At 45.2% G+C, this 71,277-nt stretch overlaps 2 protein-coding genes across 4 annotated transcripts; one reads left to right on the top strand and one right to left on the bottom strand.

Annotated features, from left to right (window-relative positions):
- Positions 1-43,514: 43,514 nt before the first annotated feature.
- PICK1 (protein interacting with PRKCA 1) lies at positions 43,515-55,590 on the top strand. 3 transcript variants are annotated; one of them, XM_028746853.2, is made up of 13 exons: positions 43,515-43,620; positions 44,581-44,674; positions 45,222-45,333; positions 46,200-46,328; positions 46,443-46,509; positions 46,721-46,810; positions 47,659-47,712; positions 48,428-48,490; positions 49,290-49,423; positions 50,271-50,363; positions 51,825-51,875; positions 52,342-52,486; positions 53,829-55,590. In XM_028746853.2, the coding sequence occupies exons 2-13, from the start codon at positions 44,634-44,636 to the stop codon at positions 54,080-54,082; spliced, it is 1,233 nt and encodes a 410-aa protein (XP_028602686.1). In that variant the 5' UTR covers positions 43,515-43,620; positions 44,581-44,633; the 3' UTR covers positions 54,083-55,590. The 3 variants fall into 3 exon arrangements, with proteins under 3 accessions (XP_028602686.1, XP_028602685.1, XP_028602684.1); XM_028746852.2 differs by having other exon boundaries at positions 43,523-43,685; positions 44,585-44,674; XM_028746851.2 differs by having other exon boundaries at positions 43,524-43,685.
- Positions 55,591-60,370: 4,780 nt separating this feature from the next.
- On the bottom strand, positions 60,371-68,303 carry SLC16A8 (solute carrier family 16 member 8). The gene is made up of 4 exons (XM_077934972.1): positions 68,034-68,303; positions 65,779-65,922; positions 64,176-65,045; positions 60,371-62,601 (listed from the first exon to the last, which is right to left on the bottom strand). The coding sequence occupies exons 1-4, from the start codon at positions 68,260-68,262 to the stop codon at positions 62,216-62,218; spliced, it is 1,629 nt and encodes a 542-aa protein (XP_077791098.1). The 5' UTR covers positions 68,263-68,303; the 3' UTR covers positions 60,371-62,215.
- Positions 68,304-71,277: the final 2,974 nt, after the last annotated feature.

Here is a 71,277-nt window from a genome sequence, read left to right as displayed (position 1 = left end):
TACTTGTGTTTTTCTGTGGGTGTACACACATGTAAGTACAGTGGTACCTCAGGTTAAGTACTTAATTCGTTCCAGAAGTCCGTTCTTAACCTGAATCTGTTCTTAACCTGAAGACCACTTTAGCTAATGGGGCCTCCTGCTACTGCCGCGTTGCCGGAGCACGATTTCTGTTCTCATCCTGAAGCAAAGTTCTTAACCCGAGGTACTATTTCTGGGTTAGCAGAGTCTGTAACCTGAAGCGTATGTAACCTGAGGTACCACTGTATGCAGAACCACTGTCCAGCATCACATGCAGTCCTTGGGACCCCAAAGGTTTGCCCACCCCTGGTTTAGTAAAATGGGGTTAGCTTGTTAAGCATTAATGTAATAAAAGGGTGGGGGCAGGCAGAGCTGTAGCTAGGTGATCTTGTGCCCCTGGCAGAACTGTCCAGGTTGTGCCCCCTAGCCACAAAAAACAGGGTTCCTGCATATCATATAATGACCCTCTATTTAAAACCTTTTCTTATGAGGCAATAATGAATATTTTTATTTATAGACAGATTTATGGATGTATTTTTAAGCTGATTTTGAGGGGAGACCCCGCCTGCACCCCTTGCGGGGGCCTTCTTCACCACCCCCTAGCTACGGCTCTGGGGGCAGGATCCTGTCAGAACCTTGGTTCCGAGCATATTTTTCTGTCAAGAAGTGTGGTTCTCTTGGAGGAGGATTGAGTAGAGTCTATAGGGCAAAGTAACTTCCCTGCTTTTGTCTCTCTGGGTTTCTGGAGTGTCCCAGGAAGTCAGGGGAAGGGTTAAGTCAGGAACTTTTCAGTCTGCTGCTTTGGTCCTTGTAATTCCTCCCAGGGAATAAGAATGGGAGAACAAGGAGCTCTTTCTGTTTTCGAGAATTAATAGCAAAGAGTCATCTGGGGTGTCATTCAAGCCGTGATCGGCTCCCAGAGGAATGTGTGTGTGTGTGTGTGTGTGTGTGTGTGTGTGTAAGTGTGCACATGTGAGAGAGCACAGGCCTAAGGCTGAGATGCCAAAGCAAGGGCAGACACAGTTCTGTTGGTAACCAGAGGTATAAACGGGCATCCAGTTTCTCCTTGTGACTCCTCAAACTCCAACAGCCCTTACTCAGAGCCATTTTAATCAGTCTGTTCTGCCACAAAATTAAGGGTGACCAAATCTCTCCACTTTGGTTTCTTTCAATTTCTCATTTTTCCAGCCTTCAGTTCTCCATGTATCTACACAATAAGATTAAAAAAAAAACTTTTAAAAAACTTCTCTTGAAAAACCACCAGCATTTTAATGCATTTTCCTCCCAATATGCAGATTTTTGTATGCACATTTGCCTAATGCACACATATTTGCAAAGTAACTTCCCCTAATATAATGCATTTTTCACTAATATAGTGGTACCTCTGGTTACGTACTTAATTCGTTCCGGAGGTCTGTTCTTAACCTGAAACTGTTCTTAACCTGAAGCACCACTTTAGCTAATGGGGCCTCCCGCTTCTGCCACGTGATTTCTATTCTCATCCTGAAGCAAAGTTCTTAACCCAAGGTACTATTCCTGGGTTAGAGGAGTCTGTAACCTGAAGCGTATGTAACCTGAAGCATATGTAATCTAAGGTGCCACTGTATATGTGTTTTAATCCATAGTTTCCCCTAATATATACATTTTTGTACACATTACTTGGCTGGAGAACTGCATCGTAAAATTCATATAACTGTGAATCTCAGAGAATGGCTGTTTATCCACTTGAATATATATTTTCCTGAAAGTGCAAATTAGGTAGGTTTGCCTTTAAATGCAAGGTTAATCAAATTTATGCCCCCTCCATTCCTATGCATAACAGGCAGCTGCTCTTTCCTTACCTGCGGCTGTGGCTTCTGCTTTTCCATATCCCAACAAGGCTGTTTAGGTACCTCAGTTCTATCTGCTCTATGATATGTACCTTTATCCTCTTGGGTTGGGGTATTTTTAGGTTTTGTTGTTGTTGTTTTTGTTTTTGCTGGGTTGGGGGTTATTGCTGTTATGGATTTATTTTTTTTTTTGTATATTTGTAGATCTTATTATGACTCAATGTGAAAATTGTCAATTTTGTTATATACTTTTTGATGTTTGTTGTTTATGACTACTTTGGTGATACAGTGGACCCTCTGGATACGAACCTAATTCATTCTGGGGGTCCGTACATACCCCGAAAAGTCTGCAGCATGAATTGCCGCTTCTGCGCATGTGTGCTGCATGATAGAGCGCTTCTGCGCATGCGCGCACAGCAAAACCCTGAAGTATACACTTCTTTTCCCCCCCCAATAATTTTTATTAAGTTTCCATTTGCCAAATTAAACATATCATACCAATTAGTCCAAATTATATCAATACACATCATAAAGTCCAAATGTTTTCCAAATCAATTTTTTTTTGTGGGGGGGGGGGGTACCCATGCTCCTCGATTGTCAGGAATCCAAAGATCCAAATTCGTGCTGCTTTCCTCACTGCAATGATGTTTCCAGTCCCATCTTCTCATATTTGTCATTTATTCATTTTCCTTTTCTGTCACCTCCGAGATTTCTCCACAAGTGGATTGAAAGGAACAGTCTTATTTGAAGTATACACTTCTTGGTTTGCCGCATTCACAACCCAAAAGTTATGTTACCCGAAGGTAACGTAACCCAAGGGTCCACTGTATTTGTAATTATGTAATTTTTCATGTTGTAAGCTGCCTTGAGCATGGTTTTAAAGCATGGAATGGTGGCATACAAATCAATATGTATGTATGCAATGCTATTATTCTAGAAAAAGAGGTGCTAGATCTCACCATGAACACCTCCCTTGTTCTTTTAGAATGGCTATGGCGCCCACCTGAGAGGTGCTGGAACTGAGTTTCTTTGAGTTCCCCCTGATAAAAAAAAGCCCTTCATGTATGTTTGACCCACAAGGAATGAAGGCTCTCAGTGGAGCTGATGCATCTATGGCAGAAGGTCTACACCTACCTTCCTCAACTTGGTACCCTCCAAATGTTGGCTTACAACTCTTACTGTCCCTGATGACTGGGCATGCTGGCTGGAGCTGACAGGAGTTGGAGGCCAACAACATCTGAAAGAATACGCCTGTGTGGGTTGTCTGCATGGGCTGAAACCTTCCCTTGTAATAAGGATGAAAGGCAGAATTCCCATTCCTGACTACAGGGTCATTAACAGCATCACGCAACCCATGGATTATCTCTGGTATCAATAGAGTATGCCTATGAATGCTAGTTGCTGGAAGATCATTGGCGGAAGACAGCTATTGCACTCATATCCTGACCGTGGGCTTCCCATAGGCCATAGCTGGCCACTGTGGAAAACAAGATGTTGGAGTAGACAGATCCTTGGTCTGATCTAGCAGGGTTCTTTGAATGTGCTTATGCCATGTTCCCGAATGACTCGACTTCCAGAAGGTTTGGACCATCATCTCTGGCCACTGACCATTCTGGCTGTGGCTAAAATGTTGAAAACATCTGGAAGGCATGAGGTTGGGGAAGGATGATTTGATGGATGATTATTTCCATCAAGTATTACTTATGATCTTCCCACGGCATTCAAGTTGGATGCTGTTGGCTATCCAGCACGGCTTGTGATTGGGCCACAGAATGGTCTCATCCAGCCCTGGTAATTCAATATCAGGGAAAAATATGTGTCGGGGGGAAATAGGACTGGACTGCTGCCTTCATCGTGGATCCCCCAGCTGTTAGTCACATGAATGCTGGAAAATGTTAATCTATAATGGATTATTTAGGCCAGTGGTCCATTAGTCAAAGTGCAGGAAAAAACCTGCTCTGCCCAATATCTAGATCTGCAATTACAGTGGTGCCCCACAAGACGAACGCCTCGCAAGACGGAAAACCCGCTAGACGAAAGGGTTTTCCGTTTTGGAGGCGCTTCGCAAAACGAATTTCCCTATGGGCTTCCTTCGCAAGACGAAAGCCCATAGGGAAATCTCCGGGACAGCGGGGAAGCGCAGCGCGTCTTCCCCACTGTCCTCGGACCTCCTCCGAAGGCTGGCGGCGGGGCGGAGAGACCTCCTCCCGCCGCCAGCCTTCGTTTCTCCGCTATCCCGGACGGCTTTTGAAGGCAGGCGGGGGGGAGCAAAGACTTTTGCCCCCCGCCGGCCTTCAGAAGAGGTCCAGGACCTCTTCTGAAGGCCGGCGGGGGGCAAAAGTCTTTGCTCCCCCCTGCCTGCCTTCCCGGGGGCTTTTAAATCGCCCCGGGACAGCGGAGAAGTCTCCGCTGTCCCGGGTTTTTTTAAAATGCTGGGGGTGGGAAGAAAAGCCCTTGTCCCCCTCCCCCAGCCTTCAGAAGAGGTCGGGGGACAGACCGGGTCTGAAGTCGGTCCCCGGACCTGGTCTGAAGTCGGTTTCCATAGGAACGCATTGATTGATTTTCAATGCATTCCTATGGGAAACCGTGCTTCGCAAGACGAAAAACTCGCAAGAAGAAAAAACTTGCGGAACGAATTAATTTCGTCTTGCGAGGCACCACTGTAATTCGTTCCGCAGGTCCGTTCTTAACCTGAAACTGTTCTTAACCTGAAGCACCACTTTAGCTAATGGGGCCTCCCGCCGCCGTGTGATTTCTGTTCTCATCCAGAAGCAAAGTTCTTAACCCAAGGTACTATTTCTGGGTTAGCGGAGTCTGTAACCTGAAGCGTCTGTAACCTGAAGCATATGTAACCCGAGGTACCACTGTACTCTTAAAAAATGCATCTGAAAGGTTTTCTGGGGGAAATTTGATTGTTGGATGGCATAGCTTCATTTCTATGGTTTCTCCTTTGTGTCTCTCTCCCACCGCCCCCGGCCCATGAACAACACCAGCCTATCCAGAATTTCAAAGGATTGTATGTACTTGTCAGTCAGTGAAATCTATCACAGATGGCATAAAGTCAGTCAATACAGGTAAGCAGGCTACTGAGTTCTAATATTACATACAAATTCAGGAGAGCTAGCAACGTGTTAACCTTCACAAGATCCTAAAAATATTTTCTTGGAAGCAAGTCTAGTTTCAGATGTGCTTAGGACTAGTGGAAAAATAAGTAGTGTGCCTATGAAAGATAGATAAATTTAGAAGTTATGCTTTTTGGTCCTGCAAATTACATTTTGAGACTATTATATTTCTAAGAAGTAGATTTAGCAAGTTGCAACATCGTGCTTTTGTCATAATCACCCTCCATCTTAACAATGAATTCCAATGAATATCCAAAATGTAACAAGGGAAATGGTTATCTAATTTGCTTATATGTTGTTTTATGGACACGGCAATGATTCCTAAACTTTAATGAACATGATTCACCAACAGAATTTTGCAAGCATTTGTGAAGTACTCATTGGTTCCAAATTCTGAATGACTGAAAGTGGTTGTCCTTGCAGACTGATACGTTTGCAATTTTGCCTTTCTCTTACTTTCAACAGCCATCAATAAGGCATTTATTGGCTTGTGTGTTTCTTCAAACCCAGTAATTTACTTAAAGCAATTGGATATCTCAAAGCAGTATAAGCTCAATCCATTTTCTCATAAACACACCCAGTCTTACTACCCATAGATTTGTTTCATATTGTAAGGTGAATATAGAGAGTGGAGTGGCCGTTGATAATTTGTATGTGCTGATACTTGTAAATGTTTGCAAATTTATAATTGTTAGGCATTGAGGATACGCTATAAATGCACCCATGAATGAATGACTGGAATCCAGGTGATCTTAACTAGCCAACACATTTTAAGCATATTTTAAGATTCTTGTGGTGCCATTTTTAAGTAGGCTCTGTTAACACCTTATTTATACTTTTAAAAATTATTATTACCTTTACTTCTACTGAATAACTAGCAGTAGTCTGGTATCAAATGAGTCAAGTCAACTGACCAGTATGTTGACCTTTTGACCTGTTTTATCATCTCTTTGCTTTTGTTTCCTCCCCTTTCATCTGCAATGTCCATTTGTTCTCACTTCTTAATGTACTCTCTTTGGGGCAGAGACAGTTGCTTTGTTCTGTGTTTGCTATTAATCTGCTTCCTCTTCAACATCACTGGAATCGAGTAAAATGAGCCATCATTTGGTATCAACCATCAATGGGAGCACAACGATGGAAGAATGCCTACAGTTTAATCCCTGTGCTCCTCTTCCTCAAAGGAAAGACTGTATATACAAACCCATCACCCTACAAATAAGGGCCCATTGTAGAGGAAGGGTTAATAAATGATGTAAAGAAGAGACCATTTAAGACATGGCAAACCTTGACCTTTCATAAATCATACTGGCTCGGTTGCGAGTGTGTGGGGGCTATACGCAGCTGCGCGCGACATTGACATTGTTCCCACCATCTCTAAGTGCAACAAATCCCTCTATTGTCTTCCCAGTTTATCTGGTTCCTCTTGTTTATTAGCAGAGGTTGTTTGGCACTGGTTCCAGCCCTGGGCGGGTGGAAAGAGTGCTGGCACGCACCAAAGAGGGAGGGGGGAGGGGGGATGAGAAGGCTGTATCAATGGCGTTATTGTCCCACCATTTTTGCTTCTGCTGTAATGATATGTTTGAAAAAAGGGGATTAAAGAGAGAGAGGGAGCGAGGGAGAGAAATCTGTGCAAAGGACTTGGTAAGAATTGTTGTCTGGGCCTCAAGCGGATGCTGCTGCAGCTGGGAGGATGGCCCAGGACAGAGGCGCGACGGGGCTGCAGTGCCCCTTTATTCTCTTCCTTTGGATTCTGATCTGTCGCTCTAGTGATAAGCACTGGAATCCACAGGTGCCCATGCATTTGTTTTTGTATGCGGAGGTTGTCCCCCAATTTCACCTCCATCTTCCAGAAGCTGCTGTGATATCATGGCGATTTCAAGAAGATTATTATATTAGCATGGTGGTTTCAAAGACATGACTACCATTACCATAAGCAATATTGACCACCCTAGGGATTTGGTTGTTAACTGCTACAAAAACTGACACACTACAGTGGTACCTCGGGTTAAGTACTTAAGTCGTTCCGGAAGTCCGTTCTTAACCTGAAACTGTTCTTAACCTGAAGCACCACTTTAGCTAATGGAGCCTCCAGCTGCCACCGGAGCACGATTTCTGTTCTCATCCTGAAGCAAAGTTCTTAACCCGAGGTACTATTTCTGGGTTAGCGGAGTCTGTAACCTGAAGCGTATGTAACCTGAAGCGTATGTAACCCGAGGTACCACTGCATTGTCTATACAGACCCCACTTTGCTTTATCTTGATTGAATGGGCCTGTTCCTATGTTTGTGCAAGGCTGCACAATCCTCACACGGGGACCTTAACCACCCCAAGTTTCCCGTGGGAAGGTATTCATCTGCAGGTGTCTCTCTATGAAAACAACTACCAACACAAACATTTTAACATGTCAGAGAGAGGGAATTCCAGATCAAACCTTCTTTCTGATGTGACATATCACTGATGCAGAGGTTATATTTGAACATGGCAGTTTCAAACTTGAGGTGCTACAGGCCCCTTCCAATAGACTACGTATATAGAAGATGCATATGGGAATAAGCTCTTAGCTTTCTTCTGGCAAAAGAAAGTTTAGGCTGCAGTGCACTGATTGCGTTCACGTTGTGTCCCCCATGGTTCTTTCCCTAGTAGTGTCTTTCTAGCTCATTGTGTTTCCCCAGTCCTATTTCCCAAGCATTGTGTTGGATTGACTCTATACTGGAACAGTAAGTGAAGAATGGAAGATGGACAAAATAAAGGCCTCAGTTCCAGTAGAGAACAAGAAGAACCCAGGAGGTTGCTCTTTTTTAAAAGAGTTGTTGTTGTCATTTAGTAGTGTCCGACTCTTTGTGACCCCATGGACCAGAGCACACCAGGCACCCCTGTCCTCCACCGCCTCCCGCTGCTTGGTCAAACTCATGCAGGTAGCCTTGAGAACACCGTCCAACCATCTCGTCCTCTGCCGTCCCCTTCTCTTTGTACCCTCCATCTTTCCCAATATCAGGGTCTTTTCCAGGGAGTCTTCTCTTCTCATGAGGTGGCCAAAGTATTGGAGCCTCAGCTTCAGGATCTGTCCTTCCAGTGAGCACTCAGGGCTGATTTCCTTCAGAATGGATAGGTTTGTTCTTCTTGCAGTCCATGGGACTCTCAAGAGTCTCCTCCAGCATCATAATTCAAAAGCATCAATTCTTCGGCGATCATCCTTCTTTATGGTCCAGCTCTCACTTCCATACATCACAACTGGGAAAACCATAGCTTTAACTATACAGACCTTTGTTGACAAGGTGATGTCTCTGCTTTTTAAGATGCTGTCTAGGTTTGTCATTGCTTTTCTCCCAAGAAGCAGGCGTCTTTTAATTTTGTGACTGCTGTCACCATCTGCAGTGATCATGGAGCCCAAGAAAGAAAGAGAGAGAATGGTAAAATTATTGTTTTTGTGGTAACTGTACTGATGATATTTGACATGGCAGCGGCAGCAATAGCGCACATTATCTGAACCATGTTGTCTGTTTTTCTTTATATGGATGGAGACCAGGATTCTTAAAGAAATATGGGCCCCAAAGGAAACATGAATTAATACACATACTTCTGAAACCACAGAGTAATTGACTTGTGAGCCCCACTGAAAATATTCTGGCTCTTGTGACAATGCCCCACTTTCCCTGCCCTTGCAGAAGCCCTGAGTGGGGCACTGGCTGAGGCTTCTGTTTTACTGCCAATTTGCTCATCATCAGCTTGGCTCCAGCAGGGAGGTCAGAAAGTGATCAGGAGGCACTGGAAACTTCGTGTCTTTCCGCTGCTTTCAGAATCAGACCCCATGGAATCGCTCCACCAGCAACAACCCTCCCACCAATCACATGCACATACATTTCAAGGAACCTTTAAAAGAGTTCAAGCCTATTAAAGTTTTGCATGTTTTCAATTGGATCTATCTTGAAGATTGCAAATGGAGAGATAATTGCCTGTCCGAGAGTCTGAAGAAAGAAAATAGTTTTTTTTCAGATTAAATGAAAGCAATTTGAAAGAGGGACGGCTGCGCATGATCTGTAGTCTTATCCCACTTTTACCTCTAATAAATAGTCATGCAGGTTTCTGTACAGTTTCAAGAGGCTAGAAAACATGTTTCACTCAGGTAAGATCCTCCCTCTATTGTGTGGGCAGGTAATCCCTCCCCTACCTGGCCTCCTTGGCAACGCTTCCCCCAGGTGGGATTGGGCAACTCACTGAGGTAGGCGGAGACCTCCAGGTATCCCACCTGAGGGAAGGCAAAGCCAAGCCTATGCTGTTGGAGCCGCTCCAGATCTAGGGGCTGCACGCGTCCACGCAAATGGCGCCCCCCGTTTTAAGCGGGGAGCGGTCATTGGTGTGAAGAAGAGGCATCTATGTCAAGCCATTGTTGACGATCTTAAAAACTGTGTTATTGTCTTCACCAGCCATAAAGGTAAAGGTAAAGGTACCCCTGTCCGTACTGGCCAGTCGTGACAGACTCTAGGGTTGTGCGCCCATCTCACTCAAGAGGACGGGGGCCAGCGCTGTCCGGAGACACTTCCGGGTCACGTGGCCAGCATGACATCGCTGCTCTGGCGAGCCAGAGCCGCACACGGAAACACTGTTTACCTTCCCGCTAGTAAGCGATCCCTATTTATCTACTTGCACCCGGGGGTGCTTTCGAACTGCTAGGTTGGCGGGCGCTGGGACCGAGCAACGGGAGCGCACCCCACCGCGGGGATTCGAACCGCCGACCTTTCGATCTGCAAGCCCTAGGCGCTGAGGCTTTTACCCACAGCGCCACCCGCGTCACCAGCCATACAGGGTTATAAATTGGAGTTCCTCAAAAAACAGAGTTAATGGAGACCAATGGACACTCTGTGTTGCAAGCAGTCAATAATGAAATTAGAATACAGATCCTTTGTTTGGATGAAGAGGCAACCCCTCTGTTGCAAAGGAGGAAGAACACATCTCCATATGGATATATGTATAACAGAGAGACTGAACAAATGCGACAACAGTTAAAACCTTTGAATATGTTTGTGTGTTTAGGCCTCAATCAAGGGCTGTTCATGAAAGAAAATATTATTCTGTTTCTTCAGTGAGTTGAAGGTGGTTTGAAATTCATTAGCTATTTTGTGTACAAAAGCTGTGCTGAATATCCACTCACTCCATCATTTCTACAGGGCATCACCAAAATTGAAATTTTCATTATCTTTTGGGGTGGCCACAAAATTTTGAAGACCTTTTGCAGTGACTGCGTATCTTATCTTAACTGAAAATAAAATATGGGATGTCAATGGCTTTTGACTTTCTTTATTTCCCTCCTTTTCATTTTTAACTCGAAAAAGGCTGAACTTTCCCTTCCTTAACAGTGTGTCCCATGGGAATGACAACACCACATAAGATAGCACCATCTTTTCCCATTGGCAAAATTGACCTGATACATTTTGCTGCCTGAGGCGAAGGGCAAGAAGGTGCCTCCCTCCCATTGTACTTAGAGAAATTGGGCTGGCAGTTGAATCTTACTTCAACACTGGGGATGGAACAGAGTCCTCCACACCACCTGTGGGCAGCAGATGATCTTAGGGAGCATAAGATAAAAACAGCCCTGTTGGATCATGCCAGTGGCCCATCTAATACCAGCATCCTGTTCTCACAGTGGCCTACCAAGAAAAGCCTCCAAGCAGGAACTGAGGGAAACAGCATCCTCTCCTCCTGCAGTTTCCAGGAACTAGTATTCAGAAGCATATTGCCTCCCAGCAGTGGAGGTAGAACACAGTCATTGTAGCTAGCGGCAATTTATCCTCCATGAATTTGCCTGACCCTTTGTTAAAGCTGCTCAAGCTGGTGCCCATTGCAGGCTCCCGTGGCAGCAAATTCCATAATTTAACTGTGTGCTACATGAAGAAATATTTTCTTTTGTCTGTCCTGAGTCTTAAGGACTTAAGACAAGCCTGCTGGGTCAAGCCAATGACCCATCTAGTACGCTCATCGTCTTCTCACAGTGGCCAACCAGATGCATGTGGGAAACTCTCAAACAGGAAATGAGCACAACAGCACTCCGCCCACCTCTGTGATTTCCAGCAACTGCTTTTGTAGTGTATGCAGCATGACCATGACCTCTCTTAGGTACAAGCCTGGGCAGTGTGTATGGAGGTCCTGGGCTGCCCAGATGACAAGACCCCCCCTCTCAGCCTCACTGATGTGGTCCAAAGAAAAGCAAAACAATACATTTGGCACCAGTTGGGCTGCAGGAGTTGCCAGGAGGAGGTGTACAAGTCGCCATCCAACTGTCTTAGGGAAAATTGCAATGCATGAATCTGTCAGTTTTAATTTCTTTTCTTTCAATCTAAAGTATTTTGTTTTTTGTTTCTTTCCCATCAGGAGTTCAGTTTACCTCATTTCTGCTTCAGCTTTTGATTATTATTATTTTAATAAAAGAATAAGTCTGCATGAAAATTTGCAACCTTTTCCAAACACATTTCTTTAATGTTAGACATTTTTGAAATGGTTTTGCCTAATATACATTTTTTTGCAAGCAATTTCCTCAAATATAATGCACCGGTGTGGTGTAGTGGTTAAGAGCGGTAGTCTCGTAATCTGGGGAACCGGGTTCGCGTCTCCGCTCCTCCACATGCAGCTGCTGGGTGACCTTGGGCTAGTCACGCTTCTCTGAAGTCTCTCAGCCCCACTCACCTCACAGAGTGTTTGTTATGGGGGAGGAAGGGAAAGAAGAATGTTAGCTGCTTTGAGACTCCTTAGGGTAGTGATAAAGCGGGATATCGAATCCAAATTCTTCTTCTTCTTCTTCTTCTTTATTTTTGTATGCTGTTTTCATTAATAAATACTGTGTGTGTGTGCGCGCGTGCGTGCATGCGCACGTGCGCGCGTGCGCGATTGTGTGTGTGCATTTGGGGACATTTGGAGAACTGCATCACAACATTCAGAGAAGGGCAAATTGTAAAGGATGGCAGCATTTTGGTTTGTGCATTGGTTCAGGATGTGCGAATTAGGTAAGTTTGCATTAAAACTTAGGTAAGTTTGCAAACTGAATACATTTCTCCCCCATCCCTACCAGGGCTCCTTTGAGAGGAAGGGAAAGAAATGTAGTAACATATATAAATAAGTAAAAGCAAGATTCTGCAATGTATTCCCACCACCTTGCAGAAGTACTCCTGGTCAGGATTACAGCCAGCCAGCCAGCCAGCCATGCCCTGCTCAAGCAAGCCATTCCATTCCATTCCATTTTGTACCCCACATACCCCTACGCACACTTTCCTTTACTTGCTGACATTCAGTAGTCTATAGCTACTGCTGGTTCAGTCCTCATTGGGCTGTTTTTGAGGTCTGAAGAGGCAGGGATTAAGATTTGTATGTGTGTGCGCTGCCTTCCACCAACCTTGAAAGTCCTTATTTTTCAGTGGTCCTGTTTTGCCTCAGTATTTGTCAGCACTCACCACCTTAATTCACTATTAGGGGAAGTGATGCAGTCGCATCCAGATATTTAACAATAGACCTGAAATAGGAATGACCCATGAAGATCTTTACTGCACATGAGTGTATTGTGCTCATTGGGAAAGCAACCCCAACATCTCCATAAAGGGCAAAAAATGGACAGTGTTTTACCATGGATAGGCAGTGTGACCAGGTGTCCTCCTTGACAAAGGGTGGCCCTCCATCTGAAGGGCTGTCAGAAGCTAGACCTCAATTTTGAGGTATTCTCTGAAGGGCTGCCCAGTCCAAGTCTTCATTTAAGTTTTTTTAAAAAACAAACAAACTCTGAAGACGGGAGAGCAGGGGTGCTGAAATTGCCCACCAGCAATTAGCAACTGGACAACTGGACTGTGGACTGAGGAGGCACATAAATCAGTGGGGCACAGTCTTACCTGTGGTGGTAAATTGTACTGTATCCCTATTTAAATTATAGTAAAAAAAATAAATAAATTGTCCAGTAGCACCTTATCGACCAACTAAGTTTGTTCTGGTATAAGCTTTTGTGTGCATGCACACAAAAGCTTATACCAGAGCAAACTTAGTTGGTCAATAAGGTGCTACTGGACAATTATTATTATTATTATTATTATTATTATTATTATTATTATTATTATTATTATTATTACTGCGTCAGACCAACACAGCTACCTACCAGAATCTAAATTATAGTAATTGGTTCTAAATCTCCCTCTCTGTGTTATGGAGATCTTTGCCCTCATATTACCCATTTTATGGCACATTACCCCACCCCTCCCATTTATAAGTGGCCACCCAAGGGACATGCACCCTAGGGATGAGACCCTGGCAAATAGAGACTGCTGGAGTGTTAGCTGCTGCTAATAGTCTGGGTTTGTGAGGAACCTTTTTGTAACATGCTGTACAGGGAGATCATGCAGACTGATCCCCACAGGGATAATGACAGAAGTCAAAGGAAGGCTAGGGAACAGTGCAGACTCTCCATGCCCTGCCCTGTGACCTCTAGAAGTCCTGCACAGCCTCAACAGGCTTGGAGCTTTCATCAGAAGGCAAAGGCCAGCTCCAAGTTCCTGTGGACTTACAAGCGGGAGACTGGCTTTGTGTCTAGCACAAATGCATTTATTGGGTTGGCTCCAGACTGTGTCATGCTCAAAGCAGAGAGTTTGTCACATTGATTCCATGGACGACCAAGTCTGGAGCCACCCAGTGCAAGCAATAGCATACAACTACAAGATGTGGGTGGCGCTGTGGTCTAAACCACAGAGCCTAGGGCTTGCTGATCAGAAGGTTGGCAGATCGAATCCCCGCAATGGGGTGAGCTCCTGTTGTTCAGTCCCTTCTCCTGCCAACCTAGCAGTTCACAAGCATGTCAAAGTCAAGCAGATAAATAGGTACCACTCCAGCGGGAAGGTAAACGGTGTTTCCCTGTGCTGCTCTGGTTCACCAGAAGCGGCTTAGTCATGCTGTCTGCAGACAAACGCCAGGTCCCTTGGCCAGTAAAGCGAGATGAGCGCAACCCCAGAGTCGTCCACAACTGGATCTTAACAGTCAGGGGTCCCTTTACCTTTTTACAATACAATAAAAGGTGACCAAGAAATAAATTAAATATAATTTAGATCTAAATATAAAACTATAAGAGGCTGTGGAAATAAAAAGGCCTTCAACTTACCACCTGGGGGAAAGCATTCCATAGCTGGGATGCCAATGTGCAAATGTACTATATTTTGAATCTTTCTTTCTTTCTTACATTTATATCCAGCCGTTCCTCCAAATGGAGTCCAGAGTGCCAAACAAGAAGAGATAATGAAAACATCTTTAAAAGGTCGGCTTAGGTGCCCGCAATGCTTTTTCCAGATCAAAGTACAGTGGTACCTCGGGTTACAGACACTTCAGGTTACATACGCTTCAGGTTACACACTCCGCTAACCCAGAAATAGTGTTTCAAGTTAATAACTTTGCTTCAGGATAAGTACAGAAATTGGGCTCCGGCGGTGCGGCAGCAGCAGGAGGCCCCATTAGCTAAAGTGGTGCTTCAGGTTAAGAACAGTTTCAGGTTAAGAACAGGCCTCCAGAATGAGTTAAGTTCTTAACCCGAGGTACCACTGTAGACAATATGGAACTAGATAGACCAACGGTCTGACTTAGCACAAGGCAGCGCCCCACGTTCCTACCTTCCTGTTCAGAATACACAGCGAGTTAATGCTCCATTTTGTTTGTCCCTGCCTCTACCTAGTGATTTAAAACCTCAACATCTAGAATCTCACTGAGCAATGTGCTGTTTTTGAATTGACACACAAAATGTCTCCATCTTCCACAGAAGCTGCCTTCTATCCTCCCTCCTCGCCCACCAAGCAAAGTCTCTCCCTTCCACCTCGCTGCCACCCCCCAATCACCAAACCAATCTCTCTCTCTCTCTCTCTCTCTCTCTCTCTCTCTCTCTCTCTCTCTCTAACTTCCTTGCAGCTGCAGAGCTGGCTAGACAATCGGGTGTTTTAGAGAAATACATTTTTGGGCTAATTTGCCATGCATAAGTGTTTCTCCTACCCTTTAAAGGAAGGGAACAAAGAGCGTATTCTCCCAGCACTCTGCCTGTTGTGAGGCGGCCCTGCAGCTGTACAGAGCTGTGCTACCCTCCGCTCTCCTGCTCCATTCTCTGCTAGCTTTGTAAAGAGATGGGCCTCTGCTTTTACCAGCGCCACGAAAAGACCATGCCGTCTCCAACCCCCTCCAATGTGCTTATTCTTCTTTGGGGAGGCAGATGGAGCAGGTGGGAAGGCCGAGATGCTGCTGCAGCAACATCACCCTACCTATAGCGCCTTTGTTTGTTTGCTTTTGAGGAAAGCTCCTTATTTTAAGAGACAGCTGTTATTCAAGGGATATCTCTCACTTGGTACGTTATGTCGCATTTCCAACACCAAATTAAAAAATAGGTCAGATGCAAATGGAATCAGGCGAAAGAAGCGGTCCTATGCAGGGAATGAAATTTAGACGATGTATCAATACGCTCTTTCAGTGGTTAAACCAGGGTTGGGGGACTTTTTTTCTTCAGACCAAGGGATGCATTCCACCATGAGAAACATTCCAGGAGCCATTTTCCAGTGGGATCAAAGGGCAAAGTGAGCAACTGATTCTAGCCATGCAGAGGTCAGAGGTATCTACATACAGTACCCACAAATCACCAACAAGCATTATAATGGTCCAAGGACACATCCCAGCCAGGTAAGAACATGGAGCTGGGCCAATTATTTAAATAGCAGCTGTGGGGGTGGAGCAATCCCCCCTATTTACCTTTCCCCCCATACTGAAGTCATGGCAATAATCTTCCCCCAAAGCTGATATACATGTCGTAAGGAAAGTTGATGTTGACACCAAGGGCAACTTGAGGCGCGACGATCAGAAAAAGAATCCATGAACTCTGAGAAGATTGGGTGAAGAGATTTCCTACAGGACAAAATCCAGAAGTATCACTCTACCAAAACTCTGTGGGTGGGGAGAGAACCAGGAGTTTCCTTGGCCACCAGCCATACAGCTTAAGATGATTGCTCTACCCTTCCCAGACTCAACTCCTGAGCTCTCTAGTTCCCTGCTCCAACGAAGCCAATACCTGCGGAATCAAGCAGTGACTTTCTAAGAACCAGCAGATTTCTCACAGGGGGTAGAAGTAGAATCCCTGGTGTGCCTGCAACTTAGTTAAGTTTTTAGTTGACATAAAGCAGTGATGGCCCTCCAGCTGTTTTGGGACTACAACTCCCATCACCCCTTGCTAACAGGACCATTGGTCAGGGATGATGGGAATTGTAATCCCAAAACAGCGGGAGGGCCAAGTTTGGCCATCACTGACCTAAAGCGTCACTGAAGCAGCATCTTAAATTCGTGGATTTGTGGACCTGCCTGACTCAGCCATGCATGGAGCTCTCCGGGGTTCTGTTTTCTTGCTGAAACTTTTGTGTCACCTTCCAAATAATCTTCACAGATTCTGCCTGGAACAGGAGACTAATGCTGAGCCAATGCTGCTTGGTGAAAAGCCGGGCTTTCTGTTGTAATCAGGCAAAGGGCTGTTTCACATATGCAAAGCTGGGTTTGCCCTAACTTTACACTTAACACAAACAAAGCGGAACACTCTCAACCATTGCCAGTCAGTTTCCTGGCACACATAACTGTAGCCACATGTTCCATTTTTAGGTATGTGCTTAAAATATTTTACACGCTTGCCTTAAAAATGTAATGCATGAAGCCGCCCTAAGGAGGATAGTGAATACTTACGGTATTGTGTAGTAGGAAAAGGATTCACAACCCTGGAATTTGCTGGGATATGATTGGCTCCCAGCTGAAAATAGCAACCATTTGGAAGAACCTAGTTGGTTCTTCAGGAAAGGCTGACAGGTCTGCTGAGATTAAATATCAGCTGGTAATTGGGGGGCGGGTGTCAGAAAGAGAGTGGTGGGCTATCACAGAATTTTTGAGTAACAAATGAAGAAAGTGAAAATTCCATTTTAAAACAAAAAACAAAAATTCCATTATCACCATTCAAACTCTGAAGGCAAGACCCATATGGGTAACATGGATTTCTCACCTCACCATTTGGAATTTGTGTGTTTTAGATTTGTTGGCATCTCTTAGTTGTTCCAAAATATGTAATGTCACAAGCTTTTAACTCTCAGTACAGATAACATGACAGTCTACCCATCAAATACTCTGGGAATTAAATATCACATGCTATCATCATATAATACCAATACATAATGCCATTTCATTTCCATTATGAAATTTCAAAATACCAGCGGCTGAATATCAAATACTGAAATCTCATATTGGATGTCAAATACAGGTATTAAATATTTGGTAAGATGCCCCAGAAAATAAAAAAGGTATTTGGCATCAATGACACAAAAGCAATTCTGAAGAGAATTTAGACAGCAAATTTCAGCTGAAAACAATGTACCGCGAAGAAGCTTTGGAATTAATGCCACTGCATTAGTTGGACATTCCAGAACATTCCAACTGTGTGGTATAAGATGGCATAAGACTCAAAGCCTTGTGGGCCTTCTAATTCTATACAAAATAGATACCATATATAGATGGATTTCCTTTGCAGAAAAATAGTTATGCATACCTATTCTTCATTTCCACTAAAGGTCGCTTGCAGATGATCCATTTGTTGAGCATTCATCCGGATTTGTTTAGACAAAGTTTGCAGAGAGGCTAGATGATGTTGTATTGTACATTCATTCTTATTATTTTTTTCTGCAGGGAAATTAGATGGCATTGGGCCTCCTCAGATGTCCTTCTTTATTGTGCGTTAGTGATCATTAGCGGTCATGGTGGTGTTTTGGGGTGGTCATGCTGCTTCATTTCCAATCAGTGAGTGTCCCTTAACTCCCTAATGAAATCACATAGCTTTTATACCACAAGTGTCCCCTTTTTATGTTTGTCATGCTTCTGTTGCATGATATAGCACAAGAGTGCCACTCCAAATAGTAGTAAGGGAGTAACACAGAGGGAAGCATCACAGGGCAACTGATAAAACTGAGTGACGTGTGGACAGTCCAGTATAAATGAATGCACTATTATTGTATCAATGGCATGCTGTAGAATATGCTCACACAAAACACCAGTCTGGGGGAGCCTGTTTTGCCAAACAATTGTTCTCCCACTCTTTCCATAATACTAGAACCCCCCCAATTCTAGTATTATGAAAGGGGGGAAGACAACGTTTTCTGTATCCACTTCCTCCATGCCCTGTATAATTTTATCCACTTCTGCCATATCACCATTTACTTGCCTCTTTCCCGATCTAAAAAGCCCCAAATGCTGTAATATTTCCACATAGGATAGTTTCTCCAGCCACATAGGGATGTGATTGCATCTGAATCTAGGGCAATATCGACAAGCATCTAGCGGGGAGGTATATTTTTGGGCACTGTTCTACAGGCATCTCCCTAACATATGCTTGTCTTGACTTGTGCGCAACTGCATATACGTACAGTAGAAGCAAGGAAATAATTAAATAAACCGATTTAAACTGCAAAAAGGTGCAAAAGGGACCTGAAAAGAGCAAGAAACTGCAAAAATGGCACAAAAAGAACGGGAAAATGGACAGCAATTCCAGGGGACTTTACAACTTCAGTCCCATGAGCATTTGCACCAACCTTTGAGGCCTGTGGAGAATTGGAATTTGAGAAAGTAGGTTTGGAGGGGGCGATTGTGGTGGAGTTTGGCAGATTTTTGTGGATTTTTCAAGGGTTTCCAGAGGTTTAGAGGGTGTTTACAGGCTTTTCAGATGGTGTTCCCCACTATACGTGATTTCATGTATACATGCGGTACCCGCAAACATAAGCGGGGAGACACCAGAACTCTATACTGAAGAATTGAGTACAATGAAGAGTTTGGGGTTTCACTGTGAATCTTTTAATGACAGCTAAATGCTCATCATATTAATGGCTCAGCATTTCAGGCATTAGTAGAAGAACTGGGTTTCAGCAACCTTCCAGTTCTTGCTTATGCTAATGAAATTGCCTTGCACCGAGTCAGAGAATGGGGCCAGTGACCTCAACATTGTTCCCACTGACTGACTGCTGCTCCTCTGGGGCTTTCCTCAGCCCTGCCTGAAGAACCTGAGGCCTTCTGCTTGCAATGGACACACCCTACCACTACTGAGAACCAGACCTTCCACTACAGGTGAAATCCCATGAGCTCAAGGATAAAGAAGTCAAAATGGCACGGTGATTTGCATGACGCCCTGGAAGTTTTCTGGTGCAACACCCTCTCTCCCTGGTCCCAGACTCTTGAACTAGATCTGCAGGAGCAGAGATTGCCAATGTTTGTGGTTATAGGAACGGGGGTGGGGGAGGAGATCAAGAGGGTGGCTGTTATGGGGGGGGGAGGGGTGTCTATGGATTCGTGCTTCCACATGATTTCCTCAGTTGTTTTCAAAGTGCTGCTGAAGCACCCCCACCCCCATGTGATCCCTCATTTACGAAAGCAAAGGCGTAATCAGTGCGCAGCCAGCGTTTGTTTATCATCCCACCCAACCCACATCTACCCCCAGCCCCCACCCTGCGTACATCCATCGGCATTCTTAATATAAAAGGCACTGGAGACTTGGAGACAGCTGACCCTGGAATGTCACGTGGCTCCTTGAGGGGAATCTCTTTTTCTGGTCACTCCCTGCCTCTGTGCTCCTTTAGGGCTGTTAGGCATTGAGGATACTTCCAGGCAGAGCATTGCTCCGCTTCAAATGCTGCCCCACCCCACAGGACACCCGCAAAGATCAGTGGGGAGACCATTGCAATTGATTCTGTGAAATCCCTTTGGATTACAAGGCTTTCCTCGCAAGGAAAATGCGGACAAGCCTGAAATTAGCAAGGAGGCCTTGTTGGGTACAAGATTTGTGGGGTGCTAGGTCTGAATAGGGACGCGGGTGGCACTGTGGTCTAAACCACAGAGCCTAGGGCTTGCCAAATGGAAGGTCAGCAGTTCGAATCCCTGCGATGGGGTGAGCTCCCATTGCTCGGTCCCTGCTCCTGCCGACCTAGCAGTTTGAAAGCACATCAAAGTGCAAGTAGATCAATAGGTACTGCTCCAGGGGGAAGGTAAATGGCGTTTCCGTGCGCTGCTCTGGTTTCGCCAGAAGCGGCTTAGTCATGCTGGCCACATGACCTGGAAAAGCTGTCTGCAGACAAACGTCAGCTCCCTCAGCCAGTAAAGTAAGATGAGTGCCGCAACCCCAGAGTTGTTCGTGACTGGACTTAACTGTCAGGGGTCCTTTGCCTTTTTTTTAGGTCTGAATTCTGCTCTGTAAAAAAACCCCCTGGGTATTATCAAAAGGCCACAGAACAAAAGACAGTTCAGAATAGCTTCACTTCTGTGTAGATAGGAAACCTTATTACATGGTTTCAATATTGGCCATTACTAATAAACAGAGGGACAGGGTTGGTTAACAACAATAATAGTATATATAACAGGTCAGGTGCATTAGCAAGTTAGTATGGGTGGAAGAGGAGCGGGGAACCTCTACCGCAAATTACGCCCACCATGCCACCCCATTTGGCCTACAAAGCCATGTGGGCTAAGCCACACCCAGTTGCCCTACATATATCATATTGATGTCAGCTACTAGGCAGGTAAAGCTATGGTTGGATTGTAAGGGAGATTTCCACCTGTAAAGCTAATTGTAAAGCTTTACAGGTGGAAATCTGTAAAGCTAATTGTCTGGGCTTGCAAAGGGCCATGCACAACCCTTTGCAAGCTTTGAAGATCCCTTGCATCACATACCCCTCAACTATCCCAATTTGAGCAGGACATCCCGGAATTACAGAAGCCATGCCAGCTTCTGATTGGATCCCAGGTGTGTCCCATTTTGGCTCCCACAAGAGCACAACCCCAAAAGATGCCCATTTTGCACAAGTCACCTGGCTCCCACAAAAGAGCGCAGTCCCTCAGCATGGGGCCCACTGGGGTTGGCCATCAATTCCCACCCTCCCTGCTTGCTCTTCTTCCTCATCCACTGTGATGCTACCTGCTCACCTTTCCTCTCCTAGTGATTGACAAGGAGGAGGACGAGGAGGAACATCCACTTGCCTTGCCCCTCTCCTTCTTGGCAGAATGAGCCCACAAGAAGAAGAAGAAGAAGAGTGAATGGGCTGTGGTAACACAAACAAGGGGAGGAGCCTGCTCAGTGTGGGGGACCTGTTAAGGACATCCTGCTCATTGGCCTTCCAAAATCTAGGGCCCCCTCCCCTTTCCCCAGTGCTTCTCCACTCCCACAGCCTTCCAGATGACTGTAGTCACCTGGGTTAACCCAGTGTAGACAGAATAGATAACAATTCCTTGGCATGAGTAACAGAGCTGTTTCTGTGAATTGGGGGAGGGGGAAATACAGAATTTCCTACACAATGAACTTTTTAAAGGAAGGAGGAAAAGGCTTTACAGCAGGGCTGGGGAGCCCATGCCCCCCCCCCCAGTTGTTGTTAGACTTCAGTTCTCAACAGCCCAAGCTGGAATGGTCAACAACCAGGGACAATGTAGTCCCGCCACATCTGGAGAGCCACAGGTTCCTCATCCCTCCTCTTCAGACAATTCATACAGCCAGGATAAAGAGGGACGCTTTTCTTATTTTTAGCTGAGATTGCTCATGAAATATATATAATTTATTATTAGCAATGATCTGATACGATTTACCATGAGTAATGAAAGGTCTGTTGCAGCCTCAATTTGTAACTTGTCAGTCACTACTCAATTAAATGTTTGATGTGGGAAGACCAACCGCAACCAGGCCTGCTAATGAAACCCTCAGATAATCTATTGGCTGGGGACATTTTGGCGATCTGGGTTTTAAAAACAACAGCAGAAGTGCCTCAATAGCTTCAGAGTTCATGTACATTTAAGACTTTCTCTAAGAGGCCATCATCTTCATCCATGTTGAGATCAGTCTTGGCGAGATGCACCAATACCTGCCTCCCCTCATGCGGAAATAAACTGTGTCAATAACAAAAATGAGGGAAAAGTCTAGGATTGCGGCACCTTCCTTCTATGCCTCATGTTGCCTCCATGAAGGGTTAATTCAGCCAGGCTCTTTTTGCTCTGAGTTGTTTTTTAAGAAACAGAAAGAATAGTTCTCTTGTTACAAACATGGCTTCTGGGCATTTAGTGATGCTTTCTCCCCCACCCCACCCCACCCCACCCCACTCTGCCACAAAGCCATCTTTTGTTCCCTCTTCCCAGTCTCCATTGCTCCCTCCCCCCCTTCCAGCTCCCGCCTCTTCTCCTGGTTGGCTGCCAACTCACTCCAGAATGGCAAAATAAAATGAAATAAATGACCATAGCACAGTCATGGCAAATATTTCTTTGGTGATTATGTGAGTGGGACTTTGGGGATTTCTGCACTGGGAGCGTCCCATTAGCAGGCCACAGCGATGGTGGAGACAGGTTGATTCATCACATGGTTTATATATGCGTATCTCATGCAAATTGTATGTCATGCCATGTTGTTTAGGGAAATCAAGTGGACAGCACCCGTAACAAGTAAGGAAGCATAATAATATTCAGTGTTGTGTAGTACAGAGAATATTGTGCTTGTACATGGAAGACCCAGGTTCAGATTCCTCCTAAGCCACAAGGGTCATAGACTTGAGCAGGTCAATCTTTCTCAAAGTTGTTTCACTCAATGAAAACAAGCATCAACAAAATCATTCGGCCCAGACACTGAGATACAACTCCAAGGGTCTTCTGGTGATTGTCTCGTTGTGAGAAGTGAGGTTACAGGGAATCAGGCAGAGGGCCTTCTCTGTAGTGGCGCCCACCCTGTGGAACGCCCTCCCATCAGATGTCAAGGAAATAAACAACTATCTGACTTTTAGAAGACATCTGAAGGCAGCCCTGCTTAGGGAAGTTTTTAATGTTTGATGCCTTGCTGTATTTTAATTTGTTGGAAGCTGTCCAGAGTGGCTGGGGTAACCCAGTCTGATAGGAGGCAAATAATAATAATAATAATAATAATAATAATAATAATAATAATGGCTGTTGTTGTTTAAAATGCATTCATTCTATAGCATCCTCTTTCATTATATACTGCCTTTCTTCCAAAGAAGAAGAAAGCATGCTTCTCACCCCAAACCCAAACCCAATTTCATTTTCACATTTTCACAACACAACCCTTTGAAATGAGTTAAGTTGAAAGAGACAATGGAAGCTTCACAGCCGAGTGGGGATCTGAGCTACTGTTTCTCTGTCATTCTCAGTCTAACACCCAGCCTTGAGGTGGCCCCAAATGGCAACCTCCAACCACACCACTGCCATCTGGTAAATTGTGGGTGATTGTTTTGGTTGGTGCTGCTGCTTTGGGGGCTGAAATTTGACCTGGGGCAGACCCTAGAGCCTAGATATGTTCAGGGATGCAGCCCAGTGATGTGGGACAGGTGTAGAGACAAGCAGTTTGAGGTAGGCCCTGATGGAGTCCAGTGCAGAATGTGTTGACCTCAGCAAAAAATAATTATGACTGGAGCAAGATAAAAATGGCCTTCTCCTTTGTTTTTTGGACAACTAGACCGGAAACAAAAGGCTGGAATAGATTTCCCTGTCTTCCCCCTGAAGAGCTGGCAACCCTAATATGGTTGAAAAACATCAAGATAGCCTATACATTTCAATGCAAATCTTCTTCCATACACTAAACATATATGAGGTCGTGTCCAATGCTAGTTTTACTGAGAGCAGACCCATTGGAATGAATGGACTTAATTTAGTTTTGGCCATTTATTTTAATCAGCCTACTCTGAGTAGTACTAACACTGGAAAGATATACTCAGTGCCTGGAATTAGCTTTGTGTTAAACTATGTGGGCTACCTTGACTTTTTGCATCCATGGGTTCTTGTTTTGGTTCTGATCACCCTAATATGATGACCACAATGGGGAAATCACCTTTGAACATCCAGTGGGGAGTTGCCATTGCTGGAAGCAACAGAAATAGCTGGGAGGCAGGTGGATGGCCTTGCTACATAGACACTGGAGATGCTACTTACCTGGGCTATATTCTGCATGTTGGCCTGCCTTCAGTAACTGTGGACGGTGAGTCACTTACCATGCGGCTAAGCTCTATAAAAACAAGTAACGCAATTTGCCTTCCATGGGAGGCAACCTGGTATCTTCCCGGTGTTTTGAACTGCAACTCTATCAACCCCAGCCAGCACATGTTTCTCACATGTAATGATATGCTACTGTTTCTTGCAGAAAATCAGTTCTGGCCAATAGCCCACAATACATTTTAGGTCAGAAAACAGAGAGGCTGGAATTGGGTCTCCCCTTCATTGTAATTGTCTTTATGTTCTGGACTGCAAGAGACCTGTGAAAGGTTTACACGCTTGGTTGTGGTGGGCTTAAGGAAACTAATTTCTTTAGGCATTTTCTGACTGACATACATAAAGTGATGCATGTATGCAGGACAGGAAATAAATGCCTAATGGATAGCACTAATAATAATAATAATAATAATAATAATAATATCCCACCTTAAAGGTAAGGGGACCCCTGGCCATTAGGTCCAGTCATGGCAGACTCTGGGGTTGCGGCGCTCATCTCGCTTTATTGGCCGAGGGAGCCGGCGTGCAGCTTCTGGGTCATGTGGCCAGCATGACTAAGCCACTTCTGGTGAACCAGAACAGCGCACAGAAACGCCGTTTACCTTCCCTCCGGAGCGGTTCCTATTTATCTACTTGACTTTGACGTGCTTTCGAACTGCTAGGTTGGCAGGAGCGGGGACCGAGCAATGGGAGCTCACCCCGTCGTGGGGATTCGAACCACCAACCTTCTGATCGGCAAGTCCTAGGCTCTGTGATTTAACCCACAGCGCCACCTGCGTCCCAATATCCCACCTTTCTGGGATGTAAAATAATTTCTGCTTTTTATTCCTTTATTGGCTGTATATTTAACTAAAAGTTTTTAAAGGGTTCCCAAAGAGTCATCAATTAATTTTTCAGAGCAACAGGAGGGCAGATTGTGGATTCTTATTTAGATTACTGTACATGAATAACGAAAGGCGGGGCATGGGGGGCTAAATAAAGCCCATGAGATCACATGTTCCGCCTTTTTATCTGCGTCTCTCGTTCCCCTTTTGGATAACAAGGCCTCCATTGATACTCCGCAAGAAAGGGGTAGGGAGGGCAGAGGAAAAGGGGTGTCACTGTCACCCCAATGGCCCCCGGTCACTTCTCCACGCTCCGTAATGCGATGTTCCCACCGACAGAGAAAGGCAGAAAAACACAGTGATCTCATGATTCCAGAACTGACTCATGCAAACAACACCCAGGGATGGATGGAAATGAGATGGCGGGGGCAGGAGGACAGGAAGGGGAACAAGGTGCAGGAGGAGTAAAGGAAAGTGGGCGGGAGCAGTAGGGGAGAAATGGGGGGGAGTCAAGGGACAGGTGCACAGGTGGGAGGGGGAGGGGGCAGAAGTGGTGGCAGGTAAATCACAGGGAGCAGAGTGCCAAGAGAGGCCTTGGAAAGGGTGAGATAAGAGGAGAGAGGATTTAGAGGGCTTGTTGCAGACCACCAAGAAAGGCAAAGTGCAGGTACCTTACCAAACAAATGCAGACATCCAAACTTTCCTGTTAGCACCTGCAGAGATCCATCCAGCAGCAGTATTTGCAAGATCTTGTGTACCATTACCATAAGCAATAGTGACCACCCTAGGGGTTGCGTTGTTAACTGCTACAAAAACTGACACACTACAGTGGTACCTTGGGCTAAGTACTTAATTCGTTCCAGAGGTCCGTTCTTAACCTGAAACTGTTCTCAACCTGAAGCATTAGCTAATGGGGCTGCCGCGCAATTTCTGTTCTCATCCTGAAGCAAAGTTCTTAACCCGAGGTACTATTTCTGAGTTAGCAGAGTCTGTAACCTGAAGCGTATGTAACCCGAGGTACCACTGTATAAGCTAAACAAGCTATAGCTTAGGGCCCTACTCTCTTGGGGCCCCCCCCAAAAAAAAAAATAAAGGGAAAAAAATGGATGTACATTTCCAAAATCCAAAGTTCAAAAATTACTTTGATAAAATACATATTTTGTTATGTGCAAATGGCTTTAGATACCTAATAGTTCCATAAATTACCATATATCATACATTCAACACAAAAAACAGCGACAATTTGTTGTTGACAAAGGACAGCTGGACATATAAAGGGCCCCATTACCTTCAGTAGCTTAGGACCTCATCAAACCTAAATCTGGCCCTGCTACCACATAATGGGCAGGGACAGTCAAGCTCATGTTTTCTGCTTTGGGAAATAAATTAGAGGTGTACAATGAACTGTGAAAACACACCGGTCTTCGAGTAATCCTTTTTTAAAGGAAAAATAAAATATAAGCCTAATGGCAAGGGCACATAACAGCTCTAGACCAGGAATGGGGAACATGAGAGTCAGAGGCTGAATAAAGCCTTCCAGGCCTGTATACCCGGCTCTTGGGCTCTCACCAGGCCACACACCCCTCACCAGCCCTGTTTCATGCCCTCCTCAAGTTCTTTGGCCTGGCTGAAATGTGTCTTTGAACTGTGTGGTGTTTCTTGCTTCACTGGATGGAGAATGTGAGCCTGTGTGCATGAGAGAGAGGGAGGGAGTTTGTGTGGCTGGAATGAGGGATGGGTGAAGCTGTCAATATTGGTTTCTCTCAGTTTCTCACGGCCCCCCATCAATCTTAAGGTCACTTCTCCACATTTCCAATTCAGTATGCTATATATGCAAAAAAAAAAGTTATTACCAAATTTTTTTAGCCGGATTTCAATTGCAGCTGTTTGTAAGTTAAAACAATTGATTTTTCCACCATGTGAGGAGTATTGCGCTTTTTATGTTTGTGCATTTAACTGTGTTCCATCCACACCTTCCCAAGGCATGGCATACGGTAACTGATGTGTGTGTTGCCATCTGAATAACCCTCGCATTCACTGTGATACCCATTTATTTATTTTAAAACCTTTTGATTATCACCATAGTGCTTTTCTAACTATATTCTTTTAAATGAAAGAGAAGCATATCACTATAACAGCACAAAGCGATGTTTTTATGTTGCTGTAGTGCTATATACAGCAATAATACTGGATTTTTTAAAAAAAAATGTTTCAGCAATATATGGATTTGTATGAGTCTATCTATCTATCTATCTATCTATCTATCTATCTATCTATCATCTATCTATATCTATCATCTTGCTAGGAGTCTATTTTTATATTTCAGCCTTTCTGTATAATAATAAATAAATAAAGTCCCTGGTCACAGTCATTTTAGCAATATGGTTAATGAAGGATGATTAGAAAACACTTTAATCCACTTCAGTGGTACGACACTACATTTGCTGGTATGCTATTGAGTCCCATATGCTTAATAGTGACCGTCAGGAGGGGGACCAAAAAGCCTGCCAAGATTTTTCTTAAATAATATTCACAAACTGGTAAGTGGTCATTCAAGACAGAGCCATCTGAAAGCATATGAAGAGCTCTGCTGGATTAGACCCTTGCCCCCTCTGCGCCAGCCTCCTCTTCTCGCCAGTGTGGTGTAGTGGTTCAGAGTGGTAGACTCGTAATCTGGTGAACCGGGTTCGCGTCTCCGCTCCTCCACATGCAGCTGCTGGGTGACCTTGGGCCAGTCACACTTCTTTGAAGTCTCTCAGCCCCACTCACCTCACAGAGTGTTTGTTGTGGGGGAGGAAGGGAAAGGAGAATGTTAGCCGCTTTAAGACTCCTTAGGGTAGTGATAAAGCGGGATATCAAATCCAAACTCCTCCTCCTCCTCTCTTCTTCTTCTTCTTCTCCTCCTCCTCCTCCACCTCCTCCTCCTCCTCCTCTTCTTCTTCTTCTCCTCCTCCTCCTCCTTGCAGTGGCCAACCAGATGCCTGTGGGAAGCCTGCAAACAGAACCTGAGCGCAACAGCACACTGCCCACCTGCAATTCCCAGAAATTGGCATTCAAAGCATACTGCCTCTTAACTGTGGAGGTGAACACAGTCTTTGTGGCTAGTTGCCGTGCATAGCCCTGCCCCCTGTGAACTTGTCTCATCCTCCAAACCTCAGTGGCATAAGATGTCCAATAACACAGAAGAATGCATTTGTTTTCTCTCAGGCAACCTCCACAGAGGAAGACTTCCCATTTTGATCTGAACAGGTGGGCAGGCTGGTCTGGGAGAAGGGAGTCCCTCAGGCATCCTGGCTTCCCCCACTTATGGCATGCGAGGCCAGTATCTTAGTGGTTGTGGAAACTGTGCTGTGGTGTGTGCTCTGATCATCCAGGCTTCATGCCCGATTAGAAAAGATGGAAAATGCAGCCCTGTGCTGAGTCAGGGCAGTGGGCCAGCCAGTTCAGTATTGTCTACATTGACTGACTGCTGCTCTCCTGGGGATTTCCCCATCACTACCTGGGGATGCTGTGGGTTGAATCTGGGGCCTTCTGCAAGCACATCTACTACTACTGAGCAGTGGACCTTTCAGGATAGATGGATAGAAATGTAATCTAGTCTGGCAGGTCTGGACTGAATCAGGCAAGTGCTGGAGATGCAAAGAGGTGGAGGAAACGTTCTTCCATATGTGGTGGACTTGTAAAAGGGTAAAAGAGTATTGGGAAATGATCCATAATGAATTGTTGGGGGGATGTTTAAAAGTATTTTCCTCCAAAAAACAGAGTCCTTTTTGTTGAGGATAATTCAGACTCAAATTCCCATGTGTCAAAAAAGGCTATTTATGTATTGCCTGTGTTTTGTTAGCCCCAAAATGGAAAATGAGCGAGGTCCCAACCAAAGAAGAATGGCAACTTAAATTGACAGAATATGCACAGCTTGCAGACTTAACATATAGAATTAGAGAACAAGAAGAACATATGTTTAGAGAAGATCGGAAAATGTTTATTGAATATACGGGAAACAATTGTGTACAGCTGAAAATGCTGGCAGCATTAAGATAAATTCAACAGTGTAAATAAATTTTGATTGATGCAGTAATGGACTACTGAATGGTATAGTTTTTGTAAAAGAGGCAGGGATTTATGATATGTAAAATGAACCATGGAAAGAGAAGGGAAGTCATTGATATCTTAAGGATGTAAAAATGATAATTTTAAATTGTAAAACAGAAAATTTAATAAAAATTATATAAAAAGAAAAAGACAAAAAGAATTGTAATCTAGTCTTACTGGGACCCCACCTGCACCATATATTTAAAGCAGTATCCTACCAATTTATACAGTTATGGCTTCCCCCCAAAGAACCCTGGGAAGTGTAGTTTAAGTGCGCTGAGAGTTGTTAATCCCTTCATAGAGCTACCATTCCCAGATTGGTTGATCAATCAATCCCTCTTTTTCCAGAGAACTCTGGGAATTGTAGCTCCATGGGGGGGGAAGGCATCTACTCTCTGCAACCTTAATAAACTACACTACCCAGGATTCTTTAGAGGGAGGGCATGGCAATTTAAAGTGGCAGAATGCACAGTGCATATGGGGCCTGGGTCTTATGCGCCATGTGCCACTACGAGGAACATCTGAGGCAGCTAGGAATTATAACCACATCAAAGGCTGAATCCTCTGAAGTCTCTCCTCTTCCCCCTTCTCCCTAACTGGGCTACATTCAGGGGATGCATTTCCCCACAGCCCTCTCCCCAAGTGGTGCAGTGACGATTAGGTGACCTCCGGACAATGTGCTCCCATCATTCAGCTCAGAGCACAATACAGCAATTAAGCTCTGACCCTTTGCTCTTTATATCCATATCCTCGGTGCAGTGACACCCCCGCTGCAGGAGGATGTGGGGGCAGGAGACTTGGTTTACACTGTTTCCATTTAATGAAGATGGAGAGCCCTGGAAGAAACAAAGAGCTCTAAGCATAAGAGGAAGTGAAAGGCTTCCAACGGAGAGACTACAGGCCTCCCACACAACCAGATCCACAAAGCACGCTGCCGTGGCCTTGTTCTTCCAGCTACCTGACTTTTGAGGAACCCCCCACTGCAAGTTCTTAGTAGTCATGATGCCCTCTGGCAGGCTTTCCCAGGACTCCAGGATGTGATGGTTCAGTCAAAGCTCCTATATCAGAGTAGAGAAGCTGCATATGGTGCTGGACTACAATTCCCATCATCCTTGAGGATTAACCATGCTGGCTGGGGCTGATGGGAGTAGGAGTCTACAGGTTGCCCATCCCTGATGTATATTTTCCTTAGTCCCGACTCTACAGAATGGACGTTAGTTTGTGCTTAGGGATTGGAGGAAGGAATTCTATTCAGTTCACACTGGAAATGAACTTACCTCACTCAGACTTTCCAAAACAATACATGAACATCTTCACTTCTCTGAATTTTGCAGCACCGTTCTCCAGCCTAGAAGTTTGTGCAAAAATGCATATACTAGAGTGTGCATATTCAGTGCTTATATTAGTGAAAATAACATATAAAGGTGCATTATATTAAGGGAAATGGCTTTGCACAAATGTGCCCATTAGGCAATAGTGCATATAAAGATTTGTATAGTACAGGGGTCTGCAACCTTTAAGACAAAAAGAGCCACTTGGACCCGTTTCCGAAGAAAAAAAAACTGGGAGCCGCAAAACCATTGTGACATTTAAAACAAATTTATCTCCAGAGCCGCGATCTGACAGCGGACGGGAAGGTGACGTCGGGACGGTGCGTGACTAACATGCGACGTCACAGCCAGCACAGCGCCCGTCACAGTGGGGAGTGTCGGGGCGCACAATGCGCCTCCTCCCCTCGCTAGTATCCACCCCGGAGCCGCGGCAAAGGTGTAAAAGAGCCACATGCGGCTCCGGAGCCGCGGGTTGCAGACCCCTGGTATAGTAGAAGAAATTCACTCAAATATGCTGACAATTTTCATGACATTTTTTTTAATGGCAAACTCATGTGGTAATATAGAGACCTCAACTTAAAATTTGACAAAATTAGAAACTGAAAGAAACTGAAATTGACAAATTCGCCCATCTCTGGTTGCCCTCCAACTTCTCAAAAGTTTTCTTCCCTTGCAAAACAGACCCCTGCTTTTATCCCCCATACACTGAACACTTTATTATTTCTTTGTAATTATGGTGGGTGCAGGTTTAAATTTACCAAATATTTGTGTGGTGGCTGAAGAGAGGGTGTGCATTTTTCTCCCCATTACTCAATTCCCCCAGCATTCTGCAGCCTCCCTACCCGCCCTGCTTCTTGATATGAAAAAGCTTACAGAAGGACATCTACCCTGGGCTTAAATTTAAGGGTGGGAAGTCAAGGATTGCCTGAGATTGATGTGCTCACTGATCTATTTTTTAATGTTCTTCATTTTACATAAAAAGATATAATCTACACTGGTTTCTTTAAAAGCAAAATGACTTAACTCCCCCCCCCCCCTAAGTGGCAACAAACAAGTGTCAGGCCAGCAGTAAGCAGCCTCCACAACCTCCCATGCTTACAGGAAAGCCAGTTAAGGATGTCATTGAAATTTCCTCAAGTATGGGCATTCTGGAAAGCTGCAGGATACAGACCACCAGAGATATGGTACGTCGAACGCAAGAAAAAACGCTGAGGACCACTCCTTGGTCACATTGAAAACAAGGTAAGCACATTGCACAGACAAATCGCACGTCACCCATGAGAATTTCATTGGAATTTTCTCTCTCTTTGGTTAATTTAATTGACAGAGAATGGTTAAAAAGAATGGAAGAGTAGCATTCAGTACAGCACTAACAGATAGATACCGTAGATCTGCAGTGGCCCATATCAGACGTAATGCTAAGCCATGGTTTAGCATTATATACTGTACACAAGCAGCAGTATATTATATACTCCAGCTGATAACGTCCCCTGCCATTTTCTTCTTTGGCATGGCCGCAACAAGATCAGAAGCATCTGCTTTTGCATTAACCAGAATTCTTCAATAAGTCTGAACTTGAGGAACTGTAGTTAGTTTAACTATGGTTTGTGAACAAGCCCGGGTGATTAAACTGTGGCTTCATATGGGTTTGTTTGAACAACCCATACTTTAAATCTAAGGTGGCTAACCTGTGGCCCTCCATATGTTTCTGGACTATAGCTCCCATCATCCCTGATTGCTGGCTGGGGCTGATGAGTTGTAGTCCAGCAACTTCGGGAGGGCCACAGATTCTCCATTCCTGGAACTGAAAATTAGGGGAAATTAGGGTTAGGGAAATGTGGGAGTAATGCTGCCTTCCATCTTTCCTTTGACACAAGACTAAAACCACTGAGGGGGGAAGGGAGCTGTCTCCTTGGGAAAGTTCTAGGCCCCTTCCTTGAATTTATCTCTTCTACTGTGGAGATGCACAGGGGAAAAGTTGTGCAGGGATTATTTTATTGAATTGATAGTCTGCTCCCACCTTCTCTGTCCTGTCCCATAACCACAAAGGCACACCTGAAAAAAGAGAGTCTAACTTACTATTTACCTCAACTTTCCTTACCCAAACAATCTGAAAGTAGCTAACAGCAAAATAAAAATAAATTTAAAAGGTCTGGTTAACTACAATAACAAATTTTCCCCCTTTTTTGGTAATGTACATAATACCTTTTTCTGTTTTGTTTTCTACATGGCTACTGTTTCTTGTTTCTTCTTTTTGTGTCTTATCTTACTCTGTGCACTTGTGATTTTGTACTTTTTATTTTTCAATACAGACTATACAAAAATAAAACAAATAAAAGCAAAGCAATTTAAAGGAGCAAATACAATGGTTTAACATAAAAAGCACAGCAAGGAAACTCCAACCACGGCAGTTCAGGTCTTTACATAGAATACAATAAAACAATCTACAGCCCAAAAGTCTTCTTAAGGCAAGTTCTGACTACTTTCAGGAAGGTCATTAACCATCTCCAGCATCATCATGTTTCGATATATGCCACTTTTTCACAATAAAAAGGAGTCAGTATGTGCCTGTAAGGGACGCGGGTGGCACTTTGGGTAAAAGCCTCAGCGCCTAGGGCTTGCCAATCGAAAGGTCAGCGGTTCGAATCCCCGCGGCGGGGTGCGCTCCCGTTGTTTGGTCCCAGCGCCTGCCAACCTAGCAATTCGAAAGCACCCCCGGGTGCAAGTAGATAAATAGGGACCGCTTACTAGCGGGAAGGTAAACGGCGTTTCCGTGTGTGGCTCTGGCTCGCCAGAGCAGCGATGTCACGCTGGCCACGTGACCCGGAAGTGTCTCCGGACAGCGCTGGCCCCTGGCCTCTTGAGTGAGATGGGCGCACAACCCCAGAGTCTGTCAAGACTGGCCCGTACGGGCAAGGGTACCTTTACCTTTACCTTTTATGTGCCTGTAAACCATTAAATTATTTTAAGCCTATTTGGCTATTTGCTTTTAGGTTCTGAGTGGTCTGCACTTATCCTTCTCACTCCTTTCAGAGTGAACCTAGCCTCCTCCACCTTCACCACAAAGGCACAGGTATCCCTAGGCATTTCACCGCTTCGGAACTCACTGAAGAAACAGAGAGAACTTTGCCTGGAGAGGAGCCATAACTCAGTGGTAGAGCAGTTGCTTTGCACGTAGAAGGTCCCAGGTTCAATCCTCCAACATCTGCAGGTAGGGGTGGGAAAGAACCCCATCTGAAATCTTGGAGAGCCAATGCTAGCTTTGTTTGTTCCTAATCTTACGCCACAAAAAGAGGGCAGGGCATTTTCACGGAGGGCTGTAGCTCAGTGGCTTTACATGCAAAAGGTTCCAAGTTCAAACCCCAGTGAAGGCCTGCCTAAAACTCTGGAGAAGGGGGATGTGGATGGCCAACACTGAGCCTCTTGGGCTTGCTAATCAGAAGGTCAGTGGTTCGAATCCCCACGACGAGGTGAGCTCCTGTTGCTCTGTCCCAGCACCTGCCAACCTAGCAGTTCAAAAGCACCCCAGTGCAAGTAGATAAATAGGTACCACTGCAGCGGGAAGATAAACAGCGTTTCCATGCACTCTGGTTTCTGTCATGGTGTTCTGTTGCACCAGAAGCGGTTTAGCCATGCTGGCCACATGACCCAGAAAGCTGTCTGTGAACAAACTCCCTCGGCCTGAAAGCGAGATGAGCGCCACAACCCCATAGTCACCTTTGACTGGACATAACTGTCCAGGGGTCCTTGACCTTGACCTTTTTACCTAAAACTCTGGAGAGCTGTTGCCAGTCAGTGATGATCATCGGTAGCCAACATGGTGGTCTCCAAATTTTGTTGGACTCCAGCCACCATCAAGCCCAGCATGGCCAATGATCAAGGATGAAGGCAGCTAGGGTCCAACAGCATTGGGAGAGCAAAGAGTAGCTTATGTGGTGTCTCCAGATGTTGTTTGACTCCAGCTTCCATTGGCCCTGCTGGCTGGCTGGCATGACTCAGTAAAAGGCAGGTTCTCATATTTTCTCCTCTCGTCTTCTTGGGAGTTAGATGGAGGGAAGCCATGTGAGGTGTTCTCATTCAGGAGCCTAGAAGGGTGTACAAAATGGCAACCATCTTGAACAGAAAGATGGAGAGGAGTTGGCTTCTGGGCACTTTCTTGTGGGGTTGGCTAGCTCCTACCACACATCATACTTTGATAAAGGGTTTTGAAATTACGCAGGCAGAGAAGAGAGAGTTTCCTTCTAACCAAGGGTAAAAGAAATAGAAAAAGTTGCCTCCTTCCTACGCAGAACCAGTGGGTGTGGGGCCACCGAGGGAAATCTATGATGGGTAGAGCAATGCCTCAAAACAATTGAGCACTGTCCCCAAGCCCTGAGCACCCGAGCTTCTGGAACAAAAGGCTCACACACAAGGGACCTGACTGTGAAGCTTCCATCTGCTTTCATCAGTGACCCCTGCGGGCAGCCAGGTCACGGGGTCATCCCACTTAAACTCAACATTTTCAGCCAGAAATAGAGTTGGGAAGTGGGAAGGGGCTAGCTCAGTGCAGGGGTCTCTACTTCTGGAGGGGAATCTTTGACTAAACCACTTCATCCATTTTTCGTCAGACACATCCCCCCCCCATTAGTAAGAAAAAAGAGGGTGTCATTGTGAATTACAACTGCTCTTAACAAGAATCTTTTTACATTCCAAAGGTGAAAATGTGATGCATTGATGGAGAGGGTAGGCGAGACCCCCATGAGTAATGAGAGCAAACGATGGCCTTGCTTCTCACCCATCAGCTTTGCCAACCCACAAATCTTGTCAAGGGGCACTTTGACCCACGGCACCCCTGACAAATTCCCTCAGGGCTTCTGGGGGCATAGCTCAGTGCAGATTCCAAGTCTGGTCTCCCATCCTGCTGATGGAAAGTCTGGATAAGCAGAGATACGCTTCCAGATTGTATCTATCTTGGGGTGGGATTCAGTCCCATACTAGCAAATCCATGTTGTGGAATGATAGCTGATTTGGTGGTCTTGTACAACAAACCTGTGTCTCCAAGACTGTGGTTGGTTGTGACAGGATGATGCACTGGAAAGTGTTGGCTGAGACTTGCTTTCCTGAAGCAGCATCTCGCCTCTCTGCAAACACATTGGGATGAATGGTCAATGAAGAGCTGTTGTTGTCTAGCCTCCCTGCAAACAAATGCTCAGTAAACAGGTCATGTGGAAGCAGCCAGTGTTATCAGTAGCTCCTGAGCAAGAGTAGATAATCAAGGGTTTGGAAACCAAGCCTTATGAGGAATGGTTGAGGGAGTTGGGTATGTTTAGCATGGAAAAGAGGAGACTTGTTGTTGTTGTTTAGTTGTTTAGTCGTGTCCGACTCTTCATGACCCCATGGACCAGAGCACGCCAGGCACTTCTGTCTTCCACTGCCTCCCGCAGTTTGGTCAAACTCATGCTGGTAGCTTCGAGAACACCTTCCAACCATCTTGTCCTCTGTCGTCCCCTTCTCCTTGTGCCCTCCATCTTTCCCAACATCAGGGTCTTTTCCAGGGAGTCTTCTCTTCTCATGGGGTGGCCAAAGTATTGGAGCCTCAGCTTCAGGATCTGTCCTTCCAGTGAGCACTCAGGGCTGATTTCCTTCAGAATGGATAGGTTTGATCTTCTTGCAGTCCATGGGACTCTCACGAGTCTCCTCCAACACCATAATTCAAAAGCATCAATTCTTCGGCGATCAGCCTTCTTGATGGTCCAGCTCTGCTTCCATACATCACTACTGGGAAAACCATAGCTTTTACTATACGGACCTTTGTTGGCAAGGTGATGTATCTGCTTTTTAAGATGCTGTCTAGGTTTGTCATTGCTTTTCTCCCAAGAAGCAGGCGTCTTTTAATTTAGCCTTCTTCAAATATCTGAAGGGCTGTCACATGGAAGACGGAGCAACCTTGTTTTCTCCTGCTCTGCAGGGTAGGATCCGAACCAATGGCTTCAAGTTACAAGAAAGGAGATTCCGACTAAACATCAGGAAGAACTTTCTGACAGTAATTGCTGTCCCACAGTGGAACGGATTCCCTCAGGTGGTGGTGGACTCACCTTCCTTGGAAGTTTGTAATCAGAGGTTGGGTGGCACTGCAAGGGGTTGGACTAGATGACCCTCGAGGTGCATTCCAACGCTACATTTCTATGATTCTATCTGCCATCAACATTTCATCAATGAAACCAGTGTGTTGGAGAGCCAGACAGAATCACGCACAGAAGAATCATGTTATTTCAAACTAATAATCCTATTATGCACAATGTAATGCACTATGAAGTGCGGTTTACATTTCAGATTTTCCGTCTTGTAATAAAATATGCAAACGACACGCAAGCTTAGATACCAACTGGCATGCACAGGTGTAGCCACAAGGTGGTGCAATTGTGCTACAAATGAATTTCAAAAAGCACCCAGGGAAAGAACTTGAGGGCCGGTCCTGCAAACTCTGTAGACAAGATTCCTTTGCAGAGGAGGGTTTGGAGCGCAAAAAAAATCACCTGCAACTTTGTCTGTCCTCAGGGGTTATTATCATCTCACCTTTCTGGAAGCATTCCAGTCTAGGGCCACCATACAGTGGTACCTCGAGCTACATACGCTTCAGGTTACAGACTCCGCTAACCCAGAAATAGTGCTTCAGGTTAAGAACTTTGCTTCAGGATGAGAACAGAAATCGCACGGAAGTGGCACGGCGGCAGTGGGAGGCCCCATTAGCTAAAGTGGTGCTTCAGGTTAACAACAGTTTCAGGTTAAGAACGGACCTCCAGAATGAATTAAGTACTTAACCCGAGGTACCACTGTACTCACACCTATTGCCAACATCATCCCACCTTTTCTCCAACTCAAGGTGCTCTCCACACTTCTCCCTCGTCTCCATGTTATTTTCACAAAAACTCTGAAAGTTAGGTTAGGCTGTGAGACAGTGACTGGCCCAAAGTCACACCATGGGTCTGTTTTCTCATTTTTCTACCCATGTTTCCTTGCAACAGATCTTACAGTGAAAACATAAAATAGTGCCCCTTATAGTACCATGGTAGAGGAGGTGGTGAGGTGGGAAACATTGCCCAATCTACAGCCCTACCCAAATGTCAATGTGCAGGTGGGCCTCTTGTGCATATGACTTGCTCATTCATCTAACTGGAGGCAGCAGATGCACAGGTAGAAAGGAACGCATCCCTAGATCTGCCTCAGAATGAAGAGAGCAGCCCTGGCAGGCAGAGGAATGTGAAGCATGCATATCTGATAGCATTATAAGAGGACTTGCTTCTTTTATTTACAGCACTAGATTTTGGGAGCTACAGAAGTCCCTTCCAGTGCAAAACCTTCCTGTGCATGGCAACTCAGAAGGAAGCCTTACTAACTAGTCAGCATGTTTTAGGATTGCAGCCCATTACAGATATCCCTCAGCACCACAGATTTCAAATGGTGAAATATGGGGGTTTGTTTGGAAATGTTTGAGGGATTGAGACTGTGACTAACCTTGGGCAAGTTGCCACCCTGTTCAGTCTTCCCTTGCAAATGTCAGGAATCTCATTGTGTTCAAGAGCACATGGCAGATTCACATGGGCTGCTGCTGTCTGTCAATGTCTATGTTCTGCTGCCACTGTTGGGGGCAGCAACCTCTGAGTACCAGTTGCCGGGAATCGCAAGTGGGGAGAATGCTATTGACCCCTGGTCTGCCTTGCAGGCTTCTGATGAGCATCTGGTTGGCCACTGTGAGAACACGATGCTGGACAAGATGGAGCTTTTCCTGATCCAGCAGGGCTCTTATGTAGCAACATGCAACAGAGTCCTCTAAAACACAAAGGGGACCTGTGGCTGATGCAAAGGGATTTCTCAGTGGATGAGTTAATATGGAAAGTATTCTTTGAAAAAAGAAAGCTCCCAAACCCCTGCAACCCAATCCAAAGATATGATTACAGTGGTGTCAGGGAACTGCCATCGCAGCCAGGAGTGGAGGAAGGGCTCCCAAGTGATGCCGGAGAAGGTCCCAGCAGGGAAAGAGGGGACTCAGCGACCGGGGAAGGAAATCAGCGTTACACCAGGGAGAAAGGCGGGCAGAGGCGGGCTTCGGAGAGATGGCTCCAGGACTCTTCGCCAGAGACCAGCGGGGAGAGCACGGGTCCTCCACTGCCCACACCCACCCTGCGCAGAAGACTTCCGCGCAGGAAGGCTAGGCGGAGACTATCCGTCAAGGAACTTTTATGTTGGAAGAAGTTCAGGAAACGCCCACTGACGGATTCTGCCAGTGACTGAGACAGACGCGGAATCAGGACTGTCCAGCCAGGGAAAGGTTTATCCAGGCAACCTCGCCGAGAGTGGCGGCAACTTACGCACGAGCAACCCCCAATTCCCATTACAAGTGGTATCTCTGGTTACGTACTTAATTTGTTCTGGAGGTCTGTTCTTAACCTGAAACTGTTCTTAACCTGAAGCACCACTTTAGCTAATGGGGCCTCCCGCTGCTGCCACGCCGCCAGAGCACAATTTCTGTTCTCATCCTGAAGCAAAGTTCTTAACCCGAGGTACTATTTCTGGGTTAGCAGAGTCTGTAACCTGAAGCGTATGTAACCTGAAGCATATGTAACCCGAAGTACCACTGTATTAATTAGTACAGTATTAATTCCACTGTCCCATCTTTTCCACAGACCAGGACTCAAGGCGGCTTACACAAAATTAAAACAACACAGATAAAATACGGAAAGCTAACAACATATAAAAGATAAGAGTTAAAAAGCAATGACATTATAATGGAATTTAAATGATACAAAAACAAATCTATTAAAATAACGGATGGTAAGAACAGCACAGCATTATTAAAAGCCCTTTCCTTAACAAAACCGAGAGCCCGTGAGAATGAAGCGGATAAAAATATGGCATTCAGTTCCCCCTGAGAGAGTGGCGGATGCCGCCTTGTTGTGCAGGAACAAGATGTGAAAGTTCCTTGCGCTTCCTGTTCTCCCGCAGCAACATTGTCTGAAACAGAAGCCTTTTGCATCTCCCCTGCTGGCAAGATGTGACGGTTATACTCTGGATGGGATGTTGTCGTGGAGGAAGAGGGAACATGGGAGACCTGCACACCCTGTTCCTGTGCCAGAAGGCAATGTGCATCTCTCTCAGGGTCAAAATGAACCTTCAAAGCTTGTCTGGGTTATTGTGAAATTTTAGAACAAGATGGTGAAAAAGTTAAATTACAGAGTTATGAGAAATTAAAGTCCAAAGTAAGAGACTGGCTGCATTACCTTCAGATAAACGAGGTATTTAAACAAGACAGGAAAATAGGCTTCCAGATGGAGAGGTCAAAACTAGAAATAGAACTGTTAGAACCCAATACTAAGAACTTGTCAAGAATGTATAACTTGCTGTTGAAATGGAATACACAGGATGAAACGGTGAAATCAGCTATGATTAAATGGGCGCAAGATATAGGTCATGACATTATGTTTGCTGACTGGGAGCAGTTATGGACCACCGGTGTTAAGTTTACGGCATGTAATGCCTTAAGAGAAAACATAATGAAAATGGTTTACAGGTGGTACATGACTCTAGTCAAGCTTGCAAAAATTTACCATTCGCCCAATAACAAATGCTGGAAATGTAATGAGACTGAAGGTACCTTTTATCACCTTTGGTGGACCTGCCCGAAGATTAAAGCCTTTTGGGAAATGATCTATAATGAAATTAAGAAAGTCCTTAAATGGACTTTTCCTAAGAAACCTGAGGCTTTTCTTCTGGGCATGGTTGGCCAATTGGTGTCAAAGAAGGACAGGACGTTTTTTATGTATGCTACGACAGCAGCAAGAATTCTTTTAGCAAAGTATTGGAAGACACAAGAACTACCCACGCTGGAAGAATGGCAGACGAAGGTGATTGACTATATGGGACTGGCAGAGATGACTGGCAGAATCCGCGACCAGGGGAAAGAGACAGTGGAAGAGGACTGGAAGAAATTTAAAGTATATCTTAAAAATTACTGTAAAATTGAGGAGTGTTAAGATGTTAAGGAACTGGGAAATAGAGAATTACAGCTGTAATCAATAAGTTAAAAAAGAACCTATATGAAAGTGAACTTGACAATTAGTTAACTGGAGGAGTTGCTGAAGAAATGTAAAACAAGGATGCAGAAAAGGGGAGGTATGGGGAAGTCCGAGAAGTAAGGTGCATGAAAATAAGATTATGAAATTATACATGTTTATATGTTTGTATGTTTTTGTTTTGTGTATTGTTTGTTTTCATTATGTGTTTGGAAAATTAATAAAAATTTATTTTAAAAAAAAACAAAGCTTGTCTGGGTTAGGAATGGGGCAGAAATTTGATCTGTTAATGGTGAATCAACTTCATTCAAACTTTCTGAAGTAATATGCAAATTGTGATGCAACCATCCTTCACAATTCACATTTATTCAAATTTTGCCATGCAGTTCTCCAGCCAAGTGATGTGCAAAAAAAGAAGCATATACTAAGTAAAGTGTGCATTAAAAAAGCATTGGGGAAATGAAACACCCAAATGCATCTGGTCAGCCACTGTGAAAACAGGGTGCTGGACTAGATGCAGGCTTGTCTTAGGTTGTTGTGCATTGTATTGGGGAAATTGCTTTGCAAAAAAATGTGCAGATTAGGAAAAATTCACACTGAAATGTTGATGACTTTTCATAAGAGCTTTTAAAAAATGCAAACTGATGTGAAAGTGTGAAGAACTTTAAGGCTGGAAAAATGAGAAACAGAGAGAAACAGAAACTCTGAGAGATTCACCAGTTCCTAGTAGTGTATAGCAAAATAAAAAAGATTATTGTTTCTCTATAACATTCTACTGACGTAAGAACACAGACAGTTGCCTTGCACCAAGTTAAACTATTTGCCCACCTCCTGTGATTGGGAGTAGCTCTCCAGAAACTTGAGCAAAGGTCTATCACACCACCTGCTCCTTTAGTACTGGAGATCCCTGGGATTAAATGTGGTTTCTTCTGCATATGCCCTCCCACTGAGCTATGGTTCTTCCCTCATACAGACCGAGCTTGTAACAGACCTTTCACCATAGGCCAGTTTACTTGGAAGAATAAACCACTTGTCTCCCTCTCTCTCACACACAGCTTCAGCTCTTAGCTACACACGTCATGCTGTCCCTTCGACATGGGTGGTTTCACCTTCAGATGCTTTGATCTGCGTGTTCATTCATGTCACTTAACTGCACGCACAAAACTTTTATGCACTGAGGGAAAGAGAAGCAATTGTTAACAAAGCCATGATCCACAGAGACAAATTTCCAGATAAAAGAGCGACTCTCTTCTTTGTGTCAAAAGTCAGGTCGGAAGAACCTTGGTACTTCAGACATTTAACAGTGGTTGGGGAAAATATGACACATGAAGCAATAGGCTTCCTTCTTGATTTTCTTTTTTTATTTTAAATCAAAGCCCTCTTTTAGTTCTTGGAATCTTCTACTGAGGTAAAAACGCTATTAAACATTCTGACGGTCAAGCTTTTGGTTTAGAGAAAAGGCGAGTAAGAGGTGACATGATGGAAAAGTGGATAAAATTATACATGGCATGGAGAAAGTGGATGGAGGGAAATAAATTCTTCTCTCTCACATAACACTAGAACTTGTAGCCATCCAATGAAAGTGAATGCTGGAAGATCCAGGACAGATAAAAGAAAGTACAGTGGTACCTCGGGTTAAGAACTTAATTCGTTCCGGAGGTCCGTTCTTAACCTGAAACTGTTCTTAACCTGAAGCACCACTTTAGCCAATGGGGCCTCCTGATGCTGCTGCGCCGCCGGAGCACGATTTCTGTTCTCATCCTGAAGCAAAGTTCTTAACCTGAGGTACTATTTCTGGGTTAGCGGAGTCTGTAACCTGAAGCATCTGTAACCTGAAGTGTATGTAACCCGAGGTACCACTGTACTTGTTCAGACAGTGAAATTAAAACTATGGAACTCACTCCCACAGAAGGCAGTGATGACCACCGACTTGGATGGCTTTAAAAGAGGATTAGACAAATTCATCGAGGATACAGCTATCAATGGCTACTAGCCACAATGGTTATGTTCTACCTCCACTATCAGAGGTGGCATGCTCCTGAATATCAGTTGCTGGAAACAGGAGGGGAGACTAATGCTCTTGTGCTCAGGTTCTGCTTGCAAGCCTGGCCACTCTGTGAGAACAGGATGCTGGGGGAGAAGGAGCCTTGGCAGACTCTCCTTATGTTCTCAAACCAGTGACCCCCAACTTCTGGATAAGATTGTGTTATGTACTGAGATTCTCACCCTGGGCCAGCAGGGGGATACTGTAGATAGTTTTCGCTCAGGTCCACATATGCAAATAAGGAATTGAAAGTGACGTTCAGTGATTGGATAGTTACAGAAAGTGGTTACTGTTACTTTGTAGTTGAGCTGTATATAAGCAGGTTGGCTGAACCCTTCAGCCCACTTCTGTTCTGGGCCTATGAATGAACAAGAGCTGTTTGAAGAATCGCTGTGTCGTCTGATATGTTCACCCACAACTTAACAACTGGGATTGAAAGACTAAAGGAAAGCCTGAGTACACGGAGGCTGAGTGTTAAGCAACAATACTGTGTTAGACCATATAACTTATTTATTGCTTACAGGGAAGTTAAATTGGGTGACTTTACTATTTCTTATCAGTGCATGAGTAAATCAAATGTTTGTGCCTCAACTCACTCTAGTAGACCATTTGGGTCTTGTTTTTTTAATCCCACATTCCAAATCAGGTTCACATTTCCTTGCATTTGATGGAGGGAGTCTGTGATCCGAGGGACCTCGTGCCATTTTTTATCTTTTTTTAAGGCGCCACAAAATAAATGTCGCAGTTTCATGGAAGGTTGTGACCGATCGATTGATGGCTATTTGCACACACACACACACACACACACACACACGAACAAATGTAGGCAGCTGCACTGGTCCATTAGAAATAAAAATTCCACAGCAACACTGTTATAAAAATTTCAGATCCTCATGCATGCCGCAGAATTAAATCGCCTAATAGACCGTAATTCTGCGGTTTTGCAGCGGACCCGTCACACGTCACCGTTCCCGCCCACCTAGTAAGGGAGGCTGCTAGGCCCCGCCCACATCCCCTTCTCGCTGCGACGTCGACGCGTTCTACCTCTGTTACCGCGGCAACCAGCTGCTTCCCCCCCTCCCATTCTGACGCCAATCCGTGGCGTTCGAAGTGTTGTTATCGCGAGAGACGAGCGGGCTCGGTTTCCTTCTTTCCTCCTAACCTCCTTCGACAGCCTTTGGACCTCGAAGAGAGGGGCGTGGCTATGCAAGCGAAGTGGGCGGAGGCTTCCGGCGGGGTTTGGCACTGACGTGGAGAATCCAGGGGGAGCCTCTGGGGCTTGACAGGTAGAGGAGGCGAGGAGAAAGCCAGCAGGTGGATGCGGATGCTGAGCTCGAGGCAGGCGCTTCCGGTGAGGGGGAAAAGCAGGGCGACCCCCCTCCCCCCACCAATAATAATAATAATATCCCGCTCCTTCTTAAGGGTTTTAAAGGGGAACTCGGACGGTCCCTGTGGGAAGGAGAGCCTCGCAGTTCCCCCCCAAGCCTACCCCGTAAGGGCTGTTGTGAGGAAAAAATAGGGATGGCATCATGTAGCTATTGCTCGTTTTTGTTATTATTATTATTAACCACTGTTGGTAGTATTGTGATGTTTGGAAGAATGTGATGTTTAAATAAAATTCATTTTCTAGGCTTTTCTCACACACACACACACAAGCAATGCTAGATAAGTAAAAACTAAATTTCTCTAGCGAAAGCAGACTTCTCTCTCTGTTAGGTATATGAACCAGGCCAAAAGGTAGAGCAATACAGTCATGCCTGAGCTACAGAAAGTATCCATGCTGGGACATGAATATAGAATTCTGTGCTTAAAAAACTATGGGAGCCGTGAAATGATAAAACAAAGAAAATGGTCAGTTCTGTTATTGTACGGCATCCATTCTGTGTATTTCAGAGGAACTGCCAACCAGTCAGAGCTGATTTAGATGTTGCTTTGAATGGGATGGGGAAGCATAGTTTATGTCATGGCGCTGACATGGTACTTACCTGCAGTGAGATTTAGGTGCTCTGGAGCACTTTATTAATTTTTTAAATACTGTTTTTAGACTGCCCTACAGCCAAAGTTATCTGGGTGGTTTACAGGCATTAAAACCAACAAAAATGAACAAACAACATACAACAAGAATAATGTCACAAAGTCACAATTCACTTTAAAACAGCAGCAGCAAATCAGTTTAAAACTGAAGGCAGAGAGCTTTCAGAGGTAGCAAGTCAGGTAATGGTGGTCCCCCCCCCCCTCCTTTCCAGGTAGTTTGGAGCAGTCAGAGTCTCCCACAAGAAACCATCAATAATTTGGAACCATGTTTGCAGATTTGGACTATGACATTGAAGAGGACAAGCTGTAAGTGTCTTCTTTTTTCCTTTCTTTTTCCTCAGTAGGTTTGTATGTATGTATGTTTTTTTCAGGAAAAAATGAGCTGTTCAGGTAAGGAATTAGTACTGTCAACTTTTTGGACTGCACCCACAGAATTTGGGTTGGAAAAAAGTGGAATGAGCACCCTAAAAATAACCCTGAATATCCTTCGAGGGTTGAACTTAGAGCTAATTTGCATATGACTTGGTTTGGGGGCTTAATTCAGTTCATAAGGACATATCTCCTACTTGGGTTGGATACTATGATTTTAATTTTATGAGAGAACAGGAATGAGGGTTTGTATCTGGAAAGGAATACATGTACTGGAAGGAGAAGGTATTGTTATTACTCTTATGTATGTCAACACATAATACGATTTTCCTTTCTCTGATAATATAATTACTGTGTTTCACGTGTGTTATGTTTCTTATGTGATCATTGCTGTCCCAATATATTCTACAATATATTCCAAAAGCAGAGATGACACGTTGATGGTGGCATCAATGCAAAATTCTGTACCTCTGTTTTATTCTAGGGGGATTCCCACTGTGCCTGGGACAGTGGTCTTGAAAAAGGACTCTCAAAATCTGATTGGTATCAGCATCGGGGGAGGAGCTCAGTACTGTCCCTGCCTCTATATAGTTCAGGTTGGTGTTTTTAGGAGAGGAGTGTTTTATCCTAGGGAAAAGAAGGACAGTTAGGATTGCACTGAGGGTGAGATTGGACCACACAGTTTTGAGCATAGTGTAATTCTCAGTTTCATTGGACTTCCGCCAGCAACAGCCTTACACATAAATGCAAAAACATTGTCTCCCAATGCCTTTCTGTCTGCCACAGAGCAACTTGAGTGGCAGATTTGGCAAGTTAACTGTATTGGTCTGTTGGTCCGTTGTTATTTGCTCTTTTCCTCTTTAAAATACTTTATAGACTTCATAGACTTGTAAAGAATTATATTATTAAGTTTACTGAATTTCATGTGTGTGACCTAAAAAGAAATCCTAAGGGGAAATCTCATGGTCCTTTTTCTGTGAACATATTCAGCATTTTTCACCTGCAAGGGATGTGTCACAAGTGACAGTAAGGACATTTTCCCAGTATCTAACAAATTTGAATTTTTGACCTACACAAATGTGAAGAACAGCCATTTTTAATATGATATTAGGCTGCTTAATTTGGGTGATCCAGCAAATATGTGAGCAGATGGGTTCATGAATATGTTTTTTATTGGTCTCCAATATTAGTTTTTCACCATAGAGAAATGCAGATTCAGAGGTATCCCTCCTGTGATAATGGTGTTTCTGTAAGTCGGGGGGGGGGGGGACCCATTTGACCATGATAGTGTGTGCAACAACAACATTCATGAAATTAATGTGAGTGAAAACTCTGAGGTTTAAAGGCTTTTTATAAATAATATGAGCAAAGGGGCATGAAAACAGACGTGCTGCCATTCTGGTTCCTTACTCCCATCTTTGCCTTTTTCCTGCTTTCACCTTCACTGTGTCTTCCTCTTCAGGTATTTGATAACAGTCCTGCAGCTCAGGATGGAACTTTGGCAGCTGGTGATGAAATCACAGGTGTGAATGGGAAGTCAGTCAAAGGGAAAACCAAAGTTGAAGTGGCCAAAATGATACAGGTGGTGAAGGTGAGAGGTAGGAAGGGGTTTCTGGAATGCAAAGTGTCTATTGTTGCTTTTTAGTGGAAGCCGTCTCCCTTCCTCTCAATTGCAGAACAATAGCTCTGACTTTTCCTGTTCCAGGGAGAAGTGACGATCCATTACAACAAACTCCAGGCTGATCCGAAGCAGGGAAAGACGTTAGATATTGGTATGTTGTGCCAACCTCTCAGTCTCCCTCGTAATGCTGATGTAATAAACAGGACTGGCTTTTCTGTGGCATTTCTTTTATAATTAGCCCAGTTATGATTTCCTCTTCATTGGGCTTCTTCTGTCTGACTAGATATAATAGTATAATTGCTGTGCTATCGGCATAGAGAAATGATTCTGTTCACAGAGTGTGTTTCTTTCCTGGAATATAGTGCTGAAGAAAGTGAAGCACCGCTTGGTAGAGAACATGAGCTCAGGGACAGCAGATGCCCTGGGACTGAGCCGAGCCATCCTCTGCAACGGTAAGCAGCATTCAAGGAGGACATTCACACTTGGCCTCTGTGACTGTTTCAAGCGATGCCAAGGACCATGTTCGCATTCTCACACACTTACAAAGTGTGTGTTGTCCTGAAAGTGGCCTTCTGCATTGGTTCATAATTTTGTGGCATTGAGAGCTGGGCTAAATAATGAGATAATAATGTGAACCAGAAAGCCCTCGGTTCAAATCTCGCCTCCATCGGCAGCCTACTCTGTCTTAGCCTTAGCCCCTCGTCTGCAGTGTAGGCGTAATAATACTTCCCCTTACCTACAGGATTGCTGTAAAGATTAATGAGATAATATGTGTGAAGTACTCTAACATTTCATTGTGCGATATCACAGGCTGACAGTGAAAGTTGGCAGAAATTTGATGAACTGGAGAATCCAAATACAGTATTCTTTCTCCTGAATTTGTGAAAAGATGTGTGATTTCAGGACCCTCTCCTTCAGCTCTAGGCAGTCTTTTCCTGCACTAAAGTCTTTCTGACAACTTTTCTCTTCCTCTTTCTCACTTGCCTCGCCACTGCTCAAACTTTTGGTAGTTTGCTCTCTGGACTTCACTGCTTTGTCATTCTTCATTCTCTTTTCTAGGTGGCATGGAGAGGGTTGCCTTTCTCTGTACAGCATATATACCCGCACTTCCACCTTTGTTTGTATGTGACTTGATGCCTGTTTCGTAAATCTGTATCATGAATGCGCATTTGTGAAAGCTCTGACAATGGGAACCCTAACTAGAGGATTTCAGCTCTTATGGCATCAAACTCTCATTGTAATAATGGATTCCTACCCTTTCCCCTGGTTATCTCTCTCTCTCTCTCTCTCTTTTTGGTAGATGGGTTAGTAAAAAGACTGGAAGAGCTGGAGAGGACCGCAGAGCTATACAAAGGTAAATAGACATTTTCCTTCCTTGTTGTGAAACATAGAAAGGGGTTTGTGTTTTGGGGCTTATGTTGATCATTTATTGAAGGATTGAATGCTTTGAGAAACATATCTCACCCTCATGGCCTATAAGCTTTTAAGGTTTCAACCCAGGAGGCTACCCCTGATATATGCATAGTAGATAAGAGACAAGATTTATTTTCTTTATTAGATTTATATCCTGTTTTTCCACCATTTAAATCTTTAAGAGGGCTTGCAGAGTTTTTTCAGTGGGGACAGGTAAATTTTTCACCCTAGAACAAACCAACAGGCAACCTTATCCTATATAAGATGGTCAATAACCTTTGGGTTACCACAGTTTTTTTGCCTTGGTGTTGCTGGTAGGGCAGAGAGTAAATCCTTCCAAGAATCACTTGCATGTCCCTGCGTGCGCGCACACACACAAACCAACCCAGGAGCAGAGCAGTTAATGACATCCAGGTCAGTACTGCTCTTGCCACACAGTCTTTCCTGCAGGCAGTCTCACTGACAAGAACCAGCATAGGCTACATTTTTCTCATGGTACGAAAGGTGACGTCAGTGGAGATCCCCCCAACCACACTTGGTCTTTGTTTTCTTTTCCCAAATGCCTGCTTTGGTGCTAATGTCCTGAATTTAAAAGTAATTATATCCCACTCCATGTCCATAGTGAATGTTTTGTTTTTCCCTCTAACTCTGTCTAGGCATGACGGAACACACAAAGAGTCTCCTCAGAGCTTTCTTTGAACTTTCTCAAACTCACAGAGGTAAACATGGACCAGAAGACTTTCAGGTTGTGACCAAATCATGGCACGTGCTTCTCTGGGCAGGAAATCTCTCATCTTAGATCTTGAAAATGCTATAATTGTCATCCAAGACACTTATGAGAACTACGGGTCTTAGTGCCAGTAGTTTGTAAAGTTTGGGATTTGCTTCTCTCAAGTGTGTGTGCTGACAGGTAAAAAAAAATCCTTTTGAGCTTCTCTTCTGCTATTGGCCTGCAGAAAAGCAGTTTAAAGTGCACCTGTATCAGGTGCTCAAATCAATAGACGTGCCATTCCAAAAGATGGGCTTAGAATCTTATTTCAACCAATATGAATTGTTTGTGTCACCTGTGGACATATGCATTCGAGGCTCCACCCCTGCTTGTGCTGCTCACCAACCCTCCCCCAGCAAAAAAACCCCACCTCACACCAAAACCTACACCACCTAGACCTTGACTACCCCCCACAACTCACTAGATCAGGGGGTTTTCATAAACTGCTTGGAGGAAAGCCTTGCCAATTTCACTGGAGAGCAGGGAGCATCATGAAGCAAATGACTGAAAATGGTGGGCTTGGAGGATACCTGTTGGGTTGCAGCCAAGTCTAGTCTCAGAGCAGTATGGGCCTCCATTAAGGGTAGGTAGGTGGGGCAGTGTCTTCTGACCTTGCTGGCAGGGCTGTGGTGATATTTGAAGTAGTAAAAGCATGGTGTTTCTACTACGGTAACGATCATGAACTGAAATGAGGAAATAGTCCAGAAGCCAACAACAAGCCAAATACATCTTTTGCTATTTTTGCCCAGCATTTGGTGATGTTTTCTCGGTCATTGGTGTACGGGAGCCTCAACCAGCTGCAAGCGAAGCCTTTGTGAAATTTGCAGATGCCCATCGCAGCATTGAGAAGTTTGGAATCCGCCTTCTAAAAACTATCAAGCCGGTAAAGAAACATAGAATTGTAGAAGTTTGTAGGGTTCATCCAGTCCAATCCCTTCAATGCAGGAATCTTAGCTAAAGCATTTGTGGCAGATGGCCATACAACCTCTGCTTAAAAACCTCCAGTGAAGGGGGAGTTCATCACCTTCCAGGGAATGTCTGGGGTATTTTACAGAGACTAAGGCAACACTGCGAACCACCCTGAGACCCCCAGGTATAGGGCGGTATATAAATTCAATTAAAAATAAGAATAAATGGTTTGCAGTCTCCTTTGGAGGGCAAAAGTGAGGTGAGGCAGATAAGGCTCAATAAAAGGGGTAACAGTGTTGGATGGCAAAGGATGGCATTAGGCCAGTTGTAGTGCAGCTCTTTACTCACTGTTACGTGGGGCTTTTCATCTAGCTCTGCTTGTCTGCTCTCCACATCACCTCTCCCAGCTAGGCAGGGACACATCAAGGTCCATTAAAACAGAGGAAGCCATACATGGGGTAGTGGTGGGGGAAAGGGGGCTCATAGACCTGGAATGCCTTGAACTAAGACAGGGGAGTAGGTGGAAGTGGCAGAAGGGTGCTAATTCTACGTGGCTTTGGATCGGACCAATAACAGGAGTGGTGAGCAGAGCCTCCCTCAGATTGGCTAATAGATGTGCCACAAATGTCGCATCAGGTCCTCTTAAGTGAGAGGGAGGCTCCGTTGTGCATCAAGTGTTTTAACTATGCTGAGAGCTGACGGAAGGGTTGACATTCACAGATCACATCCACTTCTTGAGATTACTAGGCTTGTTGCATGCAGAAGAACCTTTTCTGCTCTGTTTGGTCCTACATTTTTCACCGTTCAGCCTTTCCTTACAGATGCTGACTGACCTGAACACTTACCTGAACAAGGCCATTCCTGACACAAGGCTAACTATCAAGAAGTATCTGGATGTCAAGTTTGAGTATTTGGTAAGCTGTTCATTTGTTTTTGTTAAGAATGCTCAAGAGGGTGGTCGGCATAGCCTGAAATACTGACACTAGTGGGTCCCAGGTGTTCTGGCAGTAGTGAACAAGGAGGAGCAATTACAGAAGGATCTGTTTGCTCACTCAGGCTTCCTAAATGGTAAGTCACGGAAACATTCAAAACAAGTAGACATTTCATGCAAGAGACCTACCGATGGCTTTGCCTTGCACTCCCAGGTCAGATATATCAAGCCAAGGGAAACTGGCAGCACCAGAAAACAGAACACAGCTTGTGTGATCGGATTGTAGTAGCATTCACAGCATGCTGTTGGTAGCTAGACAGGGTGCTGTTTCTTTCAGGTCTGCTCATTTTCCTGTTTTAAAATAAAAACAAGAGCTAGAAGAAGACCCAAGGGGATAGGACAAGGCCCCAGTGCAAACCAGTAGCACCATACAAATATGTACCATTCCACAGCTGCAGCGGGTATGTCTTCCTGGCAGCAATTCCATCACAGCATGAATGTTGAGACCTAAGAACTAGCTTTGAATAGGACATGTTTTCTCGTATTCAGGCGCAAATCTTAAAGGTAAAGGTAAAGGTACCCCTGCCCGTACGGGCCAGTCTTGACAGACTCTAGGGTTGTGCGCCCATCTCACTCAAGAGGCCGGGGGCCAGCGCTGTCCGGAGACACTTCCGGGTCACGTGGCCAGCGTGACATAGCTGCTCTGGCGAGCCAGAGCCGCACACGGAAACGCCGTTTACCTTCCCGCTAGTAAGCGGTCCCTATTTATCTACTTGCACCCGGGAGTGCTTTCAAACTGCTAGGTTGGCAGGCACTGGGACCAAGCAACGGGAGCGCACCCCGCCGTGGGGATTCGAACCGCTGACCTTTCGATCGGCAAGCCCTAGGCGCTGAGGCTTTTACCTACAGCGCCACCCGTGTCCCAGGCACAAATCTTACTTCTGTTTAATTTCTTTTCATTCCCTCGGCTTGGGCAATCAGTAAAGAAGAGAGGTTGTGAAATACCACCTCCTTTCTTTTTCAGGGTTTACATCTCTCTGATCTTAGTGTGTGATTTCTCCTCATTGCCAAGCCTGACCATTGAGGACGCAGCGCACTGTTACTTTTTGACACATGCGTCCATTCACTGTTTTTCTTTTTGTTTATTGACTGTGGTCTCCCTAGAATAAGTTCCTACACTAGCATGTGCCCGTTTCCCCTTCCTATGTCCAGGGAACTGTAGTTCATTAAGGATACTGGGAACTGTAATTCTATGTGGGGTAAGATTTGTTGGGTGCTTTCAATGCATGGTGTGTGCACAGCCACCAGTGGAAGAAATGTGGAACTTGGAGAAATTAGCAGTGACAGTTCTGTCCATCCCCACTTAAAAGCACATCCCAATCTGTCTGGATGGATGGATGGTAGGAGTAGTTTGTAACATTGGTTATTTCTTATTCCCTTTCAGTCTTACTGTCTCAAGGTGAAGGAGATGGATGATGAGGAATACAGCTGCATTGTGAGTACTGAGCACTAGCATGCACAGTGGTTACATCCCATCATAGTCCCATCTTTGCTTGTGGGCGCTCCTATTGCCTGCTTGTCTGCTTCCACAGACTTAAATGCAGGGGTGAGTGTACTATGCTCATGCTCACCAAAGTGGCGTTCTTCTGAATCTTGCATTGATGTGCAGATTGACACTATTTATGACAGTTCCCCCTAACTCTAAATTGTGGCTGAGGGGAAGTCAGTTTATGAACTAAGATTAGAACTTACTTCAAGCGCTGTGGTCATTTGTACCTTGCCAAGCAAGCAGCTAACAGAATGTATAGCTTTTAATGTTTGGCTGTTGGCCAGCCAGGGTTGCAGGGTTCTCAAGTGAGAAGCTTAAGTTTGGCCGGGCACATTAGGGAAGCATTTAGCCATACATGAATCCATTGCACGATTTGTGGTTGGTTGCTACATTGATGTCGTATTTTGGGCAGGCGCTGGGAGAGCCTCTCTACCGAGTCAGTACTGGGAATTACGAATACCGCTTAATCCTGCGTTGCCGCCAGGAGGCACGGACGCGCTTTGCCAAGATGCGGAAGGATGTGCTAGAAAAGATGGAGCTGCTAGACCAGAAACACGGTGAGTGGGGTTGCCTTTTCCAAAGACTAGTTTGTAGAGACTCTGATGTCTACAACTTCCGTCATCCCTGACCATTGGCCATGCTGGCTGGGGCTGATGGGAGATGGACTCCAACAACATCTGGAGGGCTGCAGGCTCCCCACCCCTGCCCTGCAGCCAATAATGTTCACCTGCCATCAAGCATGCCACTAGTTCTTACCTGAGGCTGGCTGTGTCCTTCCCCACCCTGTCTTGAAGTACACCAGCTGTTCAGCCAAATGTGCCATTGCTCCAGTGCAGGGATGGGTAACTGGGAAACCAAGATCCAGATGTTTTATGAGCCAGCAGCTGAGCCAAGATGTAAAGAACAATGTTGGTCTTCACAGGAAACACACCCAAATTCTGGACCTTTATTTCACTCTAGTTGTGACTTTTCCAGATCTCTGTGTGTGTAACACATAGAAACTTATTTGCCTGCCTTTGCTGTAGTGGGATAAGAACGTTAATGTCGCTGGAACTACAAAAGCAGAGGGATATTTCAGAGTGACTTTAGGACATCAGACATACAGTGTGGAGGGAGGTTGAATTGGAGAGGTGTCTTTGTGCTGGGGGAGCTCTCTGAGGTGAAGCTGAAAGCATAGAACACTGTGATGTGTGATTTTTTTTTAAAAAAAAACTTTTCTTTTTTTGAAAAAGTGACCTTAGAGCTTAAGGAGTGTTGAGCAGCATGAACAACTGTGTCCTTGTTTAGGAGGAAGGGTGGGGGGAGATGCACACAGGAGACCTTTTCAAAATGTTGTATCCAGTGCTTATTTTTCTAGAAAAAGAGGTGGCAGAATGCCTCCCTTGTTCTCTTAGATTGCCAATGGTGGCCCCTTGAGACGTGCCGGAACTTAGTTCCGGATGGAAAAAAAGCCCTGGTTGTATCCCATAACAACACAATAGGGTCAGGTATAATAAAATAATAAATCGCTCGGTGGTGGAGCTGCTTCCTTTTGAGACCCCTGCACCTTGAGATCTCTCCCATGTATGTCAGCTTACCTTCCTTTTGTCTATAAACAACTGCTGACTCTGCTTGGTTGAATTGATCCATTCTGGATCCTTCACTTTGCAGTGCTGTATATATTAGACCAGGAAGTCATATCCATCGAGTTCCAAAAAGCCTATTTCCAAGGGCTTGCTCTTGGTTCCACAATCTTTGGCATTTAGGCCTTTTACTTTAAACAGTAAGTAGCATTTGAACTCATAAGCCAGGCTGCTAAAAACAAGGGTTGCAGTAACTGTGAGGAATCTAAAAGTTGGGTGCCTGCTTCTTACACACATGCTGCACCACCCCATAACAGCTGTCTGTCCTCTCTTGCAGTGCAAGACATTGTGTTCCAGCTCCAGCGCTTTGTCTCGACCCTTTCCAAGTACTATGACGACTGCTACGCGGTGCTGCGGGATGCCGACGTCTTCCCCATCGAAGTGGACCTGGCACGTACCACGCTGAGCTATGGCCAGAAGGATGTCTTCACAGACGGTGCAGAGGATGAGGACGAAGAGGAAGGTTGCGGAAGCCGCGAGTGCAACAGGAAGGAGGAAGAGAATGGCGAGAAGCTCATTGACGATGCCTGAGCTCATGGACTTGATGGAGTGGGAAAACCCTTCAGAGACTGATAAATTCTATTTCTCTAGGCAACTTGTCCACATTGACTTTTTTTGTCTGTATAAGCCCAGTCGGGGAATCAAGATTCTGTTCTGGATGTGGGCAGTGGGGCGGGCCTTGTGCCGAAAGTGCTTTTGCACAATCCCTCTTTCAGAAAACCCTTTCCTCCTTCCTTGTCTCTTCCCCAAATCTTACTTCCCATCCCTGGAAGTGGCAGGAAAGAGACAACTACCTGGGAGAACACCCTTGAACCTCATCCCATGGTGGCTATCTGTGCAGAGGGATTGTGACTGAATGTGCAGGACACACACAAACACACCCTTTCATTAACTAAAATGTCAGAAATGGTTCTTGCGGTCAGCCTGGCCTCCTTGTGCATCAGCTAAGTCCAAAAACTTGTCCCCATTCCTGCTTCCCAGTGTTTGAGAAGAATGGAAGTGGATAAGTTTGGTCTCCTTCCTTCTTTCTCTTAACTTACCTTGCTGTTAGTAGGCGGGTCTTACAACATGCCCCTTCCCTACTACTAGGCATGGCTCTTATTAGACAAGAAAGGAATCAGGGTGAATGGGAGCTGGGTGAAGCCAGAACGATCAGCCTCTGAGAGACTAATCAATAAAGGGCATCGGAAGGACATCCAGGAGAATCAGTTTTTGTCTCTATCATTCTTCTCATCAGGATCAAGTCAGAATGGACCAGCAATATGGGACTTGACACTGGGGAGAGATTACCCCGGTTTACATTCCCAATCCCCACTGGTTTTAAGGATCTCACAGCCTGCCTTTTACACTATCTTGCATAGGTGCTTTGCTGCATGAAGTTTTCTAAAACTTAAGCCTTATATAGTATTTAAGAAGGTGTTAGATTTGGAAAAAAGCAAACATATCTTGGGGTGGGGGAATGATTATCCGTGGAATGAGGCCCATAGATTTGCTGAGGTTAAAGATCAAACAGCCAGTTTAAGCATTAAAGCTCTCAATTCCTACACTGCACTTTCATTACACCTACACATTTACTTTTATTCCTTTTGAAATGCTGCTTCTGAGGACAGAGAGCCTATTATGCGCCTTGACCAGTGTCCACACCCCCCTCACTCGCCCACGTGAATCTCCCGACACCAAAGGAAGAGGGGCGGGGAGAGAGTGCTTGTTTGTTTTCTGAGGAATTATTCCAATCCTGTATCATTCTGATATTTTTTAATGCAATGGAATGGCATTTTGTCCTGATTAGCAAGAGTGATCTTTTGGTAATAAAGGGGTGTTGGTTTCAGCTTAACTCTTACGTAGATTGTGCCAACTGGCAAGGAGAGAAGCTACAGAAGAGCTTAAAATTTATGACATATATGCTTTCCCCTTGGTTTTTTATTTCTATTGTGTCTTTCTCTATGACTGGCCAAGAAAAGACCATGTGGGTCCAGCGTACTCTTCAGAGCGCTTTTATGTGTTGAACTGTGTGACTAATAAAGAAAAATGTGAACTTTGTTGTCTTACCTTTTTCCTCCTGGCTTCTTAACCATTTGGCTTGTCTCTCCTTGATCCTTTTGTTCCTGGTCACAGGAAGAGACATGAAGGGCAGGCACTATTGATCAATTTTGCAGTTGGAAAGTATGGCACAGAGACCAGTGCAGTTGCAATTCTCCATATACAATGGTACCTCGGTTCTCAAACGGAATTCCATTCCTGAAGCCTGTTCGGCTTCCAAAACATTCAAAAACTGAGGCACGCCTTCCCATTGGTTGCAAGAGCTTCTTGCACTCAGCGGAAACTGCATCGCACATTCTTGTTCCAAAAAATGTTTGAAAACGGAAGCATTTCCGGGTTTTCGGCTTTCAAGAACCGAAACATATGACAACGGAGGGGTTCAGGAACCTAGGTTCCACTGTATAGGACTGTCCCTTGGCTTAAAGTTCAGATCATCCCCTTCCAGATCAGGCATTCACCTAAGGATTGCTGTGCAACACCTTTCACTGGCTTAAAAGTTACATATATATTTTTTCAAATGGAACCAATGTGCAAAGGTAGAGACCCCTGACCGTTAGGTCCGGTCGTGGACGGCTCTGGGGTTGTGGTGCTCATCTCACTTTACTGGCCGAGGGAGCTCGCATACAGCTTCCGGTTCATGTAGCCAGCATGACTAAGCCGCTTCTGGTGAAAGCAGAGCAGCACACAGAAACATCATTTACCTTCCCACCGGAGCGGTACCTATTTATCTACTTGCATTTTGACGCACTTTTGAACTGCTAGGTTGGCAGGAGCAGGGACCGAGCAACAGGAGTTCACCCTGTTGCGAGGATTCAAACCGCTGACCTTCTGATCGGCAAGCCCTAGGCTCTGTGGTTTAACCCACAGCACCACCCGCGTCCAATACTTAGCAGTTCATAAATGCTATGCAAGTGAGAAACAAGCTGTCCTAATGTCTTTTGCCATGTTGAATATGCAGCTGGCAGCAAAACTATGTGTAAGCAACAAATTAAAATGGCATGTAAGGAGCTTAGCAGAGAGTCTCTAAATCTCATTTCTTAGGAAACCCAACACGGGGTGCGGTATATGGTGGGCACCCATACATTTTCTGCACAAGGATCTGATACTGTTTGGCATCTTGAGAATCTGAACATTTTCAAGCATGTTTGCAGAGAAAATCCTGAGAGAGTATGTCTGTGTGAAGAAAGAGAGATTGGGAAATGAGATGATGGCTCTAGTAAGCAAAGGCTGTGGCTGTAGTGTTCCACACTGCCTGCACCTCTCTGAGATTTTGGACAGAACTGCTGAGACTTCTGGCCATAACATTGGTCTTTGTGAGTTGTGTGTCTAGCTGTAAACTCTACAGATGAACATGCCCACAGAGGCTAATCTGTCCTCAAGCTCATATCTCATAGCTAGCACTGTAATATCTGCAGCATTCTCTTGGCACCAGGAAGTGGAGACTGGGAGAAACCAAATATACAGATTTGTTCGTAATGACCATATCATAGCCGTAGATAGTAACGGGCTTGTGCTAGGTTGTTCGAGAAACTAACAAGCTTTTGAAAGTGTCTGACCTACTTGCATTTATTTTCATTTCTGCACGATTCTTCAGAGGTGTTTTGCCCTGAAATTACCCACTAAAATACATTTAATTTTTTCTCAGTTATTAAATGGGCTTTTGATTAATGTCGTGGTGTGCTTCATCCTGCTCAGAAGGCAGTCAAATCTGATCACAAAGCTTGTTCTGGCCACTCAGTCAATGCATCCAAGAACCTTCAGCTTGTGCGGGTCCTCGACTCCTCTCAGGGATGTCTGCAAGACCAGTAGACTGGCTACATGCTGTCAGTGTCAGTTGTCACAGAGGGAAAGGTCTGGGCTTCTTCAAGACGCAACCTACGAGTCTGGCTATGTACAAAAGCAAGCCAGCAGGAACCGCGACAATTGCAGAATGGACATCCCCACTGTCTTGCTTGGATGTAAGGGAGCGTCCTCTTGACCCTTGCAGTTAAGGCGGTGAAAAGCCCACCACATGGGCACAACATTGCTGCTGCTCATGCTGCTCTTAGAAGCTCTTAAACAGGGGTAGGCAAACTAAGGCCCAGGGGCCAGATCCAGCCCAATCACCTCCTCAATCCAGCCCACGGACGGTCCAGCAATCAGCGTGTTTTTACATGAGTAAAATGTGTCCTTTTATTGAAAATGCATCTCTGGGTTATTTGTGGGGCATAGGAATTCGTTCATTTTTATTTATTTTTCAAAATACAGTCTGGCCTCCCACAAGGTCTGAGGGACAGTGGACCGGCCCCCTGCTGAAAAAGTTTGCTGACCCCTGCTCTTAAAGGAAAAAGAAACCTTGTAAAGGCACCATGTGATGAAAGCTTCAGTCACCTAGGCTACCATGTGCTATTTAGTTATTGCAGGAATAATTCGATCTGCTGCACTTCATGGCTTGTTAAAAACGAGCTCGTCGCTCTCTTCCTAGCTTCAAAACACTTTTTGTGTTGGGGGGAAGGGAGACTTCATCATGATATTTTTTCTGAGTGCCCACATGGCCCAGTGGCACACTCTTCCTCATACTGAGTCTGCCGACCATTGCATTTAGTGTCTGAGCCTTCTGTGATGTAACAGTTCCTCTAAGGTGCTGCCCTGGGGCACCTGAGGTCAGGATGCTGAGGCAACCGGAAGGAAGGGATTTGGCAGAGGGTGTCTCTGGGAGACCTGGGAGTAAAGCAGATTAAATGTGATTTAGGCATGCCCAAGGAGGTAGCTTTCCTCCAGAAATCCAGGTCTTTAATGACCTCAGCAGCCCTTAGCCTAATTTGTTTGCTGCTCAAGTGCATGCTTTCATTTCAGCCTCTTGGCTGCTGTTTGCTGGTCACTGCTAACATTGGTTCCTTTATGTAAGGGGGGCGGGCGTGGAATTACAGCTTGTGCAACATTGCTGGGAGTGGATTATCCCTCAAGACATGGGGGTGTCTTCCTTGAGACCGCAGATACTTCTGTTAAGGAATTACCTGTGTGGGATGATTACCACAGAGTAACAAACATGCTTTAAATTCAGATGCGAATGTAACAGTCATGTACCAGTAGATGCTGTTTTCAAGCAGCAGCACTCTGAAGGACAAATGTTCCCACTAAATGTAAGAAGGGAAAATAAAAAAATAAATGCAACCCTCATAAACTGAGTTTACCGTGACAAGATGCTTAAGGGACCGCCAGCTAGTTTTGTTCTGGGTCCCCTTTCTAATTTCCTTTCTTCTCTTCACCCTGATTGTTTTCAGCCATTTTGGGAAGGGGGTACCGGTACAAAATACTTCAAAAATATCAGGCAGACTTCTGTGGCACCTGCCATTCTAGGTTTGTTTTGCACAGTTCATGAGATTTGGTTATTTGTACACGTTTTAAGGAAAGTGAGATGCAAGCAAGGACTCCACACAAGACTGCTCTGAAGCTATTGGGTCAATAATATTTACAAGATAGCAAATTACGCATGGCCAGTCCACATAATTAAGCAACAGTTCTTCTAACAAAAACTGTTCGTACAAAACTTCCTTAGAAGTTATACGTTACTGCCTGTATTGAAGTATCATCCTGACAGGTTTGTGCAGAGGTCATAAGACAGCATTCTGCTGTTATCTTGCACTTTCCGGTGCAATGCCCCATCCCTTTTCTTATCTGCCTTTTTGTGGTTAAAAAAATGACAGAGTGGTTGCACTCGAAGGTGTCGGATGGCAACCAAATCTGGAGGAAATAAATAGCCCATCTGGAAATGCTGCCACGTTAAAATAATATTTACATTGGGGGTTGTGGTTTGCAGTCTGCTGCTTTTTGTGCCCTCAATTTGGCTGAAGAGATCCTGTTGCCAGGAGCTGCGAAATTGCAAGTGATGTCCTTTCAGGAAGGGCACAGCTGTAATGCAAGAGGTACAGCATAGTTATGAATCCGACCCAGTATGCTTATCAAAGCCAAAGCAACGTATTTTTCGCTCCATAAGATGCAACTGACCATAAGAGGCACCTAGTTTCTAGAGGAGGAAAACAATTAAAAAAAAAATCTGAATGAAACAGTGAGTGTATGATTTTTGTGGTTCATGCTGTGGCCACAGACATGATATGTGATTTGACGGTGAGTTTGGGGTAGCCCAATGCAAAAATCCTGAAAATCCATGTGGATCCGTGCTTTGTAATCATGTTTTTGCACCATTGCGGCCCCATGAAACAGTGGATGCGTGATTTTTTTGGTGCAGGCGGTAGCTATGAACATGCTATGTGATCTGATGGTGAATTTGGGGTGACCCAACGCAAAAATCCTGAGGATCCATTTGCTTTTATCTCCCCCTTCCCAGGCAGCCTCCTTTATTGCTAGAGTCCCTTATCTTCCTCCCGGTCGCTTGCCAATCAGCTGCTCAGTGGCTTTGTTTCAACACCCCCTTCCCTCTTTCTAAAAAAAAAAAAAAAAAAAGCATGATCTGCTTTTTGCCCCTGGGCAATTTGGCTCCAGGGCCCACGCATTCGTTCCATAAGACGCACAGACATTTTCCCTTACTTATTAGGAGGGGAAAAGTGTGCCTTATGTGGCGAAAAATACGTAAAGCTGCGTTAAGGACTGGCTGAATTTCCAGGATTGCCTGGAAATGAGTTGGAATCAGGCAGGTTTAGGATGTTGTGGTAGCTGCTGCAGCAGCAGAGATTGTGCCACATTATGCTGTTGTTTGGAGATGCAAATTAGTAGCACTGGGCTGCCAAAAATGAAGGACTTGTCTGTGACTGAATCTTTGCACACACACACACACACACAAGCTTTCAATTTCCAAAGGGTAATTCTTCCAGTAGAATGGAAGGTAAAGCAAATTCTGAATTGGCATACAAAACAGCACAAATATAGGGCATTACTCATGGGTGCTTAGTATTTCTACCTCTGGCTACAGAAAGGCTACAAGCAGCCCTGCTGGGTAAAGAACAAAGGATAGATTTATGTATTAAAGGCAGGCTCAGAAGATGCATCCACTTTTTCTTAACCCCTGCCCAGACTCCTGTGACCATCTCATACTATGCAATAAAAGGAAAGGCTTTTTTGTTTATAGATGATGGATGCTGCTTGGTTTGGCCTCTTTCCAGCCACAAAGCTTTCCCACCAGAGGAGGACAGTAGCACAGTGGGGCAGAGGCTTTGAAGTTAAAAGTAGCTAGAGCTATCCTGGCCTGCGGCAATCCCTGGCCAATGGAATAGGCTGGCCATACTGCAAAAAGAATAACAAGGTTTCTTTCCCTTTAGGAGCTTTGAAAGAGCGCAACAACCAACAGGTACCGTTTTTCCTGCTGTAGCAACACTGAAGAACTTTTACCTGCCGTAGAACACCTTAAAGGGACAGAAGCCCTGTTGTGGATAGAACACTAAGGGTGCATTTTTTGCCAAAAAAAAAATAAAATAGAAGGCATTTTCCTCTCATTAGGGCTACATTAGAGGGCTGAGCTAATGGCATGACTTACCTGAAATGTTTGCATTGAACATTTACTTGGCATCCCTGAAAGCGTAATCATTCTACCGTCTTCCATCCCTGTTTTAGGCCAGAGGGGAAAACCCTCTCTCGTTACACAGTCTGGTCTACATAGCAGCCACCTGACGTCCACTTAGGACTGGTGGAAGCTTCTTTTTCCAACAGAAATGTGGCCAATAGTTGGCATCTCCTTAGCTACATACCTTCTCTCTCGTTGAAGATTTGGCACACAGCCAGTCTTTCAAAATGGATATATGACTTTCCGATCTATATGGTACTCCTCTCCCCATTCTACATACGGAAACTGTTAAAGGCTCTTCTTGCAGAAGGTCGCAAGCTGACATCTCTAGGTAGAACTGGGAGAGACCTTGGTCTGAAACTCTGGAGAGCAGCTGCCAGTCAGTGCAGACAATACTGACTGAAGTGGACCCAAGAGTTTGACTCAGCATAAGGCAGCTTGCTATGTTCCTAATATGCTCTACACTTTTGACAAAACTGGGAAAACCATTTCGAAGGGTAAGGATTACAATGTGATGGCCTCCTTTGCTGAGCTCTGGATTAGTAGAGGTAGCTTAGAAAAAGGTATCAAAGATAGACTGATCATTAAAATCTCCTAATTTAAGTGTTTGTCAGTACATGGGGGACAACCCCCCGCTGTGTTGAAAAGCATTACATAATTCTGCAAGCCATTCAGGGGAGCCCTGTGGCTTGTATTCCTTCAAATTTCCATTCACAGTATAGTGGAACCTCAGTTTTCGAACTTAATCTGTTCCGGAAAACCATTCGACTTCCGAAACATATGAAAACCGAAGCATGCATTTCCAGAAGCAATTACGTCTGGAAAACTCAATGCGGAAACCACATGGCATGTTTGGCTTCCAAAAAGCATTAAAAAATAGAAGCATTTACTTCCAGATTTTCAGCATTCGAAAGCTGAAACGTTCAACTTCTGAGACGCTCAAAAACCAAGGTACCACTGTACCATTGTGCCTTTACACATATAAACATCACTATTCTTGAGACTCGGTCTATCTCATCCCAGCATCCAGAAACATCCGTTTTCCATATACGCTCCTCCTTAGGTTGGACCAGACCCCATACAATAGCAACATTGTCTCTTGTTCATCAAAGCTGAGCTCCACATAGCTAAAAACTGTCTCTTTCCACTGTCTGGTCAGCATCGCAGCCCCCCGGTACCAAAGCTACACCCTCCCCTTCCGGCCTGCCGGCTCCATCCACGTTCCTGTTCTCTGCAATGTGGTTCACTGCATCACCCCCTGCATTGTTAATGTTGCGGGAGAGGTGGTGATTGTCTCCAGGGTGGTCCTCTGCTTCCGGGACATCTGATTCTGCTTCCTCTGTTTCACTGCCACCTCCGCCTGCAGGAGGGTTCTCTGGCTGAGAGTTCTTCTTTTCCTTCCTGCTCAGGCAGCAGTAAGAAGCCACAGCCAGGAACAGAGATGACAACACAACCTCTGAGCCAGCCAGGTAGAAGATAACCTCGTATTTCTTGAGCGCATCCACCAATCGTCCTGGGATTTTTTAAAAAGAGAAACAGAGAGAGCATAGCATATCTTTATTATAGCAACCTCCCACAATTTCATGTTGATGCCATATGAAAGCACTTCCTCAGAAACTGGAATCTGTGCTGCTTGAAAGCTCACAAAATGTAGACATCAAGGCAGAAAATGGTACCCACAGTCAGTATATTTTTCCCCTCTCCTTAGTTCCATGCATTCCCCTGCCTGGTCACTGAAGCAGCAGAGGTGGTAGGATACAACTATGGAAGGAACAGGATGAGCACGTTGTTTCTTTAAGGCAGGGGTAGCTGACTTGTGGCTTCCCAATGGCCCACGATGATGGAAGCTGCCATCCAACATCTCAAGGGCCACATGTTATCCACCCCAACTTTGTTTGGAGGTGAATCTGGGCTGGCCTGTACGCACACAGCTCACAAGCCTCACTTCTAAGTCTTACTCCCCCAAGTTTCTAGTGCTTAACTCTGTTCTCATTGCTGCTTCAGGGTTCAGTTAATGGTGATGTTAGGTAGCCCATAGGGCTAGCAAGAAGAGGGACTGTGTGCTTGTGGAAGAAAAGCAACAAAGGGAGAGTGATGCTGAGGGTTGCAAAGGTAGGGATCAGGGCCCTTGGGCCACCCTGGAACAACACACTTGGCAATAAATATGCTTTGCCACCACGTAGTATATTAAATGAACCAATGGGGACTTCATAGTACTTTAAGATATATGTGTGTAAGAGGTGGAGGGGAGTCAGAATGAAAAAGGGTTTAGAGAAAAATAAGATGGCTGTGTCACTTACTCCCAACACTGTCAGTCATCCCTATTTAAGCCAGCCAAGAAACACACAGAAACTGGGAGGACAGGCAGGCAGGAATGTGTGCTTTCCATAGTAAGTTGCCTGTTCTTCTTCAGAGAGCCCATGTGCATAGTAAAATGTCAAGTGGGATCTACCTGCAAACTGGAGATGTCCTATCCTGTGAAATAAACCAGTATTCTGGCATGATAAGAAGCCACCATGTTAGATCAGGTTGGCTGGAGAGAGAACAGAATCCCTAAGGTATTTGCAAGCTATTTCAGCAGGAATATTGGCATTTCCAGGAGAAACACATGGTTAAGGTGTTGCGGCACCTTCACGTGGCCAAATCTCCTAAGAAGCCACACACCCCTGACCTGACAGCCAGTGTGATGGTTACAGGGTCAGTCTAGGATCAGGGAAACCTGAGTTCAAATCTCTACTCAGCTGTGAAGTCCACTAGGTGGTCTTGGGCTAGCCCTTATTTCAGCCTAACCTACCTTAAAGGATTGTTGTGCAAATAAAATGGGAGACGATCAGGCATGAACTCCCTAGAAGAAGTGAGCTAAAAATTTAATAAAAACTAAACCCCCAAACCCTGGCTCCTAACCACAAATATACTGAGACTCATCAGTGGGATGGGATAGCTTTCTGCACATGTTCAAATGCACCCTGCTCTTTATTATTACTTTTATGAAGTTTTTGTCTTTTGGGGTTGTGCTCTTTCATGGAAGCCCCACCCGCAATTAAGCTCTGCAGAAATGAGTGCAGGTAACAGGTGCCCAAGACTTACCTGCAGTGGGTGGTCCGATGAGCACAGCAAAGGCCTCAATGAGCAGCACAAGCCCGATGGCGCTGGAGAACTTCTGGGACCCAATGATGGCCATGAGGACTTCAAACTGCAGGGCCCCCACCATCCCGTAGGAGATGCCAAAGAAAATGCAGAAAATGACAAGGGCCGTGTAATCGGTGGCCCTGGCGCTGAAGATATCTGTCAGGCCATTGAAGAGCATAGCGAAGCTGAACAAGTAGGTCACGTGGGGCCGCACCCGCTTCAGCCCAGCAAGCACCCCGCAGGATGGGCGGGCAAAGATGTCTATGAAACCAATGATGGACAGGAGGAAAGCGGCCTCTTTGTCTGGCACTCCTGAGTCCTTGGCATAGTTGACTAGCAATATGGTGGGCACAAAGAGACCTAAGACCATGATGAACTTGGCAATGGCGTAAATGACGAAACCCCGGTTTTTAAAGATGGAAAAATCCAACAGCTTCTTCCCTTTCTTGGGCTTCTTCTTCTTCTTGGCTTTGTTTGACTTCTTGGCGCTGTCCGTGGTGCTGACAGCCTCTTCAGCCCTTCCTCCCATGGGCAGCATTTCTTTGGCTTCATATTTGTCCTGGGCTTCCTCTCCTTTCTTCTTCCTGTTCAGTTCCAGGGGTCTCATGACTGCTCCGCAGGTGCAGCAGTTAAGCAGGAGCCCCCCCATGATGAGGAATCCCCCTCGCCAGCCAAACTTCTCCAGCAAGACTTGGCCCAGTGGAGAGAGGGCTGAAAGGAAGACGGGACTCCCGGCTGCAGCGAGCCCATTGGCCAGAGGTCTGCGCTTGTCAAAGTAGGAACCTAACATGATCAGAGAAGGCTGAAAGTTCAGAGCCATGCCTAAACCTGTGGGGTATAAAGGGATTTGTGAGTAATAGGTGAGAAAAGAGGGTTGTGGCTTTAAGAGATGTACAGTGGTACCTTGGGTTACAGACGCTTCAGGTTACGAGATTTCGGGTTACGCACTGCGCCGAACCCAGAAGTACTGGAACGGGTTACTTCCGGGTTTCGGCACTCATGCATGCGAAGAGGCACTAAATTGTGCTTTGCGCATGCGCAGAAGCACCGGATCTCGACCTGCACATGCACAGACGTGGCACTGCGGGTTGCGAATGGTGTGGGTTGCGAACGTGCTTCTAGCACGGATCACGTTCGTAACCCAAGGTTCCACTGTATAGGTTTCAAGATCCTGATTTATCAACTGAGGTCCTCATTGCACAGCCAGTTCCTGAATATAGAATTTATCCATGCAATTTATAACACTTCAGAGTTATTTCAGACTATTGTTTGAAGTTATATGTCATGAAGACAGTACCTCTTGATTGGGCTCCACTCAATCACAGAATATGCAAAGCAAACACAGAAGCCTAGCTGATATCACCAATGATGCTCACAAGGAGCCCAAAGGAGCCCAAGAGGTGCATTTAGCATCACGTGTGTGAAAATGCTGCGAGCATTATGTTCTTTCCTCCCTTTTGCACTTTCACACCACTCTGACAATTTCTCATGCCATCTCTCACTTCCAGATGCATTCCCACGTGGCACTGCTTTCCACCCAGCCCCCTTGCCCAACGCTAACCTGTCAGCACACCAGCCGTCAGGTACAGCTCAATAATGTTGGTGGTGAAGGAGGCTAGAATCATCCCAGAGGAAGCCAGGAGCCCCCCAACAAGCATCACAGGCCGGCACCCAAACTGGTTCACCAAAATGCTGCTCACAGGCCCTGCAGAGAATCAAAGAAACACGAAAGGGAGGAAAGGCCTGGGTTAAATAAAAAGGGGAGGAAAAAGTGAAGCAACGTGTGCTTTCCTGTCACCATGTGATTGGCTGCATTATTATGAGTAGAAGAAACGTCTGCCATCCTTAAGAACAAGGGTGGAGGAACTTTTTTTCCTGTTGAAGGTGACATTCCCTTGTGAGTAATCTGTTGTGAGCCACATGCCAGTGCTGGGCAGGGGCAGATCAAATGCTGGTGGAGTTTTCAGCACTGCAGGATTATCTAGCTCACTCTCTAGGCCACTACATAGGGACACGGGTGGCGCTGTGGTCTAAACCACTGAGCTTCTTGGGCTTGCCAATCAGAAGGTTGGCGGGGTGAGCTCCCGTTGTTCTGTCCCAACTCCTGCCTACCTAGCAGTTCGAAAGCACACCAGCACAAGTAGATAAATAGGTACCACTGTGGTGGGAAGGTAAATGGCGTTTCCGTGCGCTCTGGTTTCTGTCACAGTGTCCTGTTGCACCAGAAGCAGTTTAGTCATGTTGGCCACATGACCCGGAAAGCTGCCTGTGGACAAATGCCGGCTCCCTCAGCCTGAAAGTGAGATGAGTGCCGCACCCCATAGTTGCCTTTGACTGGACTTAACCGTCCAAGTGTCCTTTAACTTTTTTGCCTTTATCTAGGCCACCACAGCTCTCTCCCTGCTTTCTTCTCTCTTTCCATCTCTCCATCCATTTCAGGTTTCTCCCTCAGTCCCTCCTCCATAAACACAGCTCCAAAGTGATTGAAGAAGAGTTTGAATTTGATGTCCCGCTTTATCACTACCCAAAGGAGTCTCAAAGCGGCTAACATTCTCCTTTCCCTTCCTCCCCCACAACAAACACTCTGTGAGGTGAGTGGGGCTGAGAGACTTCAAAGAAGTGTGACTGGCCCAAGGTCACCCAGCAGCTGCATGTGGAGGAGCGGAGACACGAACCCGGTTCACCAGAATACGAGTCTATCACTCTTAACCACTACACCACACTGGCTTTGCAGGGAGATTGCCCCAACCATCTCAGCTCCTTCCGCTTCCTTTTTCTCCTCTCTCTGGGGTCTCCCACTGCCAACACACACACACAGTGTGCTGACAGACTCCTAGGCTCGTCATGCGGCTGCTGCATCTCCTTCTCCTCTCTACATACACTATACTGAAGAGAAAGTGATTCCCAGAGGGGTGGTCCAGGAGTAGGCAAGAGTAGGCACACAACATCCACAGGGCCATATGCCATAGGTCCTGTGGTACCAATCAGGGTGGGCAGAATCTGTCAGAGGAGGAGGAAGAAGATAGTCCCAATGATGGAGATGGGGGAAGCCTGAGTAGCAAGTTGGGAGAGGTCTTAGCTCTGGGATTGCTGGACATCATTTAAGGGGGTAGAGAACCATGTGGGCCAGTAAGGTTTTCATGATAGTTGGAGAGACTGGCATCTAGTCATTGGGGCAGCTGAACTAGAGGTGGAAGGGAACTGGCCAGACAGACTTAATCTTGTTGTTGAGGATGCACTGTCATCTGCACCAGCACAAACAGACCCAGCCCACTCCCCAAATCGCACCGCCACAAGCTCAGTCATCTTGCTTGGGAGAAGAACTGCATGAATGTCTGGAAGATGCTCTCTGGCACTGTTATACTTCATAGGCAAACAGGAAAGTAGCCGCGCACCTCAGACTTCTGACTGCTGGCTATTTGGCTGCAAGCCTTTTGTTCTCTGCCCCAGCCATTGGCATTGCAATGTGCAAAGCAATGTCAAAGAATACTTGCCAACATTCAACCACAGCAACACAAGAAAGTTTACTCAATTAGTTATTTGCTTTCCCGCCCTCCAGATCTGGGGGCCAGAAATGCTGTGGACTGCAGGGCTCTGGGGCACCAGGGCAGCTGAAGTTATAGGAATCCAGGAGGGGAGCTGGTGAAAGCTCACTCTGCTCAGAATAGCGGCAGACTGTTGGTGGGAAGGTGGTTAAGGAAGCCACTCACAATAAAACAGTGAGATCCTTGGCTAGATCTTTGCTTTCATGGCTGTGTATATTTTATCAGCACAGACAAGGAAGTGTTTCATGGGACAGAGTTGTGGGATCCTTACCTGTTCCATACAGCATAGCCAGCATGATAGATGAGATCCAAGCTGTGTCACTATAGCCCACATGGAAGTCATGCATCAGCTGCTTGAAATATATGCTCACTGCCTTTGGAAAGGCATAGGAAAAGCCAGTGATGACAAAGCAACCAAACAGTACTATCCAGCCCCAGCCACCATCTGGAGGCTTTGCTCTTTCTGGCAGGTGGCCGTCCTCAGCATGGCCCTTCCCCATTGGTCAACCAGGGGAGGAACCCAAAGGCGAGCGAGATGAGTGGTGCTGCAGGAACAGAAGAGAACAGAGGATGCAGATACAGACAAGCAGCTCTCATTGTCTCCCTTCAGCCTCGTTTCTGTTCATGTGCTTCCCCTCCCTCTTTAAATCTGAACTAGGGCAATAACTATGTCTGAAGGCAAACTCATGAGTGCTGCTCAACAAGGCAATAGCTGCAGTAAATAAATACTGCAGCATCAAAATGCAGCATAAAGCAATAGGAACTAAAGACGATTAATTAAGACTAAAATGCAACTGAAACATAATTTAAAATTCAGTTCAGATGTAAGAGGCCCAGTTTGTGAAACAAATTGCTTGAAAGGCCTGGGTGAGTAAAAGGATACTTCCCCTTTCTTTGAAAATCCATACAGATGGCACCAGCTGAACCTCTCTGAGAAGGCTATACCATAACTGGGGTACCACTACTGAAAGGGGCCTCTTCCTGTTCCTTACCTACTTGGCTTCATTTGCAGGATCACTCAGAACAGGGCCTCTGAAGCAGATCTTAATATTCAGTCCATATATAAGGGGGAAGTCACTCTTTCAGGGAATCTGGTCTCAAGCCACTTAGGTTTAAATCTCAATTCAACATCAATAATACAACCAAAAAACCAATGAATTGTTGTATAACATATAGGACCTCTTCGATTTTTTGAGGGAGCTGGGTATGTTTAGCCTGGGGAGAAAGGCAACTGAGAGGAGATATGATAGCCATCTTCAAATATCTCAAACCTATTTCCTCCTGCTCTGGAGGGTAGGGCTTGATCCAGTGGATTCAATTAACAAGAAAGGAGATTCTGACTAAACATCAGAAGGAACTTTCTGATGGTAAGAGCTGTTCAACAGTGGAATGGACTTCCTCAGAAGGTGGTGGACTCTCCTTCATTAGAAGTTTTTAAGCAGAGGTTAGATGGCCATCTGTCATGGATACTTTAGTTGAGATTCCTGCATTGCAGGGGTAGGACTAGATGGTCCTCAGGGTCCCTTCCAACTCTACAATTCTATGATTCTATAATACTTTCAAGGAAACAGCAAGAAGCAAAGAACTGGCATTTCTGGCACAGCTACTTCCTCTGGACAATCAGGAGACATAGCAACGTATCTCCAGCTTGGAGCCGGAATATCTAGGCTCTGACACTTTCTCTTTCCCCCTTGAGTTTACAGGCTTGTTTATTCCCCTCTGGTCCTTGGATTTCCTCTCCCACTCTTTGTCTAGCTTTAAATGTTAAAGTACCATGATCTGTGGTGTGATTAAAAACCATTAATACCATCTTTTGCTGAAGGCTCTGCATGCTGCTGTAATGCAGAAAACAATGGCCCCTTCTTCTGAAAGACCTTAAACGCAGACAAATAGGCCAAAAGTTGTGACCAAGAGCACAAATTAAGCAATTATTGAGTGAGTGCATGCCAGACAGATTATTTGCCTGTGTGCAATTGCTATGGTTGAGTACAAAAGTGTGGGTGTAAACAGGGGATTGGAAGGGGGCAGTGGAGGTGTCTCAAAGCCTTAAGCTGGTCAAGAATGTCTATGTAAGTTTGCTACCCCCTCCGCAACTTTTCCAGTGCAACAACACATGACCTTTGTGACACTGAGCATGCTGGCAATGGGGAGGTTATTATAGCATTAGCATCAGGAGGCCATGCTGCCAGATCCTGTGGCGCTTCAGTGGCTGTGGCAACACCAACAGTGTCTCGCAGTACCGTAACTACCGTGGTACCTTATCTGTACCCAAGAGGGAGATGTGTACAGCTTATGCCCATTGCAGGGAAACTCCAGGTACTTCCCAGGCACTGGGCTGCACCAGCACCTGTGGGATCAGCACTGGGCAAGTGCTCTTATGCTGTGTTATCTCTGGGGTTATAAGAAGCCATATTTTCCACTTCACTCTCTATTTATCGCATGCAGCTGTGTTTCCATTCTGTTGCAGTTCGTCTTCCACCTATCATGACGTTATTCAGCTCACTGTCCACTACGGTGAAATTAAGTAACTCACGTAATTTATGTAACTAATTACATTTTTTTTTTGTAATTACATTAGCATTGCATTATTCCACCCTATTCACTTCAGTGCAAAGGAAATAGAATGCGAATGGAGGGACGGGGAAACCTGACATCTGCAGACTGAAAGCACCACCAGCAGCCAATGCTGATCATATTCCTGGGATTTATTTCCATTCTGGACATGGGACAAACAGTAAGTAAGCATGGGCAATTTCTGCTCTCGTTTCTATTTTTCGCTAGTAATCTCTGGCATCCCTAGTTGTCTCTGGAGGAGAGCCAACACAGCAATACCGATAGAAGCTGCTGCACTGGGACTGGGACTTTCAATCCCGGTTTCTGCACTAGATGTCAATGTAATGCTCAGGGCCAGTCCTACCATGAGGCAGAGTGAGGCAGCCACCTCAGGCAGCAAATATTAATGAGCAGGAAAGAACAGTGCGTGCCTTGGGGCATGCCCTGCACTCTCTAAGCTACAGGTGCCATCTTGTCTTTTGCTTCAGGCAGCCAAATGTATTGGGCCAGTCCGGAGTACACTTGTGCATTTTTGCTGACATGCAAATGATTCAGCAGGGTGGATCCTTTTGCAATGATGTTTTGTAGACCACATTCATGGCAGTTAATACATTATAGTTGCCACACACAAAATTTTCAGTGCCACAATAAAAAAGCACTTGAGCTGCAAAGTTATCTGCTCCACACAAATAACTCACTGTATTGTGAGCCATCATTTAGAATGGCCTTTGCGTGGGATCTATAACATGCAAACCAGGGGTGGGGAAACTCTGGCCCTCCAGATGTTCCTGGACTCCAACTCCCATCATCTATCAACACTGACTTGCTGGCTGGGGCTGATGGGAGGTGGAGTCCAACAACATCTGGAGGGCCAAAGGTTCCCCAGACCTGATATAAACCTGCCTTAGGAGCTTGTTTGCCCCCCTTTCTCTCAGTTCTGCTAACCTTCATGGATACAGAGA

The sequence above is a fragment of the Podarcis muralis genome, chromosome 10 (assembly GCF_964188315.1).
Source record: "Podarcis muralis chromosome 10, rPodMur119.hap1.1, whole genome shotgun sequence".
In the NCBI taxonomy this organism is placed as follows: Eukaryota; Metazoa; Chordata; class Lepidosauria; order Squamata; family Lacertidae; genus Podarcis; species Podarcis muralis.
Note: the sequence above shows the minus strand (reverse complement) of the source record. Positions and strands in the feature narration are given on the sequence as shown.

Excerpts from the sequence above, each read along its gene's own strand:
- PICK1 (XM_028746853.2), top strand. The coding sequence starts at position 44,634 with ATGTTTGCAGATTTGGACTATGACATTGAAGAGGACAAGCT. Across the intron at positions 47,713-48,427 it reads GACCGCAGAGCTATACAAAG|GCATGACGGAACACACAAAG; the intron begins GTAAATAGACAT and ends AACTCTGTCTAG. Across the intron at positions 51,876-52,341 it reads ATGAGGAATACAGCTGCATT|GCGCTGGGAGAGCCTCTCTA; the intron begins GTGAGTACTGAG and ends TATTTTGGGCAG.
- SLC16A8 (XM_077934972.1), bottom strand. The coding sequence starts at position 68,262 with ATGGGGAAGGGCCATGCTGAGGACGGCCACCTGCCAGAAAGAGCAAAG. Across the intron at positions 65,923-68,033 it reads GGCTATGCTGTATGGAACAG|GGCCTGTGAGCAGCATTTTG; the intron begins GTAAGGATCCCA and ends GATTCTCTGCAG. Across the intron at positions 65,046-65,778 it reads GACGGCTGGTGTGCTGACAG|GTTTAGGCATGGCTCTGAAC; the intron begins GTTAGCGTTGGG and ends TATACCCCACAG.